The sequence below is a fragment of the Triticum aestivum genome, chromosome 1A (assembly GCF_018294505.1).
Source record: "Triticum aestivum cultivar Chinese Spring chromosome 1A, IWGSC CS RefSeq v2.1, whole genome shotgun sequence".
In the NCBI taxonomy this organism is placed as follows: domain Eukaryota; kingdom Viridiplantae; phylum Streptophyta; class Magnoliopsida; order Poales; family Poaceae; genus Triticum; species Triticum aestivum.
Genome location: NC_057794.1, coordinates 467,600,929 through 467,673,017, shown reverse-complemented (window position 1 = coordinate 467,673,017; position 72,089 = coordinate 467,600,929). Strand labels below are relative to the sequence as shown.

The 72,089-nt window shown below is 45.5% G+C and overlaps 1 long non-coding RNA gene and 1 pseudogene across 1 annotated transcript; both read right to left on the bottom strand.

The window, feature by feature from the left end:
- Positions 1-11,854: 11,854 nt before the first annotated feature.
- LOC123149646 (uncharacterized) lies at positions 11,855-14,076 on the bottom strand. The gene is made up of 3 exons (XR_006474805.1): positions 13,628-14,076; positions 13,215-13,417; positions 11,855-12,304 (listed from the first exon to the last, which is right to left on the bottom strand). It is a non-coding gene; the product is annotated as an uncharacterized lncRNA (long non-coding RNA).
- Positions 14,077-34,862: 20,786 nt separating this feature from the next.
- On the bottom strand, positions 34,863-59,763 carry LOC123188604 (AP-3 complex subunit mu-like; annotated as a pseudogene).
- Between the last annotated feature and the right edge of the window lie 12,326 nt (positions 59,764-72,089).

Sequence of the window (72,089 nt, the reverse complement as noted above, 5' to 3'; positions counted from 1 at the left end):
TTCGGTGGTCCTTTCTACCTCTTTTTCGTGTGTGGGTGTTAAACGTTTTCGGATTGGACCAAGACTTGCCATGAAACCTTGGTTTACTACCGGTAGACCGCCTGTCAAGTTTCGTGCCATTTGGACTTCGTTTGATACTCCAACGGTTAACCGAGGGACCGAAAAGGCCTCGTGTGTGTTGCAGCCCAACACCCTTCCAAACTGGCCCAAAACCCACCTAAACCCTCTCCATCATCTAGAGCGTTCGATCACGATTGCGTGGCCACAAACCGCACCTCATTTGGAGCTTCCTAGCTCCTTCTACCTCTATAAATAGACCCCTCCTCAAAAATCCCGGATCCCCTGCTTCCAAACCCCAGATTCCTGCTCCCCTCGCCGCCGGACGTATCCGAATTCGGCCGGACACATCTGCCTGCCACCGCGGACCAACGGGACACCGCCACGTCAGCCCCGCGGCGCCCCACATCGCCGCCGCCGCCCGAGGCCCGCCAGGCCCGCGGGAAGCCCCCGCGGCCCGGTCTGCCCGCCGCCGCCCGAAGCCATCGACGCGCCGCCCCACGCCCTCGTCTCCATCACCGGTGCGGCCCCGCCACCACGCGCCGGCTCGCCGCCCCGGCCGCCGCCTCCGCCGCACCGGGCCGCCGCCCGCCGGCGCCGCCGATCCGCCTCGTCGCCGGCGCCCCGTCGTCCTCCTCGCCGCACCTCCACCTCGCCTCCCCGCCTCTTCCTCATCTCCGGCCGGCGAACCCTCTTCGGCGAACCTCGGGATCCGTGCCGGCCGGATCTCAGATCTGAAATCTCCCGGTTGACTTTTATCCTCGAAACCCTAGCTTTTTAGCATTTTCCGCATGCCATAACTCTGCATCCCTAGCTCCGATTCGTGCGTGTAGCATATCAAAATGTTTGTCTCGACGAGTAAATCATTCCATCTCATTGCATCATTTTAATTTGAGCTCATCTTGATGCCCGAAATGCTGTTGGAAGAGGGCTATGTGAGGAATATTCCAGATCTATTTCAGCAAATGGCCTTTTGTCATTTTTGCCATGATTAATGTGTGCATGCTATGGTCCTGAGCTCTACATGTGTTTTGTTATATGCCATGTTATCTTTACAGAGGTGTATGCCATGTATTTTTGTGATATTTGTGGTGACTAGCACAAGCATACAAAGTAGCGTAATCGTGATGCTGATTTCAGGGACTTAGAATTTCACTAAGTCCTTGTCCTGATTTTGCTGTTATGCCATATGTTCATGTTGTTTCCTAGTGATCCGTGCCTCTTTTGAGGATGGTCAGTAAGGTTGTTTTGTTAACATTGTGGTGCTCTATCCATCCATGTCTTTGTTTGCAATTATGGAGCACCCTAGCTTGAGTCAATCGAGCTCTACTTTTGCTATAAAATGATCCTGGCAGACTGTTGACATGTTTAGCGATTTTGCCGAGGATGTTGCTATTGATCCATGCATGCTATGTTGTTGTTATTGCCATGTCGAGCTTCTATGCCATGTAATCATGATGGGTGTATGCTTAGATTGTCATGTCATGCTCTGTAGTGAGTGCATAGAGCTCGTAAACATGCCTACTCGTTAACTGTTTTGCATGCTCTAGTTTTTCACCAAGTCTGAATCTGTTTATGTTTTTGCCATGTTCACATGCTTGCAATTGTATTTTCCGATCCCTTTTGACTCAAGGTCACTAAGGGACTTTTGTTAAGTGCTTTGAGTAGCTTCATGCCATGCCTTGCTTTACCATGTTAAGTTCCTCTAGCATGTAGTTTTCATGCTCTAAAGATTGCTTCCTGCTGATAAATTCCAGACTTGTGTTAATTTCACCAAGTCTGAAACCTCTTATCATTTGCACTTTTTCCATGCTTGTTTGAACCTGTTATTGGATGAATTAGCCGTATCTCAGTGTTCATATTTTGTCAAGCTTCATCAGTGGATCCCTGCTATATATTTTGTTGTCATGTTTGAGCGTTGTAGCATATTTATCTTGTTGCATTTAGATGGTTACTTGCTGATTATCGCAGACCGGTGCCATATTTGTTTTGCTTGCCATTTCCAAACTGTGCATCCGATTCCGGTGATCTTTATATCAATTTCAACCGAAATCACCTCACCTTTCCAGTGGCACTCTTGGATTTCCATGTTGATACCAGGTTCATTCATTCCTTTGCAAATCATGCCTATGCATCACATACCGCATCCCGCATAGCATACCATGTTTGCATCATGTTGCTTGAGCATTGCACATGGTTGATTGTGCCCCTTTTGCTTGTTGTTCTTGTTTGTGTAGAGCCGGGAGACGAGTTTGTGAATGAAGAGCCCGTTGTGTTCGCTTACGAGGATCAAGGCAACTCTAAGTACTTTGCAGGCAAGATGACCATACCCTCGAAATCACTTCTATCTTTGCTTGCTAGATGCTCGCTCTTTTGCTATGCCTATGCTACGATGCCTAACACTTGATTATCATGCCTCCCAAATTGCCATGTCAAACCTCTAACCCACCATGTCCTAGCAAACCGTTGTTTGGCTATGTTATCGCTTTGCTCAGCCCCTCTTATAGCGTTGCTAGTTGCAGGTGAAGATTGGAGATTGTTCCTTGTTGGAACATGTTTATTGTTGGGATATCTCAATATTATCTTGTTATCTTAATGCACCTATATACTTGGTAAAGGGTGGAAGGCTCGGCCTTATGCCTAGTGTTTTGTTCCACTCTTGCCGCCCTAGTTTCCATCATATCGGTGTTATGTTCCCGGATTTTGCATTCCTTACACGGTTGGGTTATAATGGGAACCCCTTGACAGTTCGCCTTGAGTAAAACTCCTCCAGCAATGCCCAACCTTGGTTTTACCATTTGCCACCTAGCCTCTTTTTTCTTTGGGTTTCCGGAGCCCATGGGTCATCTTTATGTAAACCCCCCCGGGCCATTCCTCCTCTGAGTGTTGGTCCAAACTAGAGCCCCTTGCAGCGCCACCTCGGGGAAACTCGAGGGCTGGTTTTAATTGCATGGATTGCTTATCTGAGTGTGCCCTGAGAACGAGATATGTGCAGCTCCTATCGGGATTTGTCGGCACATTCGGGCGGTGTTGCTGGACTTGTTTTACCATTGTCGAGGATGTCTTGTAACCGGGATGCCAAGTCTGATCGGATTGTCTTGGGAGAAGGAATATCCTTCATTGACCGTGAGAGCTTGTGATGGGCTAAGTTGGGACTCCCCTACAGGGATTTGAACTTTCAAAAGCCGTGCCCGCGGTTATGGGCAGATTGGAATTTGTTAATGTCCGGTTGTAGATAACATGAAACTTAACTTTTTTTAAATGCACCAACCGCGTGTGTAACCGTGATGGTCTCTTCTCGGCGGAGTCCGGGAAGTGAACACGGTGTTGGAGTAATGCTTGACGTAGGTTGTTCTAGGATCACTTCTTGATCAGAGTTGTTCATCCGTGCTTTGCCTTCTCTTCTCACTCTCTTTTGTGAATATGTTAGCCACCATATATGCTAGTCGCTTGCTGCAGCTCCACATCATACCTTACCTTACCTATAAGCTTAAATAGTCTTGATCGCGAGGGTGTGAGATTGCTGAGTCCCCGTGACTCACAATTTACTTCCAAACCAGATGCAGGGACCGATGATACCGTTCCAGATGTTATGACCGAGCTCAAGTGGGAGTTCGATGAAGACTCTCGCCGTCACTACGTGTCTTTCCCAGATGATCAGTAGTGGTGCCCAGTTGGGGCGATCGGGGACTGTGTCGCATTTGGGGGTTGATCTTTCTTTTGGTACCATAGTCGGACCCTGAGTGTATTGGTTGAATGTAATGACTTTTTATGTATTTGTTTAACGTGGCGAGTGTAAGCCAACTATGTACCTTTCCCCTTTATTAATTTACATGGGTTGTGGTGAAGATTACCTCACTTGCGACATTGCTTTCAATGCGGTTATGCCTCTAAGTCATGCTTCGACACGTAGGAGATATAGCCGCATCGAGGGCGTTACACTATGTGATCATTATTTCTGCCGAGGTGGGATTTGGAGGGGCGTTTACGCCTTCGCTTTGACTGCTTCTCGAGGGAACAACCCTTTGCTGCGTCCTTCCGTTCCTCGTTGTTATTTTCTTTAGGTGTGTCCACCATGTATACGTCATGTGATGAAGTGGGTGTCCAGTGCCCTGTGGGAAGTGGTTTCTCTTCGCCTCCCGCATCGTCGTCCATTGCGTCGATGTCTTCGGAATCGAAGTCGAGCATGTCGGTTAAATCATCGAAAGTGGCTACTAAGTGGGTGGTGGGCAGGCGGCGAATTTCTTCGTCATCCGCATCCCAATCCTGCGGGACGTAGTTCGGCCAGGACTCTCCTGACAAGGAGAGAGACCTTAATGAGTTCAGTATGTCGCCGAAGGGCAAGTGCGGAAAAATATCCACGGAGGTAAACTCCATGATCGGCGCCCAATCGGATTCGATAGGAACAGGCGTAGGCGGTTCGGAGTCCGTGGCCGGAGGATCTGGTAGTTTGGCAACACGGCTCTCGTGAAGGGTAAGGTCGATATTCAGCTCTATCGCTGCAGAGGATACGGCCTCCGTGGCGGGGTCTTTCTGGCCGTCCACGGATGGCGAAACCGGCTCCGAATTGAGGGTCGGAGCGGCTGCTGGTGCGATTTCTCGAACACTGTCCAATGGTAGAGCTAAATCGTACTCATCATGACCGCGCGGCGCACAAGGCAGGGGCTCAAATCCATCAAAGATCAAGTCTCCGTGGACATCGGCCGTGTAGTTTAAGCTTCCAAACCTGATCTGGTGGCCAGGGGCGTAACTTTTGATCCACTCGAGATGGCCAAGCGAGTTGGCCCGCAGTGCGAAGCCGCCGAACACAAAGATCTGTCCGGGGAGAATAGTCTCACCCTGGACTGCATCACTATCGATGATCGTAGGAGCCATCAAGCCTAATGGCGACAACACAGAGGAACTCTCAATGAAAGCACCAATGTCGGTGTCAAAACTGGCGGATCTCAGGTAGAGGGTCCCGAACTGTGCGTCTAAGGCGGATGGTAAGAGGAGGCAGGGGACACGATGTTTTACCCAGGTTCTGGCCCTCTTGATGGAGGTAAAATCCTACGTCCTGCTTGATTTATTCTTGATGATATGAGTATTACAAGAGTTGATCTACCACGAGATCGGAGAGGCTAAACCCTAGAAGCTAGCCTATGGTATGATTGTATGTTGTCCTACGGACTAAAACCCTCCGGTTTATATAGACACCGGAGGGGGCTAGGGTTACACAAGGTCGGTTAAAAAGGAGGAGATATACATATCCGTATTGCCTAGCTTACCTTCCACGCCAAGTAGAGTCCCATCCGGACACGAGACGAAGTCTTCAATCTTGTATCTTCATAGTCCAACAGTCCAACCAAAGGATATAGTCCGGCTGTCCGAAGACCCCCTAATCCAGGACTCCCTCACCGCCCACCGTGTATGAATGGGGAAATGGAGGGAGAAACAGAGGTCTTTCGGACGATCTTGGATCAAACAGAGGTCAGAATGGGCTCAGAGGCGGTCGTGTCATGTCTAATTGAAGTTACTATCCTACCCCTATTTATAGCAGTGGAATCGGGCCGATGGATTGTTCGTGTAATGGGTAGACATTAATTTCCATCTCCCAAACACTTGGCTTCGGGCAGCCGACGTGGGAGTGGACATTTTGCCGCTTCTTTCGAATTTTGGGACAATAAGCATCCACGTTTACCCTGGCAACTAAATTCGAATCCATTTTGTATTCCTATACGAATCTTTATAAATCATTATATGTGTTTTTATATATATATTCAAAATGACGACAAAGATGTATTCCACTGTCATATCTGAATATGGTTTACAAATGCCAATACTCAAATTCAGAAGCTAGAATCCAGTTTAAGGTGAACTCAAATATTTGGAACACTTCATGTCCAACTCAAATTTCACACGCAGCATAATGTGTAATCCCATTTAGATATGTACACAAGCGATGTATCAAGATTCAAATACCGAGTCAATCAACCAAGAATGTATAGAACTAACAGACATATAAACACTTATAGAGTATATGGATCAATAATATCAACTAACATACATAAGCCAGGCCACTGTACTTTTCTTTGCTACAACAACATCCTTTTTTAGCCAAGCTACTACAGCATCTTGGCCCTTTTCGATGCGTGCCACTTATGGTCCATCTATACTACTATTATTGCTGAATGCACATTCAGCCCGATTGGCATATTTGTAGGTCTGGCACAGCAATCAAAATGAAATGTCTCCGAGTCTTATCAGTTAATACAGACTTGTGCTCAAATAAAATTACAAACCAAAAAACAAAAAACAAAAAAACAATTATTACATGATCTCTAAAATAAATGGTTTGATTGATTACATGAACAAACAACACAAAGGCTATTCAAAGATGGAAAGAACATTTCACCTATGATTTACCAAGTGGGAATTTAAGTTCCTTTTTCCTTCAGGACCTTAACAATGTGGTCAGTCTCAGCTTGCTTCGTTTTGAAATCCACCAAATATTTAATGGTTGTCTTGAGTACTTCTACTGATTGTGTTATTTGCTTCCTCAACATGTCAACTTCATATCTAAGTGCAGTTGGCAATTCATAATGCATGATTAGGCCGGTGCCACTACTGTGGGATGATACAACGTCCATGGGGACCTCTCTCTTTGATCTTGGGCTAACCTATTTTGCCATTAAAGTTCCGATTGGATTCAGAAAAGTTGAAGTTAGCAAAACGTCTCAACTGGGAGTTACAACGGCAAACCAATTAAACAAATAAGGAATTAAAGAGTTTCAATTTGATGCTGAAAAGTAGTTATTAACATCATTGTAATCCGTTGTTGCAGCAGCAAAGCAGTTAAACAAACAAGTAGCTATTTAAGTTCAGGCAAATAGGTAATTCTTAACAGCAAGTATCAGACACATAGATAGGCGCAGTCTATAATAGGATTAACAGGCTATGGCATTATGTAATCAGTAGCAAACTAAATTAAGCCAAGCAACGTAATTGAACAATTTTGCAATAAGTGGCTAACTAAAATTCCGAGAAGCAGGTAACTGAACTTATGCTAGTTCTTTGTACAGGCACACTGCAACTTCTTTTTCGCTTAAAGGGTTGTACGAAGGAGTTCATGGCATCAATTTCTTGGATACGCAGTCCCAATACTTATTTCTTCCCACACTGCATTGGTAAGTCGAATGGTTAATCTGGTAAGATGGTGCGTCCTTGATATGTTATATGAGGACGTGTAGTCAGACTAGTTGTAGCCACGCACATTACACTGGCTTTTACTGTATATTTCATGCAATTACTTTTGGCATATCGAGATCTAAGCAATCTACAATAGGATGAAAAGACTGGCATCCTTCACATTATTGGCGAACTCAGTTCATAAAAACAAGCAATTCAACCATTCTATGGGTAAATCAAAAGCGCCACTGGAATATTTTTCACTACCCCTATCATACACGCAAAAAGGGGTGATGCCACCATAGGGGATGGTATGGGTGGCCGCCTCGGGTGGATCGAAAGTATGCACCTAGTTTGAGTCGTCCAGGTTGGCCCAGGCTAGTTTTGTTTGTCCCAATGCACGAGCAGGCAATGTAAAAAATGAAGAAAAATGTTTCAATTTGGATAGGCCAATAACATAAGTGCAAGGCAGGCCTATAGCAGGCTCGCGGCCCAAACGAGCGCCTCCCATATCGATCGACAGCAGGAAAAATCCAATTCATAAGCTCGAGCCTCTAGTCTGGTTCGGTCCTAACCTAGCCACCGTTGGATAGACCGACACAGCACTTCCTCGTGCCCTTGTTGAAGGGTGGTCGCCGGGCTTCAAGAGAATGGAAGGACAAGAAGATGAAGATCCAATCTTGGGTGTAGCCTGTGTGGGAGGCAGCGGCGGCAGCACGAGCATGGCATCGAGCTTGCACAAACGGACAGTGGCAGCTTGCAAGAGTAGCATGCGCAACGGGCAGGTACATCACATCCCTGATTATATCTAATTCAACTCTTCGATTTCTGGCCAATAGTTAAACCTGACGGTGTTGTAAAACTACTTGTATGTAGGGAATCTATGAGAAAATGAAACCAATTTCTACTTATTTTATAACTCCCCCATAGGGATGGCAATGGGTCGGGTTTGGGGCGGGTGGAGCTAGTCCAAATCCAACCCATGACCCATCTCCCTACCTTCTTCCCATCCACCAAATTATCCATGGGCACAACCTGTGCCCATGCCCAAACCCATTGGATACCCACATACCCATGGAGGTCCATGGGCATAAAAAAGTTAGCATGAAGCCTTCCCAAAGATCAAATTAACTCATCATCATTCACTCACAAATGACAACTTAAGCTACAAGCATAAGTAGGCAACAAGTAATACGATGAGTCCTTAAGTGTGACATACCAGATCGAGGTTGATTCTGCAGCATATAGCTAATGGCACCAATTACATATTGCCTGCCATTTCCCATTGATTCATTCTTTCTACTATCACTGGCATATGGTCCCACATGTCATATTGGTATCCATTGGATATCCATGGAGCACAAACTATAATCGTGCCCAACCCGGTTGTTCATGGGTATCCATATCCACGGACCCATGGGCAGAAATGCGCTCCATACCCTTGCCCAACCGGGTCGGGTATCCGTGGATATCCAGATCCATGGATAAAATTGCCATCCCTACTCCCCCAATCAATACTGAACTGACTGAATCTGATGAATCCAATCAAGTTTCCGGTGCAAACATCCAAGCTCATGTTGTTCTTGAGCCTGAAGTGTCTAATGAATAGACTGCTAATGAAGGATTTGATGCAAACATTTTACATGCTCCTGTTGATAAACATATAGTGTCTAATGAGGCATCTAATGCAAGCATTTTGCAAGCTCCCGTTGAAGGATTTAGTGTCTAATGATGATCTGCTATGTTGAGAGAGACATAGAGATTTGGAGGCAATGTTGACAAGCAAATTATAGTGTATTTTCATGGCTTGAGGAAACGTCGAGGCCATCTACCAGAAAGTCCCCGTATCATGACAACATAGCATAAATACTTTTCTAATCTATTGTTTGAAACTATTGGCATACTTGTGCAGGATAGATTATTGATATGCAGTTTGCGCAGTGGTTATAAGTGCAATTACACTTTGATATTTTCAGCCAGAGAATGAATAATTCAAGCAGGTACAGACCATGTATGTAGTCCTTGTACACCATGTTGCATTTTGTGTTTTCTGGTGCTTGCATCATTTAGTGTTTATAATCTGAACTACTTTGGATCATTAGCTGGTTTTCAAAGTGCATGTAGCTTCCCATTTCTCAAGTTATGTTGATTTCCAGAGTGCAAGTGCCTTAGTATTTTTAAGTTAAATGTTCGCCCCTGGTAACTTGAATTCGTGGATCCGCCACTGCACACAAATCATACACGAATGCAAGTACGAATTAAATGAAATGCAGGGACTTATGCTAGCTCATTGTACAGGCTCACTGCAGCTCTGCTTGCGCTTGGGATGTTCCATGTACAAGTCCATGTTACCACTTTCTTGGATGTGCATGCCTTGTGCTCCTTGCATCCCACTATGCATTTTTGACACGACGAATGGCTGATCAAACAAGAGGAATCGACCTTCCTGTTGTACCAGAGGACAGATACTTACAAGGTTATATGGGTGTGCAGGATGTGTACCATATCCCGTAGCGCCGTCATGCTTCACTAAAAAATGAATTTTCTTGTTTCAGATGATATCTCCAGAAGAAATAAGAGTTAAAGTCAGAGTTGGATAGGCGTGTAACCTAAGAGAGCAGTGAAAGGATATCCAAACATCATCGGAACAGTGCACAAGGGAGTGATGTGTGGATACCTAGTTTGGGCCGGCGTTTGGGCATGCTCGCCTAGCTAGAGTGCGGGTCACTTCAGAGCCGTTGAGGGTGATGCACTGGCGTTGGCTGGCCGTGCACGGATGCAGATCTTGAGTGGCAGCGGAGCGCTATGATGCGGTGGACGAGACTGTTGGTGATGCCCCAGCGGCCTTGAGGGGCGGAGGCGCGACGATGTGCTCGGTGAAGTAGCCCTAGTGAGCTGGGAGACGGCGTCGGTGAAGCGCACCTGATGCGGTGGAAGTCGGTGTATGTGGGGCATGTCGGTTGCGGCGGCCAACGTTGTCGGTGGACTACCCGGTGTGGTGGATGAGGGCGTAGATGAGGTAGCTCCGGTGCGGTGGTGAAGCGCGACCGTCGTCGTCGTCGTTCGGCACAAAGGTGGGGAAAGAGACAAGACGAGGGGCGATTCTAACTTTGCTTGGGTTGGCGGCGAATTAGGGATTTGAGCAATCTGGGCGCGGAAGGGGACGATGGGGAAGGGAGATTTTGCAGGGCTGGAATTGGGGCCGCCAGATATTTCAATCCGAAACATGGAAGCGCGAACTTATTTTGTCGTCGTCCTTTTTTTGGGGGGGGGGGGGACAGAGGGGGGGTGTATGGCTGGGTGCTAAGCGTTCGTCCGACACACGCGACCACCACGACACGACCCTGGTCTGCCTGGTGCGCCTACATTTGAGAATGGAAACGAATCTTCTTTCATTTGCAAACGAATCTGTATGTATTACCATGCCCGTGTTTTCCTTTCAATAATTAGTCATTCGGAACAAGATACTATAAATTAATTAATGAGGAGTTATTTGAAAAAAATCGAAACGGTATCCACGCTAACGTGGATTAGAGTGTGTGTCACATAATTAGTTATTTGAATTAGAGTGTGTGTCACATAGCGATCTCCAATTTTAACGTGGATTTCACATTTCACTGTATCCATGCTACATTTTTAATACAAATTCATATGTATATGATTAACACATATGACCTACAAAATAGCACAACAAATCGAGTCAATGTCAATTTTTCGAAACCTAGTATGGCACGAATTCGAAATAATTACCCATACTAGTCGTCAACCCGTGCACTTGCACGGGCCTGCAATTTAAAGACCACAAAATTAGTATTTGAACAATAGTTCTTCTAGTTTTAGGTAATATTTGTAAACATGCAGTAATATAATTTTGGAATATTGGTACCAAATAATTAGTATTGGTCCACGGAAGGGTAATAAAGAATAATGCATTTAAAAAATTGTCTCATGGTTATACATTCTCGTGGACTTTTCATTTGTTGGACTCCAATTAACACTGACTTTAATATTGATATTCCAATGATTCCTACGTAACTTGACATCTTGTCACTACTATGTATAGTCTTGTATTTCTCTTTTTATGATGTATTTATTTTGACTTTTTAATGGACATATAGAGATGCATGCATACTTAGAGCATGTCTCAGTCATGTCTACCTTTGACATAGCTAAGTTTAGGACACATGACCCGTGTCTCAAATTGTTGCGAAGGCTAGCACAACTACAAAAGCCAGGACAAAATTGTAGATAAAAGCAAAATATAGAATATGAGGTAGATGTAATTATATGAACATTAACGTGCAGAAAATCGCTACAGCATATGTGTAAATCAAATACATACCTCAGGGTTGGTGCCCTTCATTAAATTAAATCTATGTAATTTATTTTATTTGTACCATTTATATGTATATGAAATCTAAGAAATCGGTAATTCCATATATATGCATGTGATTTGACCATTAGATAATCTAGATGGATATGTGTCTTGTATATGTTTTCCAATGCAATACTTTTTTGTGAACTTGAGTTTGAATGTATTTCATACATTAAAAATGATATATTGAAAAGGGATCATATCATTAGTAATATATCATTGCTAGAAAACCATAGGCCACACATCAGAGCAAAAACTGTTACATGCAATTTATACGATATATAAGTACATACATGCATATATGTCAGGCATCAATGGGTCGCAAATGGTGCAAAAAGAAAATACTCCACATAATTGTGTTATGACATTGAGATGACGCACGTAACATGTCCTGCAAATAAACTGAACATGTAAACGACCATTTGTCCATCACCAATTTGTGTTTCTGTTTGTTCCTGCTGCAAAACATCTTCAGTAGAAACCCTCTAGTTCAAAAATTATTGTTTTAGAAATCCACACACCATGCCCACAATGATCATTGATGTATCTTGATGAGAGACATGGAACACCATGTAATGTCCAATATGTAAAAAAGCTGGGACCATGGGACGTCGTCATCAGGTCGGTGCCTGAGACATTTTGACTTGATCTTTATTTTGTGAGGTGAGTCTTGGGCCTAAACCAATGATTCGACAACTGAAGCATCTACAATGGAATATGTAACGTAAGCTTTTAGGACTCAAACAAACTAAATCTACGGTACTTGCTTGATCCCAACCACAGAATTTAGATATTCAGGTTATTATTTTTATAGGATAATATGGGTGTTTGTATGGTACCTTCAATTAGTAAATAGAAAAACGATTTTATTATTTGAAGATTTTGCATTTAAAATAATGACCCCAAGCATCTTTCAATGGCAAAAAGAAACAGTAAATTATATTAGTCATATGAGACGTGATAATACTTATATAATCTTTTGTAATATATAAACCCTAAATATGGCCATAAAACTAAATTTGAGTTGCAGAATTTCTTACCACATCATTAGGTCAGTAAATAATTAACTTTACCTGCCTTCACTTCCAATAATATATAATCAAATTCTGACACTGAAGGAATAAAAGAACAATATATACATACTGTTTGTCTTCCAACTTATGTATTGACATGTCGATGAGTTGACATATAAATCTGGAAGGTGCATCACATGGAAATTAATTTATTTATTCTATAGTTTTCATTTCTTATTTATTGGAAGGACGTGCACAATTTTCCATGTATATGTTCTGATGGTCAAGTGCCCAACTACAAAATATATTACCTAAATGATGGTCAATGTCAAAAAAGCTCTTATATTATTGAACAGACAGAATAGTTCGGAACTCTTATTTAGTTTCCAGCTTTAAATGCTTTGGTCAAGCAATCAACCACACAATTATCTTGGAAAGAAACTAACAAAGAGAAAGATTTAATGGAAAATGTAACGATCTTTAAGAAAATACCTGTCCAATGAACTCATCAGTACATAAATACATAGCCATCAGGCATGCGTGTAATACACAACGTGTTTCACTAATAAAGAAAAGAGTACATCTATTGGGGACAAAAATACCTGATGTGTGTACCAACGACATTTGCAAAGATGCCGTCGCTGGATTAAACGATGCTGACATTGCCATTGTTTTGTGGAGTTGTCTCATGTTTCCGGTGGCTAGATGTGCTCGCCGTTGTCTTGTATGTCCCAGAAAATAGGACTTAGCTCCTCCATCTGCCGATCTGCACAGTGGTGCCATTTCAAATATCCGCGTGGAAAAGCTGGAGAAGACCATTAGATGGAACAACATTAGTAAAGAGATAATGAGAAGGTCGAGAGTTTTGGACAGAGAGAAAGAGATGAATATCAAACGCATGTGCACATAGCTAAGCTGACTTCCCAAGCAAGTTGATCAATTCCAGTAAGATGCGTTAGTAGCTAGGTACATACGTATATGTATATACAGGTAACCATGATTGAAGAATACATACGTATATGCATATACAGGTAACCATGATTGAATTCTTCGTCCGCTAAACACAGCCACATGAGAGACATGATTGATCAAAAATTCGCACCAGATCATCATTGTACTGGACAACAGCATCTGCCTGTGAACAACCCGTGATGTTCGTCCGGCCAGATTCATACGTAGAAAGCTGGCTCAATCTTTGGCAAAAATAATAAAAAGAAGGCTGACTCAATGGCCATAATTATACACGTACAAAACCTCCTAATCAAGCATGCACTTGATTAATCTTACCGGCCAGAAACACAACGCAGGGTAAACATGCACGATATATTTATGTGGATGTGCTACCCATGGCACCAACGCACGACTCATGCGTGCCCGGATCAATTTTTTATAAAAGTCGGCAGCGGCGGCGTGGCTGGTTATGTCGAGGAAGAGAGAGGATTCAGGAGGAGATCTATATTATGAAAACGCTGCAAACCCTATTTGATGATTACGATGAAAGGAATCTTCTATTGATTCATTTTTTTCCTTGCAAACTTTACGTGAAGATTATGGTGCAAGGAGTCTTCTCGATTCACCTTTTTTTTCCTAAATACTGTTTTAGACGTGAAGATAAATTGAGAGATCTACACCGTAATAACTCGGTCCTACCAGATGAATGGCTCCTAATTTCTAATTAACGTGAATTTATTAGGGAGTCCATAATTAGTATAGGTATAGATGCACGGTCCTCAGTTCAAATCTTACAATATACACCGAATTGAAACATCGATATTAAGTCTCATACTATCTACATTCAAATGCTGCTTTTAGCCCCCCCCCCCAGCGCACACACGCTACATACTTTCTGTATCGATCAACCTTCCTCTCCTAACCACCTTAGGAAGCTATCGGTTTCCAACACACATCCATTCTTTCTCTCCATGTTTCGATCTCTAACTCTCTCAACTACACAACCCCCCTTTCCACTCTGTTACGAAATGTATTTACCTCACACACCCGCCATTGCACCCCATGTCGAGCTCTCTCTCTCCCTCTCCCTCTCACCCTCTCATGCTAAATACATGCATTGCCTATCTAGCCCCCAATCTCTCGGGCGCACGCACACACATTGTCTATCTAGGTCACTCCCTCGAGACTGTCTCACTCTTTCTTTCGCACGGCGGGCCACACTCGCTCAATATCGCTCTCTTTATCTGAGTCTCGTTTAACCTTGTTTTCTTTCACACACAAATGATATATCTCCCTGTTCGGTCCTCGATCGACACACTATATACTCTCTCACGCAGATTGTCTTTCTAGGTCAGTCCATCGAAGCCGCCCCCATTCTTTCGACCTCATGGCGGGCCATGCTCTCTCTACCCTCTCTCCCTCCCTCCCTCTCTCTCTCCCTCTCTCTCTCTCCCTCTCTCTCTCCCTCTCTCTCTCTCTCTCTCTTTGTATGTCTCGGTTGACCTCGCTCTTTCTCAGACAAAAACGATATATCACCCCCATTCTGTCGACCTCATGGCGGGCCACGCTCTCTCTCTCCCTTCCTCTCTCTCTCTCCCCCCTCTCTCTCTCCCTCCCTCTCTCTCTCCCTCTCTCTCCCTCCCTCTCTCTCTCTCTCTTTGTATGTCTCGATTGACCTCGCTCTTTCTCAGACAAAAACGATATATCACCCCCATTCTTTCGACCTCATGGCGGGCCACGCTCTCTCTCCCTCTCTCTCTCCATCCCCCCCCCTCTCTCTCTTTATATGTCTCGACTGACCTCGCTCTTTCTCAGACAAAAACGATATATCACCATGTTTGAGCCCAATTCGACTTATTCACATTGTATACTCTCTCACGCACATTGTCTATCTAGGTCACTCTCTCCAATCCGTCTCACTCTTTCGATCGCACGACGACCCTATATGATCGATTGACCTTGCTTCCTCCCACGCACAAAATATATCTACACGTCTGTGACTAGATCATCTCTCAAGCTCTATCTTACAGCCCTCACCCTTGCCAAAAGCTCAATCGGACAATATCATTCTAGAGCATATATATTTGTTCAATGAATGTCGGACCACACTCATTTTGTCTCTCTATCTATATGTCTCTCGATTGACCTTGCTTTCTCACGCCGTATCTTCCACACATTGAAGCTACCTCTCCATCCCTCGCAAAGCCGGTGCTCTTTACATTGCGACGGGCACTCCAACCTTGGATTAATTTGTGTAGGCATTTATTCCGGTCGGTTTAGATTATATTTTCAGAGCATTCGGCCCACAACTACTCGAAACACCGTTGCAACCCCCGCAACTCCCCTAGCCGATTTCCCTCTGGCTCGGCCATCGCTCTCTCGCACGTCCTTTCTCACCTTCAATGTTGCACAATGGTATTATTGCAAAAAACTCGGTTGTTCTCTTTAATTATTATAAATAAGCTACAAAACTACACACCGATAGTCCACTTGGAATGGGACAAATTTCGACCCACAAATTAAAGTGCTACAAACTACACACCGAGGGGCCCTCATGTCATGATACAAATTTGGACCCATATACAAATTAAAAAATAAAGGATGAGGATCGAACATGCGACCAGGGCCTTCAAGCCGCACGTTAATAGGCAACATATGTAGAACAACAATGTTTGTTGTACCTCCCTTTGTTCACATAATCTTTTTATATTACCACAGCCTATTTAATTGATAATATGTAATATTATTTTTAGCACTATTCGCCTTCACTTACTGGCGGGTTCCATATGTGCTCTCTCTCCTCCCCTTCTGCGTTTAGACGCACGGGCAAACATGAAGAACTCGCGGGCGATGTTGCCGTTGACCATATCTGGACGCATTCACAAGTTACGGCACCAGTTTCACGTGCTAGCAGCACTAGTCAGTGTGTACATGCAATGCACGTTAATTTGGAAGTATATTAAGTGCATGCGGATATTAAGTAGGATATTATTTGCATGTTATTATGTGATTAGCACTATTATTGGCATGAAATTAACTGCACGCTAAACGTGTTGAGTGCTCGACATTGAAGCAGTCTAGGTCGTTGGATGACAAGGAATACATGTGGCTTGATGATGTTTTATATTTAATTTGATATGGCTCTAGCAGAACATTCAATCGATCAAACCATAGATTTTGTTAAGTCTGACTCCGACTTTAAATTATACGACGATTGATCTAAAATAAACGGAAATGATAAACGTTCTGATTTTAAGCATGGCAATCCGAACGTTTTTCATGGCAAATTTAGATTACGCGGCGGCGGTGGGGGCATCTTGCAGTGGGAAGCGGCTCCTCTGTCGTACTCTGTGTGTCGTCGGGCCACTGACCGACGGCGACGGTGGTGCCTTGCGCCGTTGTTGGCGTACTCCTGGACGTTGGCTTGCTTCAAGGAAGGCCAAAATGTTCTGGACTTTGGAGCGAGTCAACTGGCGGGAGGACGCGACTAGCGTTGGTCCAAGGAAGCGGTCAACGGCGGCCATCCATGCCGCTGAGGGGGGCACTGGCACCCACGCGGGGACAGGCGCTGTCAACGGCGCGGCGGAGACATTCGTGTGCACGGGCACTAGCAGGGGCGCGCGTGTTAGTGCACGCGCAGGCGCATGCGCTGGCAGGTGCACGGGCACCGACACGGGCGTGTGCGTCAGTGCACGCGCAGGCGCAGGTAATGGCAGGTGCATGGGCGCGTGAAAGTCGGCGGGGACCTCGTGGAACCCCGTGGCATCAAGCTCGGCGACAATGTGCGGCTCCCAGTCCATCAATGCCACGGGGATGGGTGCTGGCGTAGTTAGGGCGACGGGCGCCAGAATGGGAGCGGGGACAGGCACGACGTCTTCCCGCAAGGCCAGTTCAAGCTTGTCCAAAATCGCCTTATGTTCTTGAGACTCCGGCTGGGTGTCTTCCTCAGGAAACTAGAAGACTAAGGGCAGGCCATCGTGATGCGGCATGGCGTACATTTAGGTCAGGCTGGTTGGAGGTAGACGACAGGAGAATCGGAGAGGAAGAGAGAAGATTGTAGCGATACCGGGTAGTGCAGGGTTGATTTTAAATTACAGCGCCGGCGACATTAAAAGTGGGAGCAGTTGGGACGAAGGTGGGCAGCGGATCCTGGTTAAAGGGCTCGCCTCCCGGTGAGCCTGCACAGTGGTCTGCTCGCACGCGTCCCTGTTAGCTGGTGCAGCGGTCTGCTCGCACGCCTCCCGTCGACTCACACGCTTGCTCGGACGACACCTGCCGATAAGAAGCGGGACTCGTGGCGGCACGTAAACGCCCACAGTTTCAATAGTGAAAGCGTTTGCCTTAATGTGACAGGTCTTTGTTCCAAAATACCTTGGCTCTTCATTTGTGCAACTTGTCATAAGCAGCTTGTCTCAAATTGAAGAAAAAAATTACAAAGTAATATTTGTGCCATATCACATGACCATGCTCAGTTTCAAGAATTTATGGTCACTTTTGGATTTTCTGAAATGTAAGATCCAGGATTCGAAACAATATCATAACGTGCATCATGCAATAAATTTTCAAGCCATACATCTGTTCTGTTTTATTTCTTAAGAAAGGATTTGGTCAAACATTTTGCTTAGTTAGACTTCAGACAAGTTATATATGCAGAGCAAAAGGATAATCCCTCCGTACCAGTGCATTGCCTGATATATTAACTCAAGTACTAGGCACAAACAAACATGCTCAATTATGTGCTCATCCTGGTGTAGTAGTAGTAGTAGTACTAGGCAATGCAGTTAATGGGTGACCTTGGCAAGCGGCGACCGAGGGAATTGAACCGTGCTTGGCATAGTAGGTAACGTTTTCTAGTTACTAAAGCATCCCTCCGTTGTTCATCGGTAGTCATTATGGACCGGGGACATGAGGGGAATTTCCTAGGGCTGGAATTATGGCCGCCAGATATTTCGACTCGAAACGTGGAGGCTCGACTGGTTGGGGTTGCCTAATGTGCGTACCACGCATGCCACCAGAAGGACACGAGCCCGATTTTTTTATTTTTTATTTTTTAGGACCAACACGAGCCAAGGTCTGGCTGGTACACTGCTGGGTCCTACCATTCGAGAATACGAAAGGAACCTTTTAAATTGCCGAACGAATCTATGTGTATTACAATGCCCGTATTTTTCTTGCAAATACTAATCTCAACGTGGTAATTGATTTATGATGAGTTGTTGAATTAGAGTGAGTTTGTGATATAGTGATCTGAACGTGGATTTCACATTTCATGGTATCCCTGGTAAGTTTTTCAATGCAAATTCAAATTTAAAATATGAATAATATGGAGGTGAGAAAACTTTGTATGTATCAAGCATATGACCACACACACACAGAGACACCCGCACACGAACACAACAACAATCCAATAAGTGTAGTGCACCTATTTTTCCAAACCATGCATGTATGACACGAATTAAAAAATACTCCTTCTATTCCTAAATATTAGTCTTTTAGAGATTTCAACAAGCAACTACATACGGAGCAAAATGAGTGAATCTACACTCTAAAATATGTCTATATACATCCCTATGTGCCAGTCCACTTGAAATATCTAAAAGACTAATATTTAGGAATGAAGGGAGTAAAATGTAAGACATGCATGGTCCTCAATTCAATATTTAAAATGAACATGAAACTGAAACATGAATATTAAGTCTATTACTACAGTACATGCAAATGTTGTGTTTAATTAGGCAGAGCTATGATTGTCGGGGGTCACCCCCTCGACCTTAGGTAAAATTGTGAAGCTCTGTTTAGGTTTGTTTAGATTATATTTGTCCCCACCCCCAACCAACGATTGGTTGTGCACCTCCCACCCCTCCTCCCTGGGAGAATATCATGTGCCCCCATACCTTAGATGCTATATGCCGTTACGAGTTGCTTGGAGCTTGTAGATCTGAGATATAGCAGCTCACATGATGTCTTAATATTTTTACAAGAAACCTTGATAAGCTTGAGAATTGCACACAATTTGTACAAAAACTACTCAGATGCCCTTGGATCCCATATCCAATGACCTCGAAGCTCGTATCACCATAGCATCTAAGATGAAGGAGGACATCATATTCTCCTGTATGTAAGAATATCATGTGCTACCACACCGTAGATGCTTTGGTGATACAAGCTCTTTGGAGCCGTTGGATTTGTGACCCAACACCTCCTCGGTGGTTCGAATTCTTTTTTGCAGAAAATCCCCCAAAGAGCTCAGCCACTGCTTACAAGCACAAAGACTGCTCAGATGCCATTGGATCTCAGATCAAACAACCTCAAAGCTCGTATCACCGTAGCATCCAAGCTGCGAGAGCACCTTATGTTTTCTCGCACGGGAGAATATGAGGTGCTCCTGCACCGTAGATTCTATGGTGATACAAGTTCACGGAGATCTAACGGCCCACAGCAGGAGGTTTGAATGTTTTTGCAATATACGGTTGAGAGAATTTGGGAATTGCACAGAAAGTACAAGTACTATGCATGTGCCATCTGATCACTGATCATATGACCTAGATGCTCATATCACCGCAGCTGGTAATTAAGCTACGGGGAGCACCTAATATGAGCAACGGGGAGCCGTTGGATCCAAGATGCAGCGGCACACACAAGGCCTGAATGTTTTATTTGCAAAAAAACCTTTGGAGAGTTTGGAAATTGCGCATAATTACAAAGACTACTCCCAAGCCATTGGATCTCACTTCCAATGGTGTAAAAACTCGTATCACCATAGCATCTAAGCTGCGGGGTGGATGTGATATTCTATGCTGCTGTCATTTTTGTTCGTAAACTTGCAAAATACGTGTAACTTGTGCCGTTACTTGTCTAACCGCGCAAAGTGTTTGTGCAAAAAACCATCCTACACTGAAATATCGGAACAACACACGGGGTCCCACTTGTTATTAATCAAATTTGGACGTAAAACTAACAAATTTGAAAGACAAGATTTCAAACTGGCAACCTGGACTACAAAGCGTAAGTCAATAGCCTGAAACAACAACGGTTGTTGGCTTTGTCCCATAACTTGATTTTATACAGTATTACGTTGAGTAGAGTAGAGGGAGTGCCTCGTCAACACGTGCATGACTGTTGACTCACTTACTGGTGGGTCCCAGGTCTGCGATCTCTCTCTTCTCTCCATCGTCTAACCTTTGCACGGGCACACACGAAGAGCGGCGCTAGCTTGCCGTGGTGTTATTACAACTAAAAAAAGTCTTGGAAAATAGAAGAATCGCCTAAAACAAGAGACGTAGTGGCTGGTCGAGACGGAGCTAACCACACCTATCCTCCGTGCCATGTTAGCATGATGAAGCTGTGTGGCTAGTGGGGTGTTTTCGACCGAATGGCTGGGTCCCAAGGTCGAACCATAGGTACTACGTCCGATACAGTACATTTTTACACGCACATTTTCCTCCGTGCCGAGACATGGCACACCCTAGCGCGCGGTTTCGGGGTCCTCCCGGGTGGTGCATGCATATATTCTTCCTAACGTGGGATGCCCTACCACCCGTTTTCGCCAAAGCAAGTAAATGAGTCATCAAATCACGGAATACCACTTTTCCCGCCGAGTACATCAGTAAAGCACGGTGGCTAGCTAGTTGGGCTAGTTTGACCGATTAGCTAGGCCGAGACCGATTAGCTAGGCCGCCGCCACATCACTACAGGAATCAACTAATTTGCCGTCTGTGGCTGTCTTTGCCATCAGTTTTTGGTCGGGCCTGACGGCAAAGACCAATTTTGCCATCAACTGCAGAAGACAAAGAAATACAGACGACAAACGACTCACTTTGCCATTTGCTAAAAATTTACTAACGGCAAAACAGACTTTGCCGTCTGCGAAAAAAATACAGATGGCAAGGAGCATACTTTGCCGTCTGTAATAAAAAACACAGACGACAAAGATATTTTCCGTCTGCTTTTTTTTGTACAGACCGCAAAGAGCATACTTTGCCTTCTGTAATAAAAAAAGCAGACGGCAAAGATCTCTCCCATCTGCGTTTTTTATTACAGACGGCAAAGCAAAGAAACACAACACGCGGATCGGTCTCCTGGATTGATGAGCTGGCATCATCTGCAGCGTCCAAAGACTCCCAACCAGCCTCTCTCTCACCTCACAACGCACGCACCCAGGCACGTCCCCACCCTCTGGCCCACCCCTCTGTCTGCCCATCCCTCGCCTCACCCATCTTATCCTCTCCCCCATCTCTCTGCCCACGCCCCTCTCTCTCCGCTCACGCTAGCCGCCACCGCTCGCCTCACCAGAAAGCTACTGCCCATGTACGTGCGCACCTCTGCCGGCCACCCGCATCTACCCGCCTCCGCTCGCCTCCGCCGGCCGCCCGCGTCCGTGCGCCTCCCGCGCGGCCAATCGCCTCCGCTCGCCGTCCGCACGCCGCCCGCATCCACCCGCCTCGGCTCGCCGTCCGCGCGCCACCCGCGTCCACCCGCCTCCGCCCACGCGCCGGCCCCGACCACGTCCTCCATTGCCACGCACGCCATGCTGGCCACGACTGCGTCCTTCATCGCCACGCGCCGGCCCCGACCACGTCCTTCGTCACCACGCGTGCTCCGCCGGCCTCGACCTCGTCCTCTGTCACCACGCGCTCCGGCCCTGACCGCGTTCTTCGTCGCCGCACGTGCCCTGCCGGCCTCCTCCGTCGCGACGCGCGCCGGCCCTGACCGCGTCCTCCATCGTCACGCGCGCCCCGCCAGCCTCGACCGGGTCCTCCGTAACCAAGCGCCCCGGCCATGGGGTGTCTCCGGTCCTACCCGTTGCTCGGAAGGCAGCCGGCTTAGGCCGAAGTTCTCTGGCGTTTTTGTTTTAAAGGATCGAAGCTGACACAATCTGTAACTTGTAATCAGATTTTGTTATATATTCACAGATGATTGTCGCACTACTAGAACGTGGCATGAATGAAATATTGTGAGACTAAAAACGTATGTGATGATTTGGCTTACGCTTTCGGTTATATGAGACTAAAAAATGCATGTGTCCGGCGAGACGCTCTGAGCTGACGTCATTTAGAAAAAAATAGAATACAATCTTTGCCGTCTGCTGTTCTGTCCTGATGATGGCAAAATACACGTTTGACTGATGGCAAAGACCGCGTGCTTTGCCGTCTGGTATTTCCGCCGGAGACGGCAAATTTATGGTTGGCTAATGGCAAAGACTTTGCCGTCTGCCCAATAAAGAGCTGAAGGCAAAGTACTCTTTGCCGACTTTGCCTTTTCTGTCACACTTTGCCGTCAGCCAGGTGACGGCAAAGTCTTTGCCGTCTGTATTTCAGCCTTTGCCATTTGTACTTGCTTGATGGCAAACTGTCTGATTCTTGTAGTGCATTTGTTTTTTCACCCCTTTTTTTATCTACTTGCCGACAGGTAAATTTAAATATCCACTGCGGCGTTGCACTGGTGTTTGAGTGTGGGAGGATTTTTAATTTTTTGATTGACGGGAGCAGGCACGATAGGATTTTTAATTTTTTGATTGACGGGAGCAGGCGCGACAGCAATTAGTCACGATGACTCCGCTTGTAAAACCCACTGCTCCCTGATGTGAGAAATCATCAGCTGGTGTTTTACCATGGTGAAAACCAAAAGATTCCCCGCTCCTCGGCTGGCTCCCTCCGCCTTCCCGTGGATTGCATTGCCTTTCAGCTGTTTTGCCCCCTGCATCACCAACGTCGTGCACCTCGAGCAGCAGAGGGACTTCGGTGGTGTTTAGGTGCCCTCTTCATGGGCATGTCCATGTTTTGGCGCAAAATGACCGTTGGATCAAACTCAGATGGTGCAGATCAGTCACTATAGCACAAAGCATGTGGGTGTGTTTGGTTGCATTCTCATCTCAATATACTCCTCTGTCTAGGTGTGTAAGTCACCTTACGAAAACCAAATAATTCCAAAACACTTAGGCACGGTACATTAACTCCCTCCCCGTTTCTTGTTTTGGGCCGTGCATGCTTTCAATGACTTGAGACTAGTAAACATGACATGTAGTGGTTAGTTCATTGCATGCAATGCTATTAATTAGCAAAAAAACATTAAGTTTTCTCGTTTTCCTCTCTGCCTTGGTCGCAGTGCACAACGTAAGATGACTTACACACCTAGACAGAGGGAGTAGTTGTTTCCTCTTCGTGTATTTGTGTTAACCTACTAGTGTGGACTCATGCACCCTTCATGCATGCACTCTGCCAAACACCCAAAAGTGGGTCGAGAAGGGAACTTTTTCTCCCATCCCGTGCACCCGTCATACACCCTACACTATTCGTGCTTCATATGGTTCATGTTTCATGTAGCACTGTAGCACCGTGCTCTCCATGCGCTGTAGACCTAGTTCTGTTAACATTGATCTCACTGTTCATTCTCGACCGGACAGTCGAGAAAGCGGTACTATGTTGCTACATTACTGTTCATATAGTTGACATGCGCACAACGTCATTTGTTGTCGTCATATCTTACTACACTAGCAACAAGATTATGTAGTACTGATGTATGAACCACTTCACATGCCTAGTAGTAGGAGCACTGTGTATGTTCAAGTGGCTGTTGTGTTTCACATTCCTCCGTCGTAAGAGTGGAAACGCTTGATGTAATCATTTTTTCTTCAGAAAAACAGTGGACACGCTCTACCATGCGGATCCTCCTCCGGCCATGCACTAAATTACTCACTTTCGCCGACGTGTGGGACAACCAGCACCGGGGTCCACTAGCCATGCACTAAATTACTCCGTACTAGAGTGACGGTAGACTACCCTGATCGAAGCACCGCAGTAATGCCCAATGAGCTGTCAAATCACAAAACCCCCTCCTTTCCAGCAGTAAGTTGGACAGACGAAGCAACCATCATTTCACTCTTGTCTCTCAGCTTCCTATCTACACAACTCGCTTCTCCCTCATCTTGTTCCTCATTTCTTTAAGAAAATCCCGACCTGCTTCTGCCATTGTTCTTCTCTCCCAAAGAAGGAAAGGTGAGCGCATCAATGGTGTTGATTCTGGCCAAGGCCCGGTCTTGCAACCTCGAGACTGATCCTATAACTCACTCTCTTTTCTTCTTTTGGGTTTTTGATTATGGTTTCTTTTCTTTTAGTTCTATTTGATAGTTTCTTGATGGACGTTGGAGCACCGACAGAAGTGATGTCTATGGCTTTGGCCAAAACCGTCGAGGCTCATGGTACGAAGAAGCGCAAGCACCCCGCCGAGACTACCGTAGACAAGCTCAAAGCCATCGCCCTGTCCAAGCCCCCTCTCTGGGATCCCTCATTAAGAAAGTCCAGGTAATATCTCTTCTTGATGATCTTTTCCTCGATCTTGATCGTGTTTATTCATCTAACACGCAGTACTAGTACTAGTAGTACAACTTTCTGGGTGATCTTGCATGTGATTTTTGTGTGTCAAATGACGGTTCTAAATTCCTCTTTTGACCAAAACATGCGAGTGGTTGACACTGATTTCTTTTAGATTACTTTCAACTACTCCCTCTGTCCCCAATTTCTTGTCTTAATTTGTCTAGATACGGATGTATCTAATACTAAAATATGACTTGATACATCCGTATCTAGACAAATCTAAGACAAGAATTTTGGGATGGAGGGAGTACTTTTTGAACATCAACGCTACCTTTGAAGAGGGTATATTTGCCTCAGTAACTTGTGTTATGGATATTGTAAGTAATCCCTCTGCTCTCATGCCTTTGAAGACATGTTCTAGTGTCTTTGTTCACTCATTTCTGTGCGTATATGTAGTCATATATGGAGTAACAAATCAAAAATCATCTTATATTTATGAATAGAGGTAGTAATAAAATATGGTTTCTGTTTGAATTAGAACCAGGTCCGTGGAGGAGATGAAGTTCTCAAAGTCATGCCGTGTGAACTCGAAGACCTGAGGATGAGTTCTACTGCTAAACTATCCAGCTGCCGTGTCCTTGTCGCCACGTGTCCTGAACTAGTGTTTTCCTGTAGCATTGTTGTCAGGCGTGTTCTCGATGCTGTACTTGACCACAACAATTCCCTGGCTGTGCCTTAGATTACGAAGGGTGTGGTTCTTGTAAAGCTTCCCAACAAATCTGATGCGGCATGTCTTCATGATCATGTTTATGAGTGGAAAGACCACTCTGTTAGGTTCTCCAAGGTTGATGAGATGGTGATGGTGCATGTAGACAAGAAATAGTCTGCAGAGTTTAATTAGTGCAACTTTGCTTATGTGTAGTAAGTACTATTGTTCAGTACTTGATTTGTGTTTGTGAACCCTATATTGTTTATTAGTACTGCCTCTTTTGTTGTGTGGTCAGTCCTGAGAACGGTCTATGTTAATGTCTGTCCACTCAATTCAGTCTGTACATTTTGAAGTATCTAGATCATCTTTTTTGTGACGACGGTTTATCAATTATGGTTACACTCCAATATCTGTATGCATTGCAGGGTTTATCACACCCACCAGGATTTCCAGTCCCATGGATGTTCGGTCCATACGATTTGTCACGACCTTTGGATTGTCCTGCTTGTGGGAGTAGGCGGGGCCCCTGCATGCCACCCGTAGTTGTACGATCAATCTTCTGTTTAGTACTTCAGCATAGTGATTTCCTGGTAAGGATTCACTCGTGTCACATCAAGTAAATCTTATTGATTTACTGTCTAAATCTTATTGATTTAATGTCATGTTTTCTTTCTTTTCCTGCAATTTTACGATGCAGGTTTTGCCATGTGACATTCATCACAAAATAAACCGTTTGGTTTGCTCTACGATGGCTATTTTTGCAGGTTTCACTTCTTATGTCATGTCAGTAATGAAGGCACTGTCCATCACTTATATTACTGGAAAAAATTAGATCAGTCTGTTGTTTGAGTACAAGCTGAATTAGATCAGTCAGTTTGGTTTAACAAAAATGCCACAATTAGTCCTTCTCGCGTTTAAAAGAAATGAAGAAAAATATGGATCACGGTCACGAAGCCTAGTCAAGTTAGAAAGCTGATCATAGCAGACCAGACACGATCGCCGCTGTCTCGCACATCGATACCACCTTCAGCAACGTATCGAGCACCGGCAGTTGCTCTAGCACTGACAGCAGCATCAAATCAGTCTGATCCAGCTGAGGATTGGGCACCGACCGCATCAGTGGATCAGGCTGATCTACCGGAGGATCGGGCATTGACACCGGCACCAGCTCTACAAGGAGCACCATCTCCGGCAGCAGCAGCGGCTTCGGCACCTACACCAACCCTTGCATCTGCTCCAGCCGGTGCAGCGGCAACTAAACGAGCAGTTGCACCGGCAACAGACTAGGCTACAGTTCGCACTTCATATACCAAAATCCTTACAAAAACCGACATGTCCACCTTCTTGGTAAGCATTGGCCGCCCAAGTGTTTCGTTCTTTTTTCTTTCCATGTTGTTTCACATGATTCACTGTGTTGACATAACTGTTTGGGTATGTCTTCTTGTTTGCAAACATAGAATTCCTAGAGCAACGAGGGAGTCGTTCAACAATCTGGGCGACAGCGGCCAAGTTTCTCTTACCATACGCAGCCTTGTGTGAATGAACCTGCTCAATATACCGTAAGTACAAAGGATGGTCACATGATGATTGATGCTAAAGGATGGTCAAGGTTCAAATCTAAATCATATCTTGCGGTAGGGGATGATCTCAAAATCAAACTTTCTCGGCAAGGAGAGCTGGTCCAAATCAACTTTGAAATTCTTCAGTAGCAGCACACAACTGCCGAACTAATCTATCCTACGAGAGATTTTGATGTAATAATCTGGCATGGTGAAACAAGTGTCATGTGTGTATAAGTAATATGACAGTATTATTTATCACATGGTATATCGTTGATAGAATTGCAACTCTCATTGCTGGTTAGGAACTGTTGTTCAATTTCATTCCAATAGATGTCGTGCTTTATTCAATTTTGTGTATTCGCCTTGCGGCAACATCTAAAACCAGCGCCGTACTGATCGCTTGCAATTTGAAAAGCGCTGAGGTAGAACACATGCCTCCCAAACATGCAGGGTGGGCCTACGGCCCAAAGTCCAGAACCGTGAGCCTGTCTGAGTATTATATTCTCAGCTGAACCCCCATAATGCCCGTGCGTGCACGTAACATCAAGATGCATTTGTATGAGTATTTTATATTGTGAGAGAGAAGGATGAACGAGGGAAGGCCTTATTTTGAAATGTGGAGAGGTGTGTGGGTACCTTTTTGTAAAACTGCCATAGTTTCCTTCCTATCCATCAGATATAAATCGTACGACCTATATTGCAGGATGGCAGGCACACTCTATTTTTTATAATTATATATGTTATATATATTCCCCTTGATTTTTATAATTATATATGTTACCTATATCGCTGCTTTTTATGGCCAAACTTGCATAAACTTTCTCAAGTGTTACGGACTGAAAGTTGGCACACGAATGTTGATGGAAATAGCAGAACCTGGTCTCATCTTCACTGCGATCTTCCACCCTGATGTCATTCCAATTGTTCATCCATGTTAGTTTTGTATCTGGTTCTTGCTTATTGCCTCGATTACTTCTTAATCCACCTATTGTGTCTAACTAATCACAATTTAACTTTAGAAGTAGCAACGAATCTCTCATGAAGATGCTACTTCTAACTAATGTTTTCTTATAATTGGTGGCACATGTAGGTTTTTTCAGAGTTAAGAAGGCTGCTCGTTTGTTATTTTGTAACAACTCGGCTGTTACTGATGGCACTGAAGTTGGCTGGGACGACATCCACAAGTTCCTACACTTTATTGATCATCTTGAGGTCCTTGTGGGGCGTTTCAATTGTGGAAGGCCACGTGGGATATGTGTGCCACTGCTGCACTCGTTGAACAGGTCCAACTGTGTCAAGAAACTTATGGTACGAGCTGTTTTCTGTTATGTATGTTGTTCATAAACTATTGCTTATACACAATTTCTATTGTTGTGATCTTCTTGAAACAGAAAATGTTGTGATCTTCTTGAAACAGAAAATGCCCAGTTCTATTGTTCCTATACAGATGCCTGACCATGGTCGGGTCAGACTTGCGCTTGGTCACAACATGATGTTTATGTTGACCTACTCCATTCCCCTTGGAGGTGAAAAGATACTTATTCATGGGTGGTCTCAAATAATGAAGGCCCATCCATCTTGGAGAATAGGACAGAAGATTATGTTCCTGCGTTTCCATGGCTCTAAAGAGAATGTCCTGTTTATTGACCACATTGTGAGATGAAGCCGCTTTCAGAAGGTTCTGGATGCGCAGGGTGTTGCCTGGGCCTTGTCCTGGGGCTTGGGGCCTCACCCTTGGTTAACTGTAGGAAAAGTAGCACTGTGGAGGCATGCTTTGTACGGTTGAACCTGTATAAGTACTCATACCGCTTTCAGCTATGGTTGTTAAGTGCCCCTGCTGGTTTTAGTTAAGGTTGTTAAGTACTCCTGCTGCTTTTATAGTCTGTCGTGTTTCTTCAGTCCTGTCTTCCTCCAGCCGCCAAAACCAAACCAGCGCTGGCGGGGCCGCCTGCTTCCGCCTCCCACGGCTGGCTGTGCCTCAGCGCATGCATCGTCGCCCCACCGTCTCCTAAATCGTTAACACCGACGTCCGAGGCCTCGCCGTCGTCCTCCACGCGCTTTGGTGCGCTCGCCGCGGCGCCGCCCTCTCGTGTTGTCAACATGGTCAACAAACAACAGGAATCGGCAGAAGTACGTGGAGAGGATGACAGTACGGGCCCACCATGTCAGGGTATGGAAAAATAAAATGCTTCCTCCTAGTGTTTTGTTGACATCTAGGACCCACGAAATTGTGAGCGTATATAGTTAATAGACAAGAGAACAACACAAGATCGGCTGACACTTGGGACGTAGCTACTCGAGCAGTATTTTTTTTGTTATTGTTGAGACGGAGCAGGGTTTGAACTGGGCCGTGGACCATCTAGCCCAGGCTTATATTTTATGTTCACCATCTGACCAGCCCAGCTATTTTATCTTTATGAAAATGAGCCTAGTTTATTTTTTCTGAAGAATACACAATCCAGGCCTACTTATTTTTCTACGCCCTGATGGGCTGCAACTCTTTCAAGACGCCTGCAAATCTTGAAAGTAATATGAAATTGGTTGTAAATATAAAAACATATGACAAATTAGCAATTACTTTATAATTTCTGAATTTTTTCACATTTTCAGATTCCTATTTCACTGGGCATTAACCTAATTTAAATATATCTTCAAAGTACTTTAAATCTAGCTCGACATTTCGGTATTAAAAATAGTTTGGAACCCACAGAAATATGCGAAATTGGCCCTGGCCAACCAAAAAAATGGACTGCAATAAATTGCATTAGAAGTCGCAATGAGCTATATATAAATTATTAAAAAAGAGGGAATGGTCTGACTTATGGGCCTATTAAGTTGACGCGTATGCAAGATCTTTTTCGTTATTATATAGGTCAATAAACGATTCTAGCGGACGTAATCGTTGGATGTCAATCCAACGGCCGTCATGTTTCTTCAATCTCTGATCTTCTTGCTCCAGCCGCCAAATCCAGCGCCGGCGGGACCGCCTGCTCCGGCCTCCCGTGCAGGCCTCACCGCCCCCTACTACTCCCACCGCTGGCCAGGGCATCCCTCTATTCACCCACACCCCCTGTTATTCTGCGGCGACGGTAGCCTCACACTGCAGCCAAACCAGTGAACCCTCGTACTCCTCTCCGCGTGGGCATCCACTGCCGTGTCTTCCCCGGCTCCGCATCGTCCCCTTCCTAGGCCTCGCCGTCGTCCACCGCCTTGGTGCTCTCGGCGCAGCGTGGTCAACGTGATCAAGGAACGACTTCCATCGGAAGAGTACTGTCGTGGAGAGGCTGACTGCTGGGTCCATGGCATCCGCAAGGAAGTGCCTCCTTATTACGTGAAAAATAATTATTCCTCCACCTGACAGGAGGGACCCACGGGATGGGCCACCGTATTTGGCGAAAAAAACCTTTTCCCCCTGACTGCTGGGACCCACCGGACGGGCCATCGCATTTCACGAAAAAATGTTCCCCCCGCTGTCAGCTCGGACCCACCGGAAGTGCCTCCTTATTACACACAAAAAATGAATATTCCCCCTGCTGGTTGGGACCCACCTTGGTGGGAGGCTGACTTGTGGGCGTACTAAGTTGACGGGGATGGAGTGCTTTGTCAACTTAGTCAATATGAACGATTCTAGCTCCAGTGACCATACGATGTCCATCCAATGGCCGTAGTGCTTCTTCAACCTCTGGTCTTCCTGCGCCAGCCGCCCAAAGCAGCGCCGGTCATGCCGCATGCTCCTGCTTCCCGTGGCCGGCTGTGCTGCCGTGGAGGCCTCACCGCCCCCTACTATTCCCACCGCTGGCCAGGCCATCCCTCTACTCACCCACACCCCCTATTATTCTACAGCGACGATAGCCTCACACCGCAGCGAACCAGTGAACCCTCGTACTCCTCTACGCGTTGGCACCCACTGCCGCGTCTTCCCCGGCTCCGCGTCATCCCCTTCCTAGGCCTCGCTGTCGTCCACCGCCCTGGTGCTCTCGATGCGGCATGGTCAACGTGGTCAAGGAACGACTTCCATCGGACATGGACTATACGTGGAGAGGATGACAGCTGGGTCCATGGCCGCAGCAAGGAAGTGCCTCCTTATTACGCGCAAAATAATTATTCCTCCACCTAACAGCGGGGACCCACCGGACGGGCCACCATATTTCGTGAAAAAAAAACGTTTAACCCTGACTGCTGGGACCCACCAGCTACATCTTCGCAAGCAAGGAAGTGCGTCCAGGCAAAAAAAATGATTCGCCCCCTGACTGCTGGGACCCACCAGCTACATCTTTGCACGCAAGGAAGTGCATGACAATCAGGACCCACCTGGTCGAAGCGTATGTAGCATTGTCATTCTGCTCGCGAACGTGTACATACATGCTGGTCGATGTAGAGGAGCGCACGTGTCGTAGCAGAGGCGCGCACGTAGCATGTACACGTACGTACAATGGCCAGGGTGCAAGAAAGTAAATACGGCCACATACGTACATATGGACGGGGTCTCAAACGCCTACTCGCTCGTACATATGGCCAGGGCTCGTGTACATGGCTGGGTCAGAGCGGAGAAACAGCGTCGTCGTGTTCATGGGGAGCCACCCGGCTGGGTCGGAACGGAATGCATCGTCGTGTTCATCGGGAGGGCTTGGATGGAACAGCCGATGGAAACGAGGCCTGGCGTACCGCAGAATGGAGGAAACGGCCTTGTGTTCGACCAACCACATTCGAAACGGGATCCTGTTCATCGGGAGGGCTCTAGCGTACCGCAAAACAGAGGAAACGGACCTCCTACGATCGAAACGGGGTCTTGTTGATCGGGAGGGGTGTGGCCTACCGCAAAATGGAGGAAACAAACTGGCGTTGGAGTGCTACGGTCAAAATGGGGGTCCTGTACATCGAGAGGGGTGTGGCGTACCGCAAAACGGGACTCCACGGGATACTGTTCATCCACCGTCGACCTCCTCCAGCCTCCACCTACGACTATTCATCCATGGGCTCCTGTTCATCCAGCCTCCACTGCGCGCTACTCCACTGGCTACTGTTCAACCAGCCCTATCAAGGGACCCCTGTTCAACCACCCCTCCACGGGCTACTGTTCATCCAGCCCTCGACCGTCTACTGTTCATCCTGCCCTCCATGGGGTGGTCCTGTTCATCCAGCCCTCCACGGGGCCTTGTTCATCCAGCCCCAACCAGCTCGATCGATTGGGGTCCTTTTCATCTAGAGGCAACACCACGGGGTCCTGTTCATCTACCCCCACCGGGAACTGTTCATCCAAACCCCCCAGCAACACTCACTGTTCATCCCGAGGTAGCATCGATCGACTTCAGTTAGCAGCAGTAGCGAAGGAATCGCTCAATCGGGTTTAGTTAACGGCCATCGATGCTTGGGTTCAGTAACGCATAGCCTGCAGTGCAATCGCTCGGGTTCAGTTAGAGCCCAACGCCTCACACCCACGCGCGTGCGTGTACGAGAGAAACACGCATCGCTCGGCCCCGACCACCCACCGTAACTGGGAACACCCCGATATTTTCCTCACTCTCGCTTCTACCACGTTTTTTTCCGTCATGGACGGCCCAAAGAATGTCATGCAGCTGCGTCTCTGGCCCGCCCAGGACGAAAAACTCATTTTCTATCATGATTTTTTGTCATAGAAGTAGGACCCCACCACATCTATGATGATACCATGTTTTGTCACAATTATTGTCATAGAAGTGTCATAAGTATGGCATAAATTTTTTCGTTCGGTCCAAAATGTCACGAATGTGTCTTTTTTTGTAGTGTGTCACCATCACGTGCTGTCGCTAGGTGTGCGGGTCGCGACCGCATGCTGGCTGCCGGGCTTGCTCACCGTCATCTCGTGCGCTTGTTGACTTGCCACGTCAGCCCTGACGGTGGGCCCCACTTGTCATAAACGTGTTTAAATCTTCTAAACTGGTCATTTTTGGAAAGTGTTAGTTTTTTGCTACGAGTTAGTAAAAAATGGTAGTTTTTGGCATAAATTTGTAAAGTAGTAGTTTCTGGACACGTTTTCATGAAATTTGGTAGTTTTTGGTTAAATACTCCATGCATGCGGTACCTGCCACGTGGGATTTCTTTTTATTTTCGAACATTAAAATGTTTTATCTATTTAACCGTATGTCGAAATTCAGATCCGTTTTGACGGTTAGCTTTTTCGCGACGAGATGTTCCAAACTAGATCCCATGTTGATATGTTCTGATAACTCTTTTTCCAACACTAGTTGCCAGATTACAATCACTTGGTCACCACTTGGTCACTAGGTACAGTCAAGTTGCTTACCAGGTTAAAATCAAATGGTTGCCAGATTTTTTTCACTTTGCTGCTTACCAATGTAAGCCTTTTCTGATACTAATCACGTATTTTTGGTGCTCGGAGTGGATCGAATACTCACTACTGACTCTTAGATCATCGCTATGACAAATAAACATGTGAAAATAATCTGGTAACTGTGTGTTGTTTAGATGGTAACTATTAACTATTAATATGGTAACTACAATTTTATAACCTGGTAATTGGCGACGAAAAAAAGGTTTGTGAAACTATATGGACATGTACATCATGGTTATGATAAAAACATCTAAAATTTACCTGGTTGCTATGTATTATTTGGATGGTAATTGTTAATCACTAGTATGGTAACTACAGTATTATAGCCTGGCTACGACGAAAAAAAGTTTGTCAAAACATATTAAGATGGGATCTTGTTTTAGAGTACTCATCGAGACAAACCCAATGGTGAAAACGGATCGTCATTTGGATTAATGGTTTAAGATATAATTTATTTTGAATTTTCGGATTAAGGAAAGATTCCGTGCATGCATACATGATTCGGTCCCTCTCCAATACCGGAAAGCGCCGGGTGGAATCACTTTGTGGGGCATGTCCCCTTGTTAGCTTAACCGACAAAATAAATAAATATATCTTCTTTAATACTATTTTTTTTACTATCTTCTCTAATACTAAAGAGGCAAATTTTCCACCTATTTTTTCGTCTTTTTGTTTTCTCCATCACGGACTCCGGCTCGTGAGACCTGGATGGATTACTGCTGAAAATTTTAACTTTCCGAAACACTTTTAGTTCAATTGCCATATAGTTTGTTTTACCACTTAGTTCTTGTACATCGGCCTGCTACTTAAGAGTTGATGTCATGTATCCGTCATGTAAACTGCATTATTCAGCATACTCGTTCTAATTTTCAGTTCAGATGTTGACTAGCATAGGAAGGCTTTCCTTCAGGAAACTAACCACAATCAGACAACCAATGGATCTATCTTTAATTAAATAAAATATATACAAACAACACTAATTTTTCTGTACAACTGTTCTCATATTACAACTTCACACAAATAGCTGTGACCCTGACAAGGTAACACCACCGCGTTTTCTAACCATAGGTAGTCAGGCATGACTGAGCATATGCAGAATAATTGAGTTCTAGCCTATGTGAATTCAGCGGTGATCATGACCGTGCAATAGAAATCAAAACCTTGATGTAACATCTGCTAAGGATCTACACATTCAGCAGTCTTCGCCTTTGCAAGAAGAACACAGGATTATGTTGCTTTCGCAACAACCATGAAAAATGGATCCAGGTCTACAAGCCTGAACATCATACAGAGCCATGCTAGCCATGGATAGACAATAATACCTTCATAGTCCCACGGTTTTGGGCTATGGCACCATGTCGAATCACAGAGCAAAATTTGAAGTCCTATGACCTGACCTCATACCTTCTAGCTTGAGTTTGGGCTCAAAAACCTTTGTATGGTGTGCTTGGTGTATTTTTCACTTCCAGTTTATCAATTTGAAGCACAAACAGTGCTACCTCCATAATCCTGAATTTCACCTGAAACGTTGGAAATGCATGCAAATGAGCGAGTCCTTCCTCCAGACGTAGATTTCCAGAGAGGGATGGTGCTTTATCTTTAGGAATATGCCCAATTGTCCGAAAACATGTCTACATAAATAAATAAAATGCTATTAGACAGACATTTTGAGGTATATGTAGTGTTCTAAAGTTTAGAAAATTCCAAACATCATATTAATAATAGTGCATGATGATTGATTCACCAGCACATCGTTTAGGTTTTTCTAGCTCCGAGCTTCCTTTATTAGGTCGTAGCTTGACGCGTGATGACAGAAAATGGCACAGGTGAAGTTACAGAAGTGATGGCAAACAATGTACTGACCTAATCAGCAAGGATGTCGACTGTACCATGGTTTGTGGTCAAATCAACAGAAGCAATTAGGGGAGGCAACTGAAACTGCACTGTTATAGAATCAATAGGTTTTCCAGGATCATTCCGTATCCCCACCATCACATTGACATGGCAATTCCCAGAATCAGATGATAACCGTGGCTTCATATAAATTGGTGTGGTCTTTAGTTTCTTAACCCTGATTATTTATGATCAAACGATGAGAACATATAACAGACATCCTAAGATGGGAAAAACATAGGAGCAATAGTAATATTTAGAAGTAGATATTTATGCACCTATAACTCATAAGCTTGAACTGCCCATCAGGAGGAACAAATGATAGGATCTGATTGGACTCCTACGGTCTGAATCTGACACATGAGTGGAACCTCACATCATTGATAAGGGTGGGATTAGCAAATGACAAGGTCAATTCTGGTAATCCTGGAAGACTGGAATTCACTTCAATTACACCACATGTCTCACATTTCACTAGAACCCCTTCTCTGCAAATAAAATCAACCAGTAAAGATGCCAAACATAAGAAATATTCTTTCAGATGTGTGGATGCCAAAAGATAACAAAGTTGGGTAGCTGGATCATCTCATCAGTCATCACAAAAGAAAAAGGAACTTCTACATTGCTAACCACCACTTCGCCTACTGTATTAATTTTGGCCCTTTGTTCAAAATTTAGTACTCCTTCCATATCATGAATAGTTGACGTTTCAGACAACAATTCAGATACCAATGCGGTGTTAACTGCCATGCTTGTTCACCATCTTGCTCCTACTTAATATAGATGCGGTTTCACATATTGACCAATACGGTGACATACAAGTACAAGGATCAAATTTTGTCGCTCGCATTTTTTGGGAGCATCAATAACACAAGGACAAACCTAGCCATGGATGCCTAAAATCCCCCAACATCATCATTTCGTGTGCTTTATGAAAAAACCTCCAATGTCATGTTTTCATGATGCGAAGGTAGTAACACATATCATATTTAATGGCAGATTTGGAACGCAATATAGAATATTCACTAGTTGGTACTTTGGATATACCAAAGTCTAGTCATAGTTTCCTGCAGATAATTCAACAGTGCATCACTATTGACCTAAGGTCCTAGAAGCCAGTCACATATTTGATGAATTTTCTATTACTTCAAAATCTAATTGTGCGAATTGAGAATACGAGTTCACACATGCATCAAAGGGGTGTGAAAATCCAAATTCATAGTTCACATGAAATAACTTTACTATACCTAGATTGGTTAAAAGGAGAAATGTCAGAATACCTGTTCACACATGCATCTAGTTCCTCAAGTATGTTAACATGGACCCCATTGCTTGCATCCTTGACAATTCTTGTTCTCCAAGGTACAAAGGAAGCAGTTGCATCCAGAAGTTTGTTACCAATAGTAGAAATTTTACCAGTCATAATGTTCAACAGTTTGCTGACCGTATTTGGTTGGGCAACCAACTCCTTTAAGATGTTCGGCTCGGTAGTGAGTGGAAAGCCATTGTCCATCATTTCATCTAGAATCTGGATTCATATAAGAATTATATTGTTTAGAGAACTTACATTAAAATGAATAGTCCAGTTTTACCAGTCATGGACAACACAAGCAACCAAGCGATTAAAATTGCTGATTGCGATTAAAGTCTCAAATGCAATAGACATCCTCGATTGATGTTCCTTTAACAGAATGAACTTAACAGATATATCAAATAATTTCCAACAAATAGATAGTTCTACGCATTGAAATTCCACGAGCTTTGTAGCTCTCTATATGCAATTCAATTTATCCATAGTAAAACTGCTAATTCTAGTGTGTTATCTTATTTCCCAAACTTTAAAGCTTAGTTCTTTTTCATAATCTATCAAAGAAAATTATCCTAGGATGAAATAAAGTGAATACCAGTTTCACAGTTATAATGTGATAGGAGTGAGAAAAGATACCTGATAAACAATTACACAGTTATCCTTGATTGTGTCTTCATTTATATCTCCAAGGTAATCTGTCAAGACATTCGCCACACAAGAGAGAAACTAGATGCGAAAAATCATATTAGCACACCGAAAGTTAGCAAAAGTTAAAAGCTGCGGTATAGGCTATCTGCTATTTCAGGGACAGACAACTTTAGGAAGTTACAACATAGTTGTATGTGTCTTCTAAGGAATCAAATGTCATTGAATTAAAGACAAAAGAGTGCAATATGAAGAGCACACCTTAATAGCCATCAACGGGGTATCTCCACTTGGGTGCATGCCAGGAACGTCTGGCCGTTCCGATATACTTGGAACAAGTAGTGTGTTGGCGACACCATGACCTGCAAGACCTTCCAAGGTGCAAGAAACATCATGATGTCAACACTATAGCAGCTCGAAATTTGCTGCTTTAAACTGATTTTTCTACAATAGCAACTGTTGGTGAACGTAGCATGCAATTTCAAAAAAATTCCTACGATCACGCAAGATCTATCGAGGAGATGCATAGCAATGAGAGGGGGAGAGTGTGTCCACGTACCCTCATAGACCAAAAGCGGAAGCGTTAGATTAATGCGGTTGATGTAGTCGAACGTCTTTGCGATCCAACCGATCAAGTACCAAACGTACAACACCTTCGAGTTCAGCACATGTTCAGCTCGATGACGTTCCTTGAACTCTTGATCCAGCAGAGGGTCGAGGGAGAGTTTCGTCAGCACGACGGAGGGGTGACGGTGATGGTGACGTGATCCACGCAGGGCTTCGCCTAAGCACTACGACGCTATGACCGGATGAGCAAACTGTGGAGAGAGACACCGCACACGCCTTGGAACATTTGTTGTTCTCCAAGGGGTGCCCTGCCCACGTATATAAAGGAGGGAGAGGGAGGAGGCCGGCCCTAGGGGGCGCACCATAAGGGGGGAGTCCTACTAGGACTCCCGGTCCTAGTAGGATTCGCCCCCCTTCTTTCCTTCTCATGGAGGGTGAAAGGGGGAAAGGAGAGGGAGTAGGAGAAGGAAAGGGGGGTGGCGCCCCCTTCCCTAATCCAATTCGGCCTCGTCCCTTGTGGGGGGAACACCAGCCCGTTGTGGGCTGGTTAGCCTACCTCCTATGGCCCATATGGCCCATATTTTTCCACGGGGGGTTCCGGTAACCCCTCCGATACTCCGTTATGTACCCGACACACTCCAGAACCCTTCCGGTGTCCGAATACTACCTTCCAACATATCAATCTTTACCTCTCGACCATTTTGAGACTCCTCGTCATGTCTGTGATCTCATCCGGGACTCTGAACAAACTTTGGTCACCAAAACACATAACTCATAATACAAATCGTCATCGAACGTTAAGCGTCACTAGTGCAGAACCGAGCAATAGCACCGGTTCGTAAGGCCCTTTAGTGCCGGTTCGGTAACTAGCACTAAAGTGTGGGCACTAAAGGTCCCCCCTTTAGTACCGGTTCAAGACGAACCGGTGCTAAAGGGCAACCACGTGGCACAAGCCAGCTCTGGGGGCAGGGAGCCCTTTAGTACCGGTTGGTGACACCAACCGGTATTAAAAGGTTGGGGGTTTGGGGTTTATGATTTCTTTTTCATTTAATTTTGTGTTTTCCATTTAATTCTTTTTTGTTTGCTGGTATTTTACGATACTACATATTGTACACGTTATGCATATATATAAATAGAATTTCTAGTAGAACTGATCATATATATATATATATATATATATATCATCGAATGTCTCACAACCCCCATTAATTAATTCACACATATATACACACATGTATATATATATACAATTAGCTAGCTATATACAATTTCTCCTAATTGGTGCATTCGGAGCCAGTGGCATTAGCCTAATTGGTGCCTTCGGAGCACGATAACAATTGGAAGTGGTTCATGGGGGCGGTAGCGGGTAAAAGTATTCTCCTTTGGGATCTATGACCTGGTCGAGCAAAAATCCCGCTATTTTCTCTTGAATTGCTTCTATGCGGTCCTCTGGTAGGAGCTTCTCCCGCACCTCTTTGAACTACTAAGAAGGAGATCAATATGCATGTGTATTAGTTGTGTGACTAGATATCGATAATGGTGTAAAAAATGTGAATAGTGTTCTGACAAACGTACCCACTCCTGTCTTTGAGATCTGCTCCTTTTGAACGCCATCATGCGAATGTTCTCGCAAATGTATTATGCACACAGATTATTCCCCGGCGCCTGCTTCAGGGCCTTTACGAGATTGGAATTTGATCAGATAATAATTAATCAAGCATGATAATTAAAGAGATGGCAGCTAGCTAGTACTACTTAATTACTTAGCATGGGTCGGTACCATTTCAGATTTTGTTTCCATGGGCCTGGAGTGACCCTGATGAACTTTGCCCAAGCCCTGCCCGCCGACAAAGAAAATGAATAAATGGGTTATTAAATAGTTGTTATCAGGAAATGACGAACTAATTAAATAGGCCGAGATATAGTTAATAATGATTGAAATTACCTGTTGACTATCCCCTTCACAATGATGTAGTTAGTTGGTTTCTTAAGTAGTGAGTCTAGTACTTCAACTGTTCCTTCATCAACTTTAATGATCAACAAGATCCAGTGAAATTTGCATGCACACACGTTTGCATATCTTAATTAAGCAGGCATATGTAAGCAAAAACATGTAGCTAGCTAGTAGGCAAAACCCGAATTTGTAGTACAAGGCAGTGTGACTCACTCGAAGTTGTAAGGAAGTAGTATATTTTCATTGTATATGAGGCGCTTGAAGAACTCTAGCATGCTTTCCTCTACACTTTTTTTTGGTAATATGGATCTAATTTCGATGTGTATTCATTAATGATATTTGGGTCAACGAACCCAATGCCATAGCATCCACCTTTTTTCATCTCATAAATCTTCGTCTTGCATAATACCACAGAAAAGAATATAGTGAGGATAATTACAGGTAATGATTGATCAAAATGATCACTACAGCTAGCTTGAGACTTAAATTACAGAAAGAAATCACTTACAGACAATAGCAACTGACGATAGATTTGTCGAGTGCGTCTTGATTGTATAACCGAAATAGTTCTGAATACTCAACGGACACAACTTTCTCATGGTAGTAATGATCCTTCTTGACATTCACCATGAGGGACTCTCGATTGGAAATCTTGGTAATGTCCATGTACCATTGATGCAATTCATACATTCTCGTTGGGAGCTTCTTGACCTCGTCTGGCTCGACCAAAGGTTGGCCCCGGACATATTTCCGTTTTCCTCCTCTCTAGTCGGAGACATGGGCTCGATATCGAGGAGTTGTCCAACTATGATCATGAGGCTTTTAGCCTGCACAATATGCTCCTTGGTTATTACCACATCGCCCAGCCTAGGAACGTTAACGGTTTGCCCACAATAATATTGGGCGCGCGTACTCTCATGTGTTGTTGGCACAACAAGTGGGGGGATTGATTGCGCCGCCTGTTCTCCCAGCTGGGGAACGGTTTTACCGCATGTTTTGCCAGCTGATTTGCTCGAGCTCGAGCTCGCCTCTTTCTGTAGACGTGCTCGATTTAACTTCCTGAGGTGGTGCTCATAGTCTGTGTCAACAGGCTTGGGAGCTGGTGCTCTAGCCATACGAATGAAGTGGTCAATCTTTTCCTCAGGCACTTTATCCCTTGGTGGCGGTGGCGGTTTCGGTGCAAAATGGGCTTCCACCTCGGCCTTCGATATGGCTGCGTTTTCCTCCTCGGACTTGTCGTAAGGCCTCTACGGAAGAGGCGCGAGGCTACTTGGACCATATTGAAATCGCTTGACTCCGCCTGTACCTCCAGTACTACCTCGACTTGTACTGCTATGCACCATAGCTAAGGCGGCTCTCTTCCGTGATTGCTGATGCGGCGAAGACGGCTGACGTGGCTGAGTTGGAGGAGGAGGAGTGGCCTGAAGCTGTGCCGGATTTGGAGGAGGAGTGGCCTGACGCTTTGCCGGACTTGGAGGAGGAGTGGCCTGAAGCTATGCCGGACTTGGAGGAGGAGTGGCCTGACGCGTTTGTGGACTTGGAGGAGCGGGAGTCTGCTGACTCGGTGGCGGACTTCGACGAGGAGTCGCATGACGCGGTGTTGGTGGCCTTCGAAAGATGATGCAATCCTTTCTCCATAGGATGATACGATGGTTGGCCTCTCCCAGTGTGTGCTCCTTGTCACCTCCAGGAATGTCAAGCTCTAGCCTCGAATATTGGTCCACCACCTCATCAACCAAGACACGAGCATAGCCCGCTGGAATCGGGTTGCAATGGAAGGTTGCCTCGGGGGGATTTGTAAAAGTAAGGGCGTGCGCCACCTTCATGGATATGTTCATTTTGAAGTGTAGCTCGCAGTTAGTGTTCTCCATGATGTCATCCACTGGGTAGCTATCCAGCAATGCGTCACCCGGGGCGAAACCCATGCTGCTTCTCGGCATGGATGGGATGGTGCTATCCAATGCTGGATGATCTGCTACCTGCTGCAGCTGCTGAGACCCCCTTTGCTGGCTAAGTGAGTCGATCTGCTCCTGCTGCCGCTGGAATTTGACTGCCAAGTCCGCGTGCGCTGATTCTAGGCCTTGAAGGCGTTCATAGTCCAGCTTCCTCTGCTCCTCCTCCATCTTCCTCTTCTTCTCCTCCGCAATCTTCTTTCTCGCACGGGTTCTGTAGTCGGTGTTCCAGTTCGAAAACCCCTCATACCACAGAATAGTGCCCTTGCTTCGTGTTCTTCCCGGGTGTTCAGGATTTCCCAGGGCACGCGTAAGCTCGTCGTTCTCTCTGTTGGGCTGGAACACCCCCGATCGAGCCTCTTCTATTGCAACAAGTAGCTTATCTTCGGCTCCGTTCAGACATGTCTTCTTTGAAACTTTGCCTGTCTTCGGCTCCAACTACCCCCATGCGCATAGAACCAAGTCCTGCACCTGGGGGGCCAGCTCAATGTTTCTGGAGTGACACCTGCATCCTCCATCTCTTTCTCATACTTATCCCACTTAGGCATTCCCACCGCATAGCCACATGGCCCCAGCTTATGGAACTTATCCTTTTTTGCGGCATTGGCCTTGTTTATTCTCGACCGTTCCTTAGACAATTCCGAATCCTTGAATTTCACGAAATCGTCCCAATGAGCATGTTGCTTCTCTAGTGTTCCCTCGAATACTGGAGTCTTCCTTCATCCCTTGACGTACTTGTCCCATTCACGACTTGTGGTTCTTGAATGCAACCGCCATCTTCCTAAGAGCAGTGTCCTTGACTTTCTCCACATCTGCATCTGTGAAATGATCTGGTAGGGTGAAATGTTCCATGAGCGTATTGTCTGCCGTATTTTCTGCCATAGGTTTTATTTAACTAATCCAAAAGAAATATATTCAAATTACAATGCATGGATGCAATCAATTAATAAGGAAAAACTGAATCAATCATAGTACATAATAAGCATCATCGAATATAATCTCGAATACGTCGTCTCGAATAATAGATATAATCTCGAATACATCGTCTCGAATAATATATATATATATAATCTCGAATAAATCATCTCGAATATTATATATCGAATACATCACTAGCTAGATAGCTAGCTAATAAAGATCGAATACTAGAGAGTAATCTAGGCGGTGGACAACCAAAGTGAAGGAACCATCACTGGATCATAGCTCGGGTGATCTCCCCAAAGAACCTGCCAGGTATTGGAGAACCTGACGTCCATATCAGCCATGTAGCAATGGACGTGCTCGTCCTCCTCCCTGACACGGCGACGTACCACCTCCGGCAGGGCCGGCTCCCTCCGCACCGAAAGTGGCCCATGCGAACGCCACCAAAGGAGATGAGGGTCGACGATGGGACCCGGGACCGGGTTCCTCACCAAGCGTCGCGCCCCTGAAGGTAGCACCTCCCAGTGCCAGCTCGGCGGAGCCCAACCCCGGACATGGGTCCTCTAAAGTAGGACGTCGTCGTGAACGGGTCGACGGCGAGGATGCGGTCCGGGCATCGTCGACAACAAATAGTATATGCCGCAAAAGTAAAGTAACATTTTTTAAATGATGGATTGTGATTTCATATATGCAAATTCTAAATTTTATAACTAAAACTAACATTTCTAATATTTCTATAACTAAAACTAACATTTCTAATATTTCAATAACTAAAAAACATTTATATATAACTAAAATTTCTAATATTTCTATATAACTAACATTTCTATATAACTAACATTTCTATAACTAAAAAACATTTCTATATAACTAACATTTCTAATAATTCTATAACTAAAAAACAGAAAGATTGCTAACATTTCTGTAATAATGTGTGTGTGTGTGCGTGGTACATGGCGGCCGGGGTAGGAGCTCACCGGCGAGGCGTGACGACGGGGGGGGCGGCGATGGGGACGGGGACGAAGACGGAGACGGCGACGGGGACGGGGCGGCAATGACGGGGACGGGGACGGGCCGGGCGGGGACGACGGGAGGACGGGGCGGGGCGCGGCGCGGCAATGGGGACGACGGGGACGGGGACGGCGACGAACGGCGACGGGGACGGCGACGGATGGCGACGGGGGCGGCGACAAGGGGCGGCAGCGATGGGGCAGAGGAGAAAGAAGCAGAGGGAGAGATGAGAAACTGACAAATTTTTTGAAGTGTTTTCTTATATAGAACAACCTTTAGTACCGGTTGGAGCCACCAACCGGTACTAAAGGTCTGTTTTGGCCAGGCCAAGTGGCGGGAACGGCACCCCTTTAGTACCGGGTGGTGGCTCCAATCGGTACTAGTACCGGTTGGAGCCACCACCCGGTACTAAAGGGGGTGCGCTGGCGCAGGTGCGGTGCGTCATGTTTAGTCCCACCTCGCTAGCCGAGGGGTGTCCACACTGGTTTATAAGCCCCAGTGCGGTAGCTCCCTCGAGCTCCTCTCCAAAGTAGGCCTACTGGGCCTAAATGTTCTATGCTGCCCTGTGGGCCTACTGGGCCTTTGCGGGCCTGCATCCTGGCCCAACAACAGGTTGGGTTTCTAGTCGTATGCAGGCCGCTGTGGCGCAGTAGGTGGGCTTTTTTTCTTATTTTTTGCTTTATTTATTTTTGTTTTATTTATTTTTGAGTTGTTTTTTTCCTGTATTTAGAGTTTCTTTGTGAATATTTTTGATTTAGGTACAAAAAATTACAAACTTTCTGTTAGTACCGGTAGTTTACAAATTTGAATAGCTTAAATTTTGAATTATTTGAAATTTGTGTGAATCACTAGTTTGTGAATAACTTAACTTTGAAAATAGATTTTTCAGTGATTCTTTTTTCTTATCTTTAATATTAGTGTGTTTTATCATTATATTCAATTTGGTAATGCTTAGGTTGTTTAAAAAATGAAATGCCTTTGTAACGGATGAGTTTTCGTCCGAAACCCTGATACTTCGAAAGAGATTGTCCATTTTGTACACGAAGTGCATCCAGTTTTTGCGGTAACCCTCTCTACTTTTTTCCACATGCTACGTGGGTGAAATTATGATACCATGCCAACTTTCACCTTTTTTGAGTTCATTTGAAATGCTTTTCAATTTCATGGTCATTTAGTTGAAAAAAAATCAGTAAATGCATGAAAGAATTTGCTTGCACATAAAATTTCTTCGCGTTTCAAATGCCAAAACAAATAACTAGCTACCCTAACTATTACAGAGATTCCCTACTGGGTGTGAAACACAGAAGAAAGTGATGATAGTGAAGCCGATCACATCCCAGATCTTTGGGTGTGAAACTTTTTCTTCGTGTGTGTCCCTTTGCGCTGTAGCCATGGAAAATCTTCATCATTTAACTGGATGCTCGGATCAATATTCACTGTGAATGGAGCAATTTCATCAAACTTTTCATAATCTCTCGACATGTCTGTCTTGTCATCCACTCCCACGATGTTTCTCTTCCCAGAAAGAACTATGTGCCGCTTTGGCTCATCTTACGATGCATTCGCTTCCTTATCTTTTCTTTTTCTCGGCTTGGTAGACATGTCCTTCACATAGAAAACCTGTGGCACATCATTTGCTAGGACGAATGGTTCGTCTGCATACGCAAGATTGTTGAGATCCACTGTTGTCATTCCGTACTGTGGGTCTTCCGTTACCCCGCCTCGTGTCATATTGACCCATTTGCACCGAAACAAAGGGACCTTCAAACCACGTCGATAGTCAAGTTCCCATATGTCCTGTATATAACCATAATATGTTTCCTTTCCCGTCTTGGTTTCTGCATCAAAGCGGACACCACTGTTTTGGTTGGCGCTCTTCTTATCTTGGGCGATCGTGTAAAATTTATTACCATTTATCTCGTACCCTTTGAAAGTCATTATATTCGAAGATGGTAACTGGGACAGCAAGTACAGGTCATCTTCAGTTGAGGCGTCATGCATGGTACGTGTCTACAACCAGCTGGCGAAACTCCTAGTTTGTTCACGTGTAATCTAGTGATCAGACTGCTCCGGGTGTTTGGAGCGTAGCAAATTCTTGTGTTCATCCATATACGGCGCCACCAAGGCAGAATTCTGTAGAACTATGTAGTGTGCTTCAGTGAGAGAATGTCTGTCCATACATATTATTTGTTCCCCTCCTAGTGTGCCTTTTCCATCCAGTCTGCCCTTATGCCGCGACTCAGGAACACCAATCGGCTTAAGGTCAGGAATAAAGTCAATACAAAACTCAATGACCTCCTCATTTTCATGGCCCTTGGAGATGCTTCCTTCTGGCCTAGCACGGTTATGAACATATTTCTTTAAGACTCCCATGAACCTCTCAAAGGGGAACATATTGTGTAGAAATACAGGACCCAAAACATTAATCTCTTCGCATAGGTGAACTAGGACGTGCATCATGATGTTGAAGAAGGATGGTGGGAACATGAACTCGAAACTGACAAGACATTGCACCAAATCATTCTCTAACCTTGGTATGATTTCTGGATCGATTACCTTCTGAGAGATTGCAGTGAGGAATGCACATAGCTTCACAATGGCTAATCGAACGTTTTCTGGTAGAAGCCCCCTCAATGCAACCGGAAGCAGTTGCGTCATAATCACGTGGCAGTCATGAGACTTTAGGTTCTGGAACTTTTTCTCTGCCATGTTTATTATTCCCTTTATATTCGACGAGAAGACAGACGATACCTTAATACTGAGCAGACATTCAAAGAAGATTTCCTTCTCTTCTTTGGTAAGAGCGTAGCTTGCATGACCCTGATGTATGCCGTCTTTTCCGTGCATACATTGCTGGTCCTCCCGTGCCTCAGGTGTATCTTTTGTCTTCACATACACGCCCAAGAAGCCAAGTAGGGTCACACAAAGATTCTTCGTCACGTGCATCACATCGATTGCGGAGCGGACCTCTAGGTCTTTCCAATAGGGCAGGACCCAAAATATAGATTTCTTCTTCCGCATGGGTGCGCGTCTGTCAGCGTCACTCGGAACAAGTTGTCCACCAGGACCCTTTCCAAAGACCACCTTCAAATCCTTGACCATATCATGTACATCAGCACCAGTATGGTGGCGAGGCTTCGTCCGGTGATCTGCCTCACCTTTGAAATGCTTGCCTTTCTTTCTTAAGGCATGCCTGCTCGGAAGAAATCGACGATGTCCTAGGTACACATTCTTCTTACAATTAGCCAAATATATACTGTCGGTATTGTCCAAACAGTGCGTGCATGCGCGGTATCCCTTGTTTGTCTGTCCTGAAAGGTTACTGAGAGCAGGCCAATCATTGATGGTCACGAACAACAACGCCTTTAGGTCAAATTCTTCCCCCATGTGCTCATCCCGCGCACGTACACCTGTTCCATTCCACAGTTGTAAGAGTTCTTCAACTAATGGCCTTAGGTACACATCAATGTCGTTACCGGGTTGCTTAGGGCCTTGGATGAGCACTGGCATCATAATGAACTTCCGCTTCATGCACAACCAAGGAGGAAGGTTATACAAACATAGAGTCACATGCCAGGTGCTATGGTTACTGCTCTACTCCCCAATAGGATTAATGCCATCTGCTCTTAGACCAAACCATATGTTCCTTGCGTCATCTGCAAACTCCTTCCCGTACTTTCTTTCGATTTTTCTCCACTGTGACCCGTCAGCGGGTACTCTCAACTTTCCGTCTTTCTTACGGTCTTCTCTGTGCCATCGCATCGCCTTGGCATGCTCTTTGTGTTGGAACAAATGTTTCAACCGTGGTATTATAGGAGCATACCACATCACCTTGGCAGGAATCTTCTTCCTGGGGCGCTCGCCCTCGACATCACCAGGGTCATTGCGGCTGATCTTATAGCGCAATGCACCACATACCGGGCAAGCGTTCAAATCCTCGTACTCACCACGGTAGAGGATGCAATCATTAGGGCATGCATGTATCTTCTGCACCTCTAAACCTAGAGGGCAGACGGCCTTCTTTGCTTCGTACATACTCTCGGGTAATTCGTTGTCCTTTGGAAGCATATTCTTTATCATTACCAGCAACTTTCCAAATCCCTTGTCAGATACACCATTCTCTGCCTTCCATTGTAGCAACTCTAGTGTGGTGCCTAGCTTTTTCTTGTCACCTACACAATTCAGGTACAACAATTTTTTGTGATCCTCTAACATGCGCTGCAACTTCTTCTTCTCCAAATCACTTGCGCAGTTTCTCTTTGCATTGGCAATGGCCCGACCTAGATCATCAACGGGCTCATCCGATGCCTCTTCTTCAGCTTCTTCCCGCATTGCCGGCTCAGCTTCTTCCCGCCTTACCGGCTCAGCTTCTTCCCCCATTGTCGTATCATCATATTCAGGGAACCCATGGCCAGGATAGCTGTCATCGTCCTCTTCTTCTTCATTGTCTTCCATCATAACCCCTGTTTCTCCATGCTTGGTCCAAACATTATAGTGGGGCATGAAACCGGACTCAAACAGGTGGACATGAATGGTTCTTGACATAGAGTAATTGTGACCATTCTTACAGCCAGCACATGGACAAGGCATAAAACCATCCGCCCGCTTGTTTGCCTCAGCCACAAGAAGAAAAGTACACACACCATTAATGAACTCGGGAGAGCATCGACCATCATAAATCCATTGCCGGATCATCTTCAATACACAGCACCGAAAACACCAAATTAATACAATACATAAAGTTCATACATAAAGATCATACAACACTTAAATGCAACAAACAAATAACTCTCTAGCTAAAGAATTTAAATGCAACAACAAATGCGATCAAGATCACAACTAAGGTAACAATTGATCCAACAGCATAATGATACCAAGCCTCACTATGAATGGCATATTTTCTAATCTTTCTAATCTTCAAGCGCATTTTCTCCATCTTAATCTTGTGATCATCGACGACATCGGCAACATGCAACTCCAATTCCCTCTTCTCCCACTCAATTCTTTTCAATTTTACCTTGAAATCCTCATTTTCTCTTTCAACTAAATTTAACCTCTCGACAATAGGGTCGGTTGGAATTTCCGGTTAAACTACCTCCTACATACAAATATCTATGTCAACTTGATGGGCATAATTTGTCATAAACACGAAATGCAATGAATAGTTTTAAAAGAGAATATACCACATCCGAATCATAACCCGGACGAGGGCCGACGGGGACGGATATCAAAACCATGGCACTATGTATAACAAATAACGTATGGGTAAGATAATTATACGAGTAACTATATATCCAAATCACACAAACATAAATTTTTTATATAAAACTTCATGAACAAGAGGCTCACCACAAGGTGGTGCCAGCGACGGGACGTTGCGGGCGATCGAGGTGGTTACGACGGAGATTTGGAAGGCACTAAGTAAACCACACCTACATATGCAAACTAAGTGTTATTTTGACCTCAAATTTCATATAAATCAAATACTAGCACATATATATAATTCCTCCCAAATTACTAAACTCAAAAATCAATCACTATATAAAGCATTGCACGAGCTAATATAGCAATGAGAGATGAAAGGACAAAGTTGCTAACCTTTGTGATCATTTGAATGGATGGGGGCCTTCAAATCTTGACAAATTTTGGGCAAAATGTGTGATGAGCTTGAGAGGAAGAGGGAAAAGAACAGAGAGGAGAGGGGAAAGAGGAAGAATAGAGCAAGCTCGGATGGACGAAGGGTCTATGTAGGACGACCTTTAGTACCGGTTCGTGATACGACCCGGTACTAAAGATGCTGGAGGGGCCCTGGACTAACAACATCCTGCCACCACTCACTTTAGTACCGGTTCGTGGCACGAACCGGTGCTAAAGGTTCACCACGAACTAGTACTAATGATGTCCGCCCGCCTAGCCGTTGTAACCGGCACCAATGGACACATTAGTGCCAGCTCAAATTCAAACCGGCACTAATGTGCTTCACATTTGAGCCTTTTTCTACTAGTGCGTGCGGACCCTATGGGTTCGAGAAATATGTAGACATGACTGAGACACATCTCTGGTCAATAGACAATAGCAGAACCTGGATGCTCATATTGGTTCCTACATTTTCTATGAAGATCTTTATCGGTCAAACCGCAATGACAACATACGTCATTCCCTTTGTCATCGGTATGTTACTTGCCTGAGATTCGATCGTCGGTATCCTTGTACCTAGTTCAATCTCGTTACCGGCAAGTCTCTTTACTTGTTCTGTAATGCATGATCCCGCAACTAACTCATTAGTCACATTGCTTACAAGGCTTATAGTGATGTGCATTACCGGAGGGCCCAGAGATACCTCTCCGATAATCGGAGTGACAAATCCTAATCTCGATCTATGCCAACCCAACAAACACCTTCAAAGACACCTGTAGAGCATCTTTATAATCACCCAGTTACGTTGTGGCGTTTGATAGCACACAAGGTGTTCCTCTGGTATTCGGGAGTTGCATAATCTCATAGTCAAAGGAATATGTATAAGTCATGAAGAAAGCGATAGCAATAAAACTTAACGATCATTATGCTAAGCTAACGGATAGGTCTTGTCCATCACATCATTCTCCTAATGATGTGACCCCATTCATCAAATGACAACACATGTCTATGGTTAGGAAACTTAACCATTTTTGATTAACGAGCTAGTCAAGTAGAGGCATACTGGGGACACTTTGTTTTGTCTATGTATTCACACATGTATCAAGTTTCCGGTTAATATAATTCTAGCATGAATAATAAAAATTTATCATCATATAAGGAAATATAAAATAACAACTTTATTATTGCCTCTAGGGGATATTTCCTTCAGTCTCCCACTTGCACTAGAGTCAATAATCTAGTTCACATCGCCATGCGATTTAACACCAAAAGGGTTTACTAGAGTCAGCAATCTAGTTCACATTGCCATGTGATTAACACCCAAAGAGTACTAAGGTGTGACCATGTTTTGCTTGTGAGAAAAGTTTAGTCAACGGGTCTGCCACATACAAAGCCGTATGTATTTTGCAAATTTTCTGTGTCTACAATTCTCTACATGGAGCTTAGCTAATTGCTCCCACTTTCAATATGTATCTAGATTGAGACTTAGAGTCATCTGGATTAATGTAAAAGCTTGCATCGACGTAGCTCTTTACGACGAACTCTTTATCACCTCCATAACCGAGAAATATTTCCTTAGTCCTATTAGGTAACTAAGGATAACTTTGACCGCTGTCCAGTGATCTACTCCTGGATTACTATCGTACCCCCTTGCCAAACTCATGGGAAAGTACACAATAGATCTTGTACACAACATATAATACTTCATAGAACCTATGACTGAGGTATAGGGAATGACCTTCATTCTCTTTCTATTTTCTTCCATGGTCGGGTTTTGAGTCTTACTCAACTTCACACCTTGCAACACAGGCAAGAACTCCTTTGACTGTTCCATTTTGAACTACTTCAAAATCTTTTCAAGGTATATACTCACTGAAAAAATCTTATCAAGCGTCTTGATCTATCTCTATAGATCTTGATGCTCAATATGTAAGCAGCTTCACTGAGTTCTTTCTTTGAAAACTCCTTTCAAACAATCCTTTATGCTTTCCAGAAAATTCTACATCATTTCCGATCAAGAATATGCCATACACATATACTTATCAGAAAGGCTGTAGTGCCCCAACTCACTTTCTTGTAAATAGAGGCTTCACTTCAAGTCTGTGTAAAACTATGTGCTTTGATCAACTCATCAAAGTGTATATTCCAAATACGAGATGCTTACACCAGTCCATAGATGGATCGCTGGAGCTTGCACATTTTGTTAGCACCTTTAGGATCGACAAAACCCTTCTGGTTGCATCATATACAACTCTTCTTTAATAAATCCATTCAGGAATTCAGTTTTGACATCCATTTGCCAGATTTCATAAAATGCGGCAATTGCTAACATGACTCGGACAGACTTGAGCATCGCTACGAGTGAGATAATCTCATCATAGTCAACACCTTGAACTTGTTGACAAGTCGAGCTTTGTGAATAGTAACACTACCATCAGTGTATGTCTTCCTCTTGAAGATCCATTTATTCTCAATGGCTCACCGATCATCAGGCAAATCCACTAATGTCCATACTTTGTTCTCATACATGGATCCTATCTCAGATTTCATGGCCTCAACCATTATCGGAATTTGGGCTCATCATTGCTTCCTCATAGTTCGTAGGTTCGTCATGGTCTAGTAACATGACTTTCTAGAACGGGATTACAGTACCACTTTTGAGAGGAATATGCCCTAGAGGCAATAATACAAGTGATTTATTATAGTATAATCCTTGTTCGATGATTGGTCTATTATTCATGCTATAATTGTTGTATCTGGAAATATGAATTACATGTGTGAATACAGTAGACCATAAACATGTCCCTAGTGAGCCTCTATTTAACTAGCCCGTTGATCAAGAGATAGTCATGGTTTCCGACTCATGGACATTGGATTGTCATTGAATAACGGGATCACATCATTAGGAGAATGAGGTGATGGACCAACCACCCCAATCCTAAGCCATAGCACAGATCAGTTGTAGTTCATTTGCTCAAGCTTTTTCCAATGTAAGTATCATTTTCCTTAGTCCATGAGATCGTGTAACTCCCGGATGCCGTAGGAGTGCTTTGGGTAGTACCAAATGTCACAACGTAACTGGGTGACTATGAAGGTATACTACAAGTATCCCCGAAAGTATCTGTTGGGTTGACACGGATCGAGACTGGGATTTTTCAGTCCATATGACGGAGAGGTATCTCTGGGCCCACTCGGTAATGCATCATCATAATGAGCTCAGTGTGACCAAGTGTTTGGTCACGGGATCATGCATTATGGTACGAGTAAAGTGATTTGCCGGGAACGAGATTGAACGAGGTATTGGGATACCAACGGTCGAGTCTCGGGCAAGTAACGTACCGATTGACAAAGGGAATTGTATACATGATTACTTGAATCCTCGACATTGTGGTTCATCCGATGAGATCATCGAGGAGCATGTGGGAGCCAACATGGGTATCCAGATCCCGCTGTTGGTTATTGACCGGAGAGTCGTCTCGGTCATGTCTGCGTGTCTCCCGAACTCGTAGGGTCTACACACTTAAGGTTCGGTGACGCTAGGGTTGTAGAGATATTAGTATCCGGTAACCCGAAACTTGTTCGGAGTCCCAGATGAGATCCCGGATGTCACGAATGGTCCATAGGTGAAGAATTGTATACAGGAAGTCCAGTTTCGGCCATTGGGAAAGTTTCGGGGGTCACCGGTATTGTACCGGGACCACCGGAAGGGTCCCGGGGGTCCACCGGGTGGGGCCACCTATCTCGGAGGGCCCCATGGGCTGAAGTGGGAGGGTAACCAGCCCCTGGTGGGCTGTTGCGCCCCCCATGGGCCTCCCCTGTGCCTAGGGTTGGAAACCCTAGGGGTGGGGGGCGCCCCACTTGACTTGGGGGGCAAGTCCCCCCTTGGCTGCCGCCCCCCTTGGAGATGGGATCTCCTAGGGCCGGCGCCCCCCCTAGGGGCCCTATATATAGTGGAGGGGAGGAGGGCAGCTGCACCCAAGTCCCTGGCGCCTCCCTCTCCTCGTGTAACACCTCTCCCTCTCGTTGGAGCTTGGCGAAGCCCTGCCGAGATCACCGCTGCTTCCACCACCACGCCGTCGTGCCGCTGGATCTCCATCAGCCTCTCCTTCCCCTTGATGGATCAAGAAGGAGGAGACGTCTTTCCCAACCGTACGTGTGTTGAACGCGGAGGTGTCGTCCGTTCGGCGCTTGGTCATCGGTTATTTGGATCACGACGAGTACGACTCCATCAACCCCGTTCTCTTGAACGCTTCCGCTCGCGATCTACAAGGGTATGTAGATGCACTCTCCTCTCCCTCTTTGCTAGATGACTCCATAGATTGATCTTGGTGACGCGTAGAAAATTTTAAAATTCTGCTATGTTACCCGACAGTGGCATCATGAGCTAGGTCTATGCGTAGTTTCTATGCACGAGTAGAACACAAGATGTTGTGGACGTTGATTTTGTCAATTTACTTGCCGTTACTAGTCTTATCTTGATTCGGCGGCATCGTGGGATGAAGCGGCCCGGACCGACCTTACACGTACTCTTACGTGAGACAGGTTCCACCGACTGATATGCACTAGTTGCATAAGGTGGCTAGCAGGTGTCTGTCTCACTACTAGGAAAAGGGCTAAAGATGAAATTGACACTAATGGCGCACCAGAGAAGTGGTGCGCCACTACTATATACTAATGGCGCACCATGTGGAGATGCGCCATTAGTGTGGAAGACACTAATGGCGCACCAGGCACACGGTGCGCCACTAGTAACAAAATGTTTTTTTTTCATTTTTTCAAACATACTAATGCCGCATCCGGGTAGAGTGTGCCATTAGTAGTTAGAACTACTAATGGCACACCAGCCATAGAGTGCGCCACTACTGTATTTTTTTTTACTTTTTTGCAAAACTACTAATGGCGCACAGTTGCATAGTGCGCCATTACTAGTTTAAACTAGTAATGGCGCACTGTGCCACGGTGCGCCATTAGTATAAAAATTATTTTTTTTACTTTTTTGCAAAACTACCAATGGCGCATGTCTGTGTGGTGCGCCATTAGTATGTTGGGTTACTAATGGCGCATGGCAGTGTGGTGCGCCATTAGTAACCTGGGACCAGCTAGATATTTTTGGACAACCACACCTACACACTCACTTTCCCCACTTCATTCCCCCACCTCCTTCTCTAAGCTTGTCGGCTGCCTCCTCCTCCTCACCTCATTTGCACCATAGATTCATCAAAATTAAGTGTTGAAATTACCTTTTTTGATAGGTAAGTAAGGGGAAAGCTATCTTCATGTTGTAGATCTACTTTTTTTCTCCCTAGCTCGCTCCAGCAACATGCATATGCACTTTTTGTGGCCTAGCTAGATCTATGTATGTTTGTGGTGTTGCATATGTTTGTGGTGTTGCATATATGTTTGTGTTTGTAGGTACTGGTATTTGAAATGTGATAGTTGCCAATATTTTGCCGGAATGTTGATTCATTTCCGTTTCGGCGAGAATTTTGGCACTATGCATTCTTTTTGGTCCTATTTTTAGGGAAAGTCATGCCAAATTTTTTCTTGGTTCTAAAATATTGTTTTGCTCTACCCCACAGGCGACCATGGTCCGCACGATGACCGAAGGCATCGTGAATAGGTTTTTGAGCTCCGCGAAGGCCGAGATGCTTCAAAAGAACGAGACGGAGATAAGATGTCTGTGTCGAAGATGCAAGCTGAAGAGCCTTATTGCGGACCCAGATTCCGGGCAGGTGCGGGACCACCTGCTCTTGCGTGGTTTCATGGATGGCTATCGGTGGCAAGGTGATGAAGATGACTATGAAGTCGTCCATGGGGGCCCGGCAAGAAATGAGGAAGGGCAGCAAGACAACCACCGCAGCTCGGGCAGGCGAGAAGACGAAGAATCTCCAGGACATGATCACGACGGTGATGCTATACACAGTCATCATGTAGAAGATGCCGGACATGATGATGAGGAAGATGCCAGAGCAGACGAAGGGCATGATCATGAAGATCAAGATGCCGGAGGAGCAGATGACGATGGACCATCGATGGGCTGGGTGCAGGACCCTCATATTCAAGAGCTGCTTCTCAAGCAGACGGATAACGCAAGAGCTGCCACCCAAGAGAAAGCCAAGCTGGGTCAACTGGAGATAGACGCGGTTACTCCATTGTATGAAGGATGCAGACCCAAGGATACCCGCCTGAAAGTAACGCTCATGGCTTTGGAGATGAAGGTAAAACACAAAATGACTGACGCATGCTTCGACGAGAACATGTCATTCTAGCACGAACGTCTTCCCAAGGGGAACAAGTGCCCGACCAGTTTCAAGGAGGCGAAGAAAGTCGTGTGTCCTCTGGATTTACCGCACGTGAAATACCATGTGTGCATGAACAATTGCATCATTTATCGGGGCGAGCACGCGGAGTCTACCATATGTCCGGTGTGCGGCATCACTCGATACAAGAAGAGGAAGAAAGCTCCTCGAAAAGTGGTGTGGTACTTTCCGATCACTCCTTGTCTGCAGCGGTATTTCGTGGACCCTAAGGTAGCAAAGCTCCTACGTTGGCACACGGATAGGGAGGAGAAGAAGCGAGAAGATGATGCAAATGATCCGGAGATAAATAAAAAAGACAAGATGCTGAGTCACCCTAAGGATGGGAGCCAGTGGCAAGCATTGAACTTCGAACACCCAGAATTTGGGAAGGATCCAAGGAACATCGTGCTGGGCGTGAGCAACGATGGAGTCAATCCGTTTGGCAGCCAGAGAAGCACACATAGCACCTGGCCTGTGTTTGTGTGGATGTACAACCTTCCCCCCTGGTTGTGCATGAAGAGGAAGTACATTCACATGAGTATGCTAATTGAAGGGCCGAAACAACCAGGGAACGACATCAATCTGTATCTGGGGCTGCTGAAAGAGGAGCTAGACATGCTGTGGAAAATGCCAGCAAATACTTGGGATGCTGCAGAGAAAGAATATTTCCCTATGAGAGCCGCACTGCTCATGACGGTGCACGACTATCTCGGTTACGGATATCTCGCGGGTCAGGTGCATGGATGACACAACGTATCGCTAGCTAGATAGAGATCCCGGGTCTTCAAAAACCGTGTTCATGGGACGTCGAAGGTGGCTTCGCGACGATGACCCGTGGAGAAAACGCAAGGATCTGTTTGATGGTGAAACCAAACTCCGAAGACGCCCGCGTACGAGGAGCGGCGAGGAAATAGACGGGCTGTTGAAAAATTGGAAAGATTGCCCACTGTCGGGAAAGAAGCAAAAGGCGCCAGAGCCGGGAAAGAAGCGAAAGGCACCAGAGTCGCTTCTGAAGGTATGGAAAACGAGGTCTGTTTTCTGGGACTTGTCGTACTGGAAGATCCACCATGTGCCTCACAGCCTTGATGCCATGCATATCACGAAGAACGTGTGCGAGAGTCTGCTTGGTACCCTGCTCAACATGCCAGAGAGGACCAAAGATGGGCCGAAAGCAAGGGCAAACTTGAAATCAATGGGCATCAGGCAGGAGCTTCACGCTGATGATGATGATGATGATGATGAGGCGAAGAAGGACACAGAAAGTCATCGCAAAGGAAAAAAGGCCAAGAAGACCGGAAATGACTACCCTCCCGCGTGCTTCACTCTAAGTCAAAAAGGCCAAGAATACCGGAAATGACTACCTGCCTTGTAGGAGTAAAACTTCCTTACGGTTACGCGGGGAAGATATGCAGATACCTAGACCCAGCGAAGCAGAAGTTCAGCGGGATGAAGTCTCATGACTGTCACGTGCTGATGACGTAGATACTTCCAGTTGCAATCCGTGGGATCATGGACGCGCACGTCCGTGAAACGCTATTTGGCCTATGCAACTTTTTCGACGTCATCTCTCCGAAGTCGGTTGGCGTGAGGCAACTCAGAAGGCTACAGGAAGAGATCATGGTGATACTATGCGAGCTTGAGATGTACTTCCCGCCCGCATTCTTCGATGTTATGGTGCATGTGCTGGTCCATATCGTGGAGGATATCATCCAACTCGGGCCGACGTTCCTGCACAGCATGATGCCGTTCGAAAGGGTGAATGGTGTCATCAAAGGATAGTTCACAACATGTCACGTCCACAGGGAAGTATAGCCAGGGGCTTTCTGAGCGAAGAGTGCATCTCCTACTGCACGAATTATCTAGGCATCGAGAACCCCGTTGGTCTGCCCGTCAACAGGCACCTCGGCAGGCTCGCTGGATGGGGTCACCGTGAGGGTCGCCGCGAAATGCATGTCGACTTCGAGGGTCGACTCGCCGACTTTCAAAGGGCAAACCTAGTTGCGCTACAACACATAGACGTGGTCGATCCTTGGGTGGTAGAGCACAAAACCTTCATTGAGAAGACATACAATGACCGAGGCCAACAGAGGACGGACGGAGATATAATCAAAGAGCACAACTCATGTTTCACGCGTTGGTTCAAGCAGAAGCTTCTGTTGTACCCTTTACATGAGGATTCTTCCGCGGAAGAACAACTCATATTCGCCTTGTCACAGGGCGCCGAGCACAACCTGATGACCTATGAGGCGTACGATATCAACGGCTACACATTCTACACCGAGGACAAGGACATGAAGAGCGATGGTTATCAGAACTCCGGGGTAACGATGGAATCCTACACCGGTAACGACAAGGACAGATACTACGGAAGGATCGAGGAGATCTGGGAGCTGAGCTACGCTGGAGAGAAGGTCCCGATGTTCCGTGTCAGATGGGCCAAGAGCGTCTAAAAGAAGACCGGTATTTCACCACCATGGTTATACCCGAAGCCAAATCCAAGACCGCGGGCACAAACGTCACCGTGAAAAATGAGCCATGGGTACTGGCTTCCCAAGTGGACCAATGCTTCTTCATTACCGACCCGTCAAAGCCCAGTCGTATTGTCGTGAGGAGAGGCAAAAGGAAGATCATCGGAATGGATGGAGTAGCCAATGAGCAAGACTTCGACAAGTACAGCGACCAGAAGATCGAACATGACGATGACGATGAAGTAGTAGCAGCATAGACCACAAGAAGAAGCAGGACCACCCTACCTAAAGGACGTCCATTCCATAGAAGAACTCCATTTGCGAAAAAGGAGGGCAAGAAGATTATGAATAGATAGCTAGCTAAGATCGACTGTATTTAAATTGTAGTCTTCATTTCTCGGTTGTATTTCATGGGCACTTTTTGATATCATGAATATTTTTAAATTTCATGGGCACTTTTTGAATTCATGAATATATTTTTTTTCAAATTTCATGATATTTTTTCATATTCAATATGATAAAATATTGAATATTCATGAGGACACTCGATCTCGATCCCCCTCCATCTCAATCGCTATCCCCCTCCATCTCAATCTCGATCCCACCCGCACCCTCCCCCGCTAGCTCCACCACCGCCGACGACCCACCGCACCCTCCCCCGCTCCACCCCGCCGACGAGCACCCCCCGCACCCTCCCCCGCTCCACCACCGCCGACGAGCACCCCCCGCACCCTCCCCCGCTCCACCGCCGCCGACGAGCAGCCCCCGTTTCATATTCATATTCATTTTTTAAAAAATAATAATAAAAAAGTGTAGACTACAATTGTTGTTAAACAACAATTATTACTGTTTTTATAAAAAATATTAATTTTTCATATTCATATTCATTTTCTAAAAAATTATTACATGCAACAAAAAATAAAATAAAATTACTTATGGTGCACCTCTGGCTGGTGCGCCATTGCTATTTATAAAAAAAAGATTACTAATGGCGCACCTCTGCCTGGTGCGCCATTGCTATGTAAGAAAAGATTACTAATGGCGCACCGACCGCGGGTGCGCCATTAGTAAGATTCCCCCCCCCCCTAGCTAATTCCCTCCCTCTCGCCAGATCCCCTTCGTCCCTCTCCCTCGCCAGATCCACCCGCGCGCTACCCCGACGCCGCCGCCCCGACCCCCGCCAGACTCCACCCCCGCTGCCCCCGCGCCCCCCACCACCGCAGCTCCCCTGCACCGCCACCCCTGCGCCCCGCGCCCCCACCACTGCAGCTCCCCCACTGCCTCTCGTTCCCTGCCTTCTTCTCCACCCCGCTGCCCCGACTCCCGCCGCCCCACGCCCTCGCGCCCCCACTACTGCAGCTCCCCGTGCCGCCGCCCCCGCGCCCGCGACCACTGCAGCTCCCCCGCGCCACCGCCACCCCCGCTGGAGGAGGAGGAGTAGGAGGACGAGTAGGAGGAGGAGACGGAGGCGGCCGACGCGGAGCAGGAGGCCGCGGAGGATGCACTGCTGGACCGCGTGCAGGCCCTCATCTCCCGCGTCGTCGAGCAGGAGGCCAACCCCAACCCGCGCCTCATCCACACCCTTGCCACCATCCGCGTCGTCGAGCAGGAGGCCAGGTAGTTCGCCCATCCCCTCCCTCTCCCCCTTTCGCCCAAATGCTCAAATCAAGGGCTGTTAACGGTTTCACTGTATGTTTGCTTTAGTTTGATGGTGATGCCTTCGAATGATTTTGATGTACTTCCCTATTATGTAGTGTTGGTGAATGCTAGTGTTGTTTTTATTGCGTAGTTTATGAAGGTTTTATCTTCGGAGTTTAAACATTCATGGTCATGGTGTTTCTGATATAGCTTACCACTCATGCCAAGTGGTGGTCGTGGTGTTATTGTATCAAACTTCGGATTTATTAAGATTTGCAAACTGCACTGCAGAAGTTTGCCACCACAACAGGGTTATTAGTTTTAGGTTTGCATATGAAAAGTGAAAACAATCGTAGTACTCAGTTTTATTTTATTTTTGGACCATGAAACACTTGAGGAGACAGACTGCTAGGGTCTCAACTATGTTACTGTACCAGCAATAATTGTGCAAGATCGTTGTGGATGAAGTACAACCATGCAAATTCCTGACAATATTTGTTCATATCTGCAATGTAGGTGGAAAATGAGGGGTTAAAGTCTTCCATTTTTTACTTACACCTAGTGATAGATACTCACCCAAATGATCAGTGAGGGCGAGGAAAAAAAGGCCCGGTTTTCAGAATCTTGGATTTTTTTTAATGTTTTGACTGAGTTTTTTTAGATTTTTAACAAGTTTAATCAAGTTAATATCATGACAAGTATGCCAGGAGAACCGATCATATATGAGATACTAAACATACAAGTTCGTGATGGGGAATAAAACTAGCATATCTACCACCATTTGCATATGAAGCACAACAAGTATCAATGGCCACCACTATTCTATGACTAATCTGACACCAATCCTAAAGCCGCACTTAAGTATTGCTTATTATTCTTTCCTGAGATAAATAGTAATAAAAATGTGCTTGCTAGCTGCTGCACTTGTAGCCACGAGACAAAGTCTCATTTTCCTCTGCTATCCATAAGGTCTCAATTTTGACTCCAAAGATAAAAGGAGTTTTTTTTGTACTAGTATTTGACCCATGTACTCAAGGCATGAGTTACTCCTTTCACTTAAGGCAGTTTTTGAAAATGGGATGCAGAAGCAGATATTCAACAGCTTGGTTAGGCCATAATTAAATTAACTTAAATGGGCATGGAATTGCAAATACTATATGGCACTGACTCACCTGTGAGAATGACCTAAGCCATCATGATGAGGAAAGAGTACGCTTAACTCTGAATCCTCGACATGTTCAGTGTGCTATCATTATCATTAATCATGCCCAGGTTAAAAGACAACAACAATATGCCCAGGTTAAAAGACAATATGTCTGTTTTTTTGGCAGTAATAATAGCCTTGTCACTACCTACAGTAGAACATCATACTTTGTTTTATGCACTTTTCAAATTGGTACCACTTATCAATAATTCTGCACTATTAGACAAGAGCAAGATGCAGGTTAACCTAGCTAGCCTTATACTACAAGCACAAGTTAATTTTACTCCTCCCTAATTAACAGTACTCCTGAATGACAGATATAACTACTCCTGAATGACCAATACTACTGGAGGAGTACTCCTTAACTGAAAAGATATAAGTTAATTAAAGGAAAAGGCTTTAGTTTATTTTTATTAACAAAAAATGTTTTAGTTAATTAAAGGAAACGTTTTGAATTTATTCTAATTAATAGAAAAATGTTTCAGTCAAAGTTACAGTTAAAGCAGATAAGAGAATGCTCCTACTGCACTTGCTACAGAGTCTGTAGGGGGGACTACTCAAGCAGTGCAAGCAAGCAAAATTGCAAGCTACTACTGCTGCAAGCAAATTCTGTTAAAGCTTACTTGGTTAACATTCTGGTTGTAGTCCTGCTTCTTATTCTTGCTACTGCTGCTGTTGTTATTCTGCTGTTGTTGTGTTGTTATCTGCTGCTGCTGGTTTCTTCTTGCTGCTGCTATACTTGCTGCTGCTGTACTTGCTGCTAAGGTTGTAGAAATCTTTGGAGTTGGCACTTTACATAAGGTTGTAGATCATTGTAGTGTCCTAATGTCTAAGGTTGTTGCATTGGAGTTTCATCTTGCAAACATATCAGAACTTGCAAACATTTTATTACTTGTTGCATTGGAGGTTCATCTTGTCTTGAGGCAAACAAATCAGCATTGGAGGCTCATCTTTATTACATATGAGAACTTGCAAACAAATCTGTGAAAGACTTGTAAAGTTGCTGGGTTTTGTCTCCGACCATTGTGTCGTGATGAATTTGCTGGTACCCCGAGAGGCCCTTGAGTTTGCGGGAATGTCGATTAACTTCCATTCCGGCAAATTCGGGTACTCCATATGTCCTATTTTCAGCAAAGGTCATGCTGAAATTTTCCGTGAATTTTAGCATGACTTTGCTAAAATAGGACATATGGGGTACTTGCGACTAATGCATGGGCCGGGGTATCTTAGTACTTAGTTAAGTAGGATCAACTGCCCCGCCATTCTTGCTGCATTAAACCATAGGTGGCAATAGAGCCAAGTGATTAGGCCCAACTTAGAATTCTCCTTAGCATCGATAAACCCTAGATGATAAACCCAACATAGGTGGCAATAGAGCCAAGTGATTAGTGCCAAGTGATTAGGCCCAACCTAGGGTGCCTCGGCATCGATAAACCCTAAATGATGAAAACTTAACTTGGCTTCTATAGGGTGCCTCGGTGTCGATGAGAACCTAAATGATGTACGCTTAGGCTTTTAGGGTGCCTCGGCGTCGACAAACCCTAAATGATAAAAGCTTAGCTTTTAGGATGCCTCGGTGTCGACAAACCCTAAATGATGAGACGATGATCTTGTTCCTTGACAATAACCAACTTTTTGACCAAACTTTTTTCCTATTTAGAGTGAAACATGGCCCACAACAATGAGGTCGGCGGTTCGGGCGGCAAGCAATTCTGGGAGCTGTCCCAGGAGTTGGAGGAAGAACCTCACCGCTATGAGGACGCCGCGGAAGACACCGATCCTGACTACACAACCCCTAGTGGCGTCGGGGATGACACCACTGATGATGGCGCGGATGCCACCACTCATGATGGCGGCGCACGCACAGATGGCAGCCAACCGAAGAGGCAACGGAAGGACCGGCGCCCGAACGTGCTCGGCACCGTCAGGGAGGAATTTACTGAAGTGAACTCCGACGGGCATCCGACGGCGCCCAAACACGTAGTCAAGGGGTACTCGGTTCATCTCGGGTGCATTCTCCGGAGCACCGCCTCGATCAACACCGAGAACCTAAGGCATAAGGACCGATGGAATTTGCGCAGCCTCCTCTTCACGAAGCTGCACGAACGATACAAGTTCCCCGCTGAGTTCGCAAACACACGCCTCTCGGGGAATAAAGTGAACGGTGCCGCCCTCACGAGGATGAGCACGGCCCTGTCTACTTGGAAAAGCACGGTGAAGGCAATGATTGACAAAGGTGATAGTTATGAGAAGATCAAGGCGAAATATCCTTTGATTAGCGAAGATGACTACAAGGAGTTCAAGATCAAGTGCAAGAGCCCTGCAACCTCCGAATCAAGTCAGTGGGGGAAACAAATGCGGCAGTTGAACTTAGGGGTCCACCAACTCGGTCCCGGCAGTTACAGAGTGGCGGAGCCTATATGGGACAAGGAGGACGCGGAGCATGTCGAGCAAGGCCTACCGCCCCAAAGCTCCCCTTTCGACACCCCTTTGAATAGGGCGTTGAACATAATGAAAAACAAGGACAAGCTCAGTAAGCCAACGTCAGCTGGTCATGTGGCTGGCAAAGGCTTGTCCACAAAATGGTCATCATACTATACCGCTGGTGGGCGAAAGGAGAAAAAGACCAGCTCGGAAAGCCAGTTGCCCGAGGTTGAAGCACCCAAGGCGCAAGTGGCGCGGATTCTGGAGATGGTCCAAGAGCAAGTGAAACAACAACTAGGATCGACGCTCACCAGCATTGTGCCTACCTTGATTCATGGGATAACGACGTGGATTGCGGGTGGCCAACAGGGGCCGCCCCCGATTCCCAGCTTCACGGCCAGCAACTCGCACAACGCGCAGGTAGCGCCATTGGTGTCTCCGACGGCGGCGGTATTGGTGTCTACGGTGGCGGCGCCATTGGTGTCTCCGGTGGCGGTAGTATTGGTGTCTCCGACGCCGGCATTGGAGCTTAATGCACCCGGGTGTACGCCGGCCGGCACCTCGCCAGCAAGCAGCCCCTCCATCAGTTGCATGCCCGCCGTTGGCGGTGCCTTGACATTAGCCAAGCTCGACGACATCACGGTAACTAAGCCTCTTAGCCGAGGACTTCATCTCCTTGCCTTTGACTGGGCATCCCTAACGCCCTACATGTTTTCGCAGGGCGCCGCCGACGTTTCTTATACTCTCCTGCACTTCGTGGGCGGCAAGTTGGTGGATGTCGCCAAGGGCAGAATCGTTCAACCAGGGAACCCCGTGTTCCACGGTAATCCGATGCCACCCACAATGTATAGGGTTGAAGTGGTTCGGGTGCTGCCAGGCTGCGACGAGCTGTTACCTCCGAGTCGACCCGCTGGGGCCGACGAAGAAGATGAGATGACCCTCAGCTCCTGCGTAAGATGGCCCCTGCTTTGGCTGAAGAGCCAGATTCGTTTGGGGGCGGGGGACACCACCCCACAGACAAGACCGCCAGTCGTGCTGGCGCCAAGCCATGGCAAGAATGCCGCAACGCTACCGGACATGCCAGACATCCCTATGGCACAGGATCCGGACATGCATATGGCACAAGATCCGGACGACAACGACAACGGTACATTTACCAACGTCGATAAGTACTTTGCCGAACATGGGTACGATGATGAGTTCTGTGGGCCTCCTTCTCAAGAACCTAACCAAGATAACCGTGATCTAGCTGGTACGTCGGAGAAACCCAGTTGCAACAAGCGTCGTCTGGTGTTCAGTTCTCAGGAGACGCCTGCAGCTGCCGTCTTCACCGAGCCTCAGATAGCTGAGGTGCGAAATATTATCAGCCCCAACACGCTCAAGAAGGCGGTCTTTGAGTAGAACTCGGTCCCATTACAACAGATCAAGAAAAAGAGCCGGAAACGGCAGACTAAAAAGGGCGTCGGTGCGAGCCAGCCAGCACCGAGTACGATCCGTGCTCAGGACGGGTCACCTTCACCTAAGGATATCTCGAGGAGGGTGCATGTGGCGGGTAGGGCAATGCTACCGACAAATATGCTCAATGCTGCAACCGGTGCTATGCGGAGTCTGCACGACAATGTTCTCTCTTTGGAGAAGCGGCGTCTAAGAGAGAATGTTGTGGCATACCTGGTTTTCATGGCCAAGGTGCCAGAGGGCAAGGGCTTTGTGGATGGCGACATCGGGGGTACGATCGTCCTGCGGTTTGATGACATCTTTGCTATGTTTAACCTTCATCCACTGCACTACACCTTCGTTCGGCTGTTTTCGCTGAGTATGGAGATGCGGATCATTAGAGACAAGACCCCGGACATCGTGATCGTTGACCCCTTCTACATGCGTGCCAAGCTCTTGAGCAGCGCTGGGGACTGCCAAGTCGCGAGTTCACACCTCGAAGACGTCATTCTGGCAAACCCAGATAAGGATAACTTCCTTGTGGCTTACTTTCCCGAGTAAGTCATCCCTTAACCGCCCCGTAACATATGATTTCTTAGATTTCGATCGTTCTTTTTTTTCTAACATTCTGTGTTCTGTGCAGTGACACACATTGCACACTCATCCTCTTAAGCCCGAAATATTCCATGGCCACGTATTTCGACCCGAACCGTAACTCCAAGATAGACTACACAAATATCAAGAAAGTTCTTGATGATGTTCTCCGCGGCTACGCCAAATCTGGAGGCACCTTCACCAGGGCAGTTCGTAAGTACGGCAAGCACGTGTTCGCCCACAATACGATGTTCTGCTGCGTCAAGCAGCCGCCTGGCGGTCAGAAGGATGCCTACTACGCCCTCCATCACATGCGGGCAATTGTAAGGGACCATCATCACCTTCTGCTACCAAATAATCTCAAAGATTGGGCCGCGAGCTTGTCGGCAATCCAGGACGCGGACATCAGACAAGAATTCTTTCGCATCCAGTCGGAGTTTGCGGACATCATCCATCAAGATGTCCTTCATACCTCGGGGCAGTTCTACCTCAGATATCAACCGTCCAACAGGGAGATAGACGGAACTGCTACAAATGCAGGCTGACAACGCCCGCGATTTCATGACCATCACGACAGACGGCGGCTTCATCCACGCTCCGGTCCCATGAGTCGAGTCGACAGTAGTGATGCTATGTGTAGTTCTGAAACATTGATTGGCTCATGTTGTAATTAAACTTTAATGAACTTGTATGTCTCTTTGGTTTGGACAGTCGTTCAACTTAGATGTAATCGATGCTATTTATTAGTAGGACCATGAATCGTGCTATTAATGTCATGTCTTGCTTTTCTCTTCGATCCTTTTGTTGCATACTTATATATTGCTTATGTATGTATTGTCTGTTGTTTGGCTTGTGCATAGAGATGCCGTCGTATGTCGTGTACAAGGGTAAGGTTCCCGGAGTCTACGACGAATGGGAGGAGTGTCAGAGATAGGTTCACCGTTTTAGCGGTAACAGTTACAAAGGGTACACCACTAGGGCGGAGGCGGAATCTAGATACGCCCGCTATCTAGCGGGAGAGAGGAGGGAGCGTTGGAGGAACCGGATGAAGACCAGTTTCATCGCGATGATGCTCATCGTGATGACCGCAGCTCTCTTCTATGTGATGGTAGTTTAGATGATCAATATCGACTTGTAATGTGAAGACAAACTCGATACTCGCAGTCTCGAGACTTGTAATGTTTTATCTTTGTTCGATCTTTTGAATTCAGAGACTAATATGATGAATTGTATTCGGAGACTAATCTTCTATTGTATTCGATGAATCTGCTGTTGCTATGTGCTACTGTCTATATTCTGTCAAATAATATATTTTGTAACATGTGCAAAAATCAGAAAAGTAAAAAAAACTAATATTCATACTAATGGCGCATCACTACAGAGTGCGCCATTAGTATGCCAAAGTATACTAATGGCGCATCACCAAACAGTGCGCCATTAATATGCCAAGTATACTAATGGCGCATCCATCCGCAGTGTGCCATTAGTGTGCCAAAGCACATGGTTAAATATGGCCCCTGGGAGGCATACTAATGGCGCACGGTGTTATATACTAATGGCGCACTGGGTGGTGCGCCATTAGTACAGATGGCATTAATAATACTAGTGGCGTGATATTAATGGCGCACCAGTGATGCGCCATTAGTAGGCAAAATTGGTGCGCCATTAGTAGGCCTTTTCCTAGTAGTGTCTCTCCCACTTTAGTCGGATCGGATTCAATGAAAAGGCTCCTTATGAAGGGTAAATAGAAATTGGCATATCACGTTGTGGTTTTGGCGTAGGTAAGAAACGTTCTTGCTAAGAAACCTATAGCAGCCATGCTAAAATTTGCAACAACAATTAGAGGACGTCTGTCTTGTTTTTGCATCATGTTCCGTGTGATGTGATATGGCCAAAAGAATGTGATGTATGAGATTGATCATGTTCTTGTAATAGGAATCACGACTTGCATGTCGATGAGTATGACAACCGACAGGAGACATAGGAGTTGTCTTTATTTATTTATGACCTGCGTGTCAACATAAACGTCATGTAATTACTTTACTTTATTGCTAAACCGTTAGCCATAGTAGTAGAAGTAATAGATGACGAGACAACTTCATGAAGACATGATGATGGAGATCATGGTGTCATGCCGGTGACGATGATGATCATGGCGCCCCGAAGATGGAGACCAAAAGGAGCAAAATGATATTGGCCATATCATGTCACTATTTGATTGCATGTGATGTTTATCATGTTTTACATCTTATTTGCTTAGAATGACGGTAGCTTAAATAAGATGATCCCTCACAATAATTTCAAGAAAGTGTTCCCCCTAACTGTGCACCGTTGCGAAGGTTCGTTGTTTTGAAGCACCACGTGATGATCGGGTGTGATAGATTCTAACAGTCGAATACAACGCGTTTAAGCTAGATTTACACACGCAATACACTTAGGTTGACTTGATGAGCCTAGCATGTACAGACATGGCCTCGGAACACGGAAGACCGAAAGGTCGAACATGAGTCGTATAGAAGATACAATCAACATGAAGATGTTCACCGATGATGACTAGTCCGTCTCACGTGATGATCGGACACGGCCTAGTTGACTCGGATCATGTATCACTTAGATGACTAGAGGGATGTCTGTCTGAGTGGGAGTTCATTAAATAATTTGATTAGATGAACTTAATTATCATGAACTTAGTCTAAAAACCTTTGCAAAGTGTCTTGTAGATCAAATGGCTAACGCTCATGTCAACCTCAACTTCAACGCGTTCCTAGAGAAAACCAAGCTAAAAGATGATGGCAGCAACTATACGGACTGGGTCCGGAACCTCAGGATCATCCTCATAGCTGCCAAGAAAGCATATGTTCTAGAAGCACCGCTAGGTGAAGCACCCATCCCAGAGAACCAAGACATTATGAACGCTTGGCAGTCGCTTGCTGATGATTACTCCCTCGTTCAGTGTGGCATGCTTTACAGCTTAGAACCGGGGCTCCAAAAGCGTTTTGAGCAACACGGAGCATATGAGATGTTCGAAGAGCTGAAAATGGTTTTCTAAGCTCATGCCCGGGTCGAGAGATATGAAGTCTCCGACAAGTTCTATAGTTGTAAGATGGAGGAAAATAGTTCTGTCAGTGAGCACATACTCAAAATGTCTGGGTTGCACAACTGCTTGTCCCAGCTGGACATTAACCTCCCGGACGAGGCGGTCATTGATAGAATCCTTCAGTCGCTCCCACCTAGCTACAAGAGCTTTGTGATGAACTACAATATGCAGGGATGGTGAAAACTATTCCTGAAGTATTTTCAATGCTGAAATCAGCGGAGGTGGAAATCAAAAAGGAACATCAAGTGTTGATGGTTAATAAAACCACTAGTTTCAAGAAGGCAATGGTAAGAAGAACTTCAAGAAGGACGGCAAGGGAGTTGCCGCGGCCGGTAAATCAGTTGTCGGGAGGAAGCCAAAGAATGGACCCAAACCTAAGACTGAGTGCTTTTATTGCAAGGGAAAGGGACACTAGAAGCGGAACTGCCCCAAATACTTAGCGGACAAGAAGGCCGGCAACACTAAAGCTATATGTGATATACATGTAATTGATGTGTACCTTACCAGTACTCGTAGTAGCTCCTGGGTATTTGATACCGGTGCGGTTGCTCATATTTGTAACTCAAAATAGGAGCTGCGGAATAAGCGGAGACTGGCGGAGGACGAGGTGACGATGCGCGTCGGGAATGGTTCCAAGGTCGATGTGATCGCCGTCGGCACGCTACCTCTACATTTACCTACGGGATTAGTTTTAAACCTCAATAATTGTTATTTAGTGCCAGCTTTGAGCATGAACATTGTATCTGGATCTCATTTAATACGAGATGGCTACTCATTTAAATCCGAGAATAATGGTTGTTCTATTTATATGAGAGATATGTTTTATGGTCATGCCCCGCTGGTCAATGGTTTATTCTTAATGAATCTCGAACGTGATGTTACACATATTCATAGTGTGAATACCAAAAGATGTAAGATTGATAATGATAGTCCCACATATCTGTGGCACTGCCGCCTTGGTCACATCGGTGTCAAACGCATGAAGAAGCTCCATACAGATGGACTTTTGGAGTCTCTTGATTTCGAATCATTTGACACGCGCGAACCATGCCTCATGGGTAAAATGACCAAGACTCCGTTCTCCGGAACAATGGATCGAGCAACCAACTTATTGAAAATTATACATACTGATGTGTGCGGTCCAATGAGCGTTGAGGCTCGCGGTGGCTATCGTTATGTTCTCACTCTCACTGATGACTTAAGTAGATATGGGTATATCTATTTGATGAAACACAAGTATGACACCTTTGAAAAGTTCAAGGAATTTCAGAATGAGGTAGAGAATCAACGTGACCGAAAGATAAAATTCTTACGATCAGATCATGGGGGAGAATATTGAAGTCACGATTTGGTATGCAGTTAAGGAAATGTGGAATCGTTTCACAACTCACGCCGCCTGGAACACCTCAGCATAACGGTGTGTCCGAACGCCGTAATCGCACTCTATTGGATATGGTGCGATCTATGATGTCACTCACTGATTTACCGCTATCATTTTGGGGATACGCTCTAGAGACAGCTACATTCACTTTAAATAGGGCACCGCCTAAATCCGTTGAGACAACACCGTATGAATTATGGTTTGGGACGAAACCTAAGCTGTCGTTTCTAAAAGTTTGGGGATGCGATGCTTATGTCAAGAAACTTCAACCTGAAAAGCTCGAACCCAAGTCGGAAAAATGCGTCTTCATAGGATACCCTTAGGAAACCATTGGGTATGCCTTCTACCTCAGATCCGAAGGCAAGATCTTTGTTGCCAAGAACGGGTCCTTTCTAGAGAAAGAGTTTCTCTCGAGAGAAGTAAGTGGGAGGAAAGTAGAACTCGATGAAGTACTGCCTCTTGAACCGGAAAGTAGCGCAGCTCAGGAAGATGTTCATGTGGTGCCTGCACTGACTAGAGAGGAAGTTAATGATGATGATCAAAGTACTTCGGATCAAGTTGCTACTGAACTTCGAAGGTCCACAAGGACACGTTCCACACCAGTATGGTATGGCAACCCTGTCCTGGAAATCATGTTGTTAGATAGCGGTGAACCTTCGAGCTATGAAGAAGCAATGGCGGGCCCAGATTCCAACAAATGGCTTGAAGCCATGCAATCGGAGATAGGATCCACGTATGAAAACAAAGTATGGACTTTGACAGACTTTCCCGATGATCGGCGAGCGATAGAGAGTAAATGGATCTTTAAGAAGAAGACGGACGCGGATGGTAATGTTACCATCTATAAGGCTCGACTTGTCACTAAGGGTTATCGACAAGTTCAAGGGATTGACTATGATGAGACCTTCTCACCCGGAGCGAAGCTGAAGTCCGTCCGAATCATCCTAGCAATTGCTGCATACTATGATTATGAGATATGGCAAATGGACGTCAAAACGGCATTCCTTATCGACTTTCTTAAGGAAGAATTGTATATGATGCAGCCGGAAGGTTTTGTCGATCCTAAGAATGCTAACAAGGTATGCAAGCTCTAGCGCTCCATCTATGGGTTGGTGCAAGCATCTCGGAGTTGGAACATTCGCTTTAATGAAATGATCAAAGCGTTTGGGTTTATGCAGACTTATGGAGAAGCCTGCGTTTACAAGAAAGTGAGTGGGAGCTCTGTAGCATTTCTCATATTATATGTGGATGACATACTTTTGATGGGAAATGATATAGAACTTTTAGACAGTATTAAGGCCTACTTGAATAAGTGAGTGGGAGCTCTGTAGCATTTCTCATATTATATGTGGATGACATACTTTTGATGGGAAATGATATAGAACTTTTAGACAGTATTAAGGCCTACTTGAATAAGTGTTTTTCAATGAAGGACCTTGGAGAAGCTGCTTACATATTAGGCATCAAGATCTATAGAGATAGATCGAGACGCCTCATAGGTCTTTCACAAAGCACATACCTTGATAAGATATTGAGGAAGTTCAATATGGATCAGTCCAAGAAGGGGTTCTTACCTGTGAAATTGAGCTCAGCTCAATGTCCGACCACGACAGAAGATAGAGAAAAGATGAGTGTCGTCCCCTATGCCTCAGCCATAGGGTCTATCATGTATGCCATGCTATGTACCAGACCTGATGTAAACCTTGCCGTGAGTTTGGTAGGAAGGTACCAAAGTAATCCTGACATGGAACACCGGATAGCGGTCAAGAACATCCTGAAGTACCTGAAAAGGACTAAGGATATGTTTCTCGTATATGGAGGTGACGAGGAGCTCGTCATAAAGGGTTACGTCGACGCGAGCTTCGACACAGATCTGGATGACTCTAAGTCACAAACCGGATACGTGTATATTTTGAATGGTGGGGCAGTAAGCTAGTGAAGTTGCAAGCAAAGCGTCGTGGCTGGATCTACATGTGAAGCGGAGTACATGGCAGCCTCGGAGGCAGCGCATGAAGCAATCTGGATGAAGGAGTCCATCACCGACCTAGGAGTCATACCCAATGCGTCGGGGCCGATCACTCTCTTCTGTGACAACACTAGAGCTATTGCCCTTGCCAAGGAGCCCAGGTTTCACAAGAAGACCAGGCACATCAAACGTCGCTTCAACTCCATTCGTGAAAATGT